This window comes from Pteronotus mesoamericanus, unplaced genomic scaffold (genome assembly GCF_021234165.1).
Source record: "Pteronotus mesoamericanus isolate MK-2021 breed Mesoamerican mustached bat unplaced genomic scaffold, CSHL_Meso_final scaffold_99, whole genome shotgun sequence".
Lineage (NCBI taxonomy): Eukaryota > Metazoa > Chordata > Mammalia > Chiroptera > Mormoopidae > Pteronotus > Pteronotus mesoamericanus.
The window spans coordinates 2,636,745-2,701,262 of NW_026555330.1; the positions used below are offsets into that span (position 1 = coordinate 2,636,745).

At 43.1% G+C, this 64,518-nt stretch overlaps 2 protein-coding genes across 2 annotated transcripts in view; one reads left to right on the forward strand and one right to left on the reverse strand.

Moving 5' to 3' along the window:
• The window catches only part of TRIM45 (tripartite motif containing 45), an 8,923-nt gene extending 2,880 nt beyond the window's left edge, over nt 1-6,043 (forward strand). Inside the window, exons 2-6 of the mRNA XM_054565052.1 lie at nt 1-82; nt 1,456-1,585; nt 2,476-2,590; nt 4,485-4,611; nt 5,716-6,043. The exon at nt 1-82 is cut by the window's left edge and continues 652 nt beyond it. Coding sequence (XP_054421027.1) covers nt 1-82; nt 1,456-1,585; nt 2,476-2,590; nt 4,485-4,611; nt 5,716-5,864 — 603 coding nt within the window. The 3' untranslated portion in view covers nt 5,865-6,043. The remainder of the gene's footprint in view (nt 83-1,455; nt 1,586-2,475; nt 2,591-4,484; nt 4,612-5,715) is intronic.
• Nucleotides 6,044-13,089: 7,046 nt separating this feature from the next.
• Nucleotides 13,090-49,264, reverse strand: TTF2 (transcription termination factor 2). Its single transcript, XM_054564733.1, has 23 exons — nt 49,206-49,264; nt 49,025-49,127; nt 47,194-47,280; nt 38,555-38,621; nt 36,719-37,714; nt 36,303-36,417; nt 35,780-35,962; nt 34,053-34,180; nt 32,548-32,629; nt 30,962-31,081; nt 29,584-29,734; nt 27,862-27,967; nt 25,886-26,067; nt 25,004-25,157; nt 24,587-24,678; nt 23,698-23,780; nt 23,160-23,293; nt 22,182-22,352; nt 19,027-19,085; nt 17,996-18,146; nt 17,196-17,278; nt 15,810-15,884; nt 13,090-13,436 (listed from the first exon to the last, which is right to left on the reverse strand). The coding sequence occupies exons 1-23, from the start codon at nt 49,231-49,233 to the stop codon at nt 13,292-13,294; spliced, it is 3,495 nt and encodes a 1,164-aa protein (XP_054420708.1). The 5' UTR covers nt 49,234-49,264; the 3' UTR covers nt 13,090-13,291.
• Nucleotides 49,265-64,518: the final 15,254 nt, after the last annotated feature.

The window sequence follows — 64,518 nt, forward strand, 5'->3', positions numbered from 1 at the left end:
GGCCGGTGCCGTGGCTATGAAGTTTATGGGGTTATCAATACCAAAGAGGTCGACCCAGCCAAATGTGTCCTTCAAGGAGAAGGTAGGAAGGCACTGCTCACTGGCATTGAGAGGGTGGTGCACAGGGACATGGTTTTTAAAGATACGTGGCTTTTTCAGCTAGGCCCGCCATCAGCTAGGCAGAGCTCCCTGCTAAAGGACAATGACCCCCTCCCTTGCCCTTTGTGATTTGTCCTGGTCAGGGTGCAGTTAATGTCCCCTGCGGGAGGCTTGATCCTTTTCCAGTTGAGAAATGTATCTACCACTACCAAGGAACTCAAAGATCACACTGTTTCTATCAGAAGACAGAACAGAGACGGTGCCGGAGATAACAGCGCAGACTTCAGTGCAGGGCAAAATCCTGAATGCTCAGAGAGGAGCATGCCAGACCCCAGACTACTTGGAATGAGTTCTGGAGAGTTTTAGAGGAGTGAGGAAGAGAAGATTATGGTTTACTTTCTCCTATGCCTTTTTTGGTTCACGTAAGCCCCATATCATTGGCATTGAAAAAAACATGGTAGGCATTCCACTCGGTAGGGGGAAACAATACCATTTGACCACAGTGTTCTGTTCTAAAGGAAGCATGTTATTCCAGCATATAGACCAGTCCTGACAGGAGGGCTGAATGCTAGAGTCCTCCCAAATCTGGTCCAGGAATTGGTAACTGTTTGGAGGTCACAGATCCCTTTGAGAATGATCTTTCCCCAAGAAACACCCATGACCTTGGACATACAATTTCAGGAGATTCTTAAGACTCTTCGTAAGCCTCTCCATGGACCTCACATTAGTTCAAGACCCCCTGGGCAGGCTCTTAACCTTAAGGAGCCTTGTTTCATCGGACTGCTGGACTAGGGACTGTGGGGACAGGAGAGTGGATGATTAAACTAACTGTACCAGTTCTGGCTCTTTTCTTGGGATGGGCCTCTCAGCTCAAGCAAAAGGGTTTTTTGTGTTTTTTTTTTAAGTATTCTATTGTGTGCTTACTATTGAATATCCCCTCAACCTTGGCACGAGCTACCACAGCATGGAGCCCAAGTCTATTCCAGCAGTATCTACAGCCAAGAGAGGGTAGCTGTGGGGTTACCAGCCTCCCTCACAGGGTCTAGAGTTTTTCTTCCCTAAATACTTAGGCCAATCCTGAGTATTTCCAAAGCTTCTTTAGGCCTGGAGTTTGGGGCCAGGATCCTGTAACCCAAAAGCTGCTGCTGACTAAGAACCAGGCTCACCAGGAGAGACTCCCAGGAGGCGTGCTCTGGGAGACTGGGTGGGAAGAGAAGGAAGGGAGCAGGGTGATCACCATGAATAAGAAGTCACAACCTTTTGCTCTAAAGAGGAAAAGCAAGATGGTGTCTGATGTGGGGAGGTGGTCCCTGCAGGTGGCCTTGAAGGTGAGGACTGTGTGTGTGTCTCCCGCAGATCTCCACAGAGCCCGGGAGAAGCAGACAACCTCTTTCACCCTGCTTTGTAAGGATGCCGCGGGAGAGAGCATGGGCAGGGGGGGAGACAACGTTCAAGTTGCGGTGGTTCCGAAGGATAAGAAAGACAGGTTTGTACTACACAATCACGTGTCATGTGTAACACGTGGTGATGAAACTGGAAACTTCAGGTCCTTAGCAATAGTGGACTTGTCACTGCAGTTGTTACCGCCTGCCTCCGTGTGGTGCTACTCAAAACTTGTCACTGCAGTTGTTACCGCCTGCCTCCGTGTGGTGCTACTCAAAATGTGATATGACCAATTGGACCAGATGTGTTTTCTTGTGTAGGTTTTAGACCTATATTCATTTATCTTCCAAAGGTCTGATCTGCTCTCAACTGTCTTCCTCCCAAGCTTTGAATAGACTGAAAAATATTCTCTATCAAACTGAATGGTGCCCTTTTCAAAATTCAGCTTGCCCAGACTGGTGTGGCTCGGTTGGGTGTCATCCTGCAAAGCAAAAGGTTGCTGGTTTGATTCCCGGTCGGGCACATGCCTAGGTTGTGGGTTCAGTCCTGACAGGGCACATAGGAAAGGCAACCCGATCGATGTTTCTCTCTCGCACTAATGTTTCTCTCCCTCTTTCCCCTCCCTTGCCCCCTCTCTCAAAATAAAGTTTTAAAAAATTCAGCTCCTATATTGTATTGGGAGCTGAGTTACATGGCTCTGGAATTAGAAGGGGGAAGGGGAGGACAAAGTGCAGGAGGGCACAGCAGAAGCCACCCAAAGAGAACATAAAGTTTTCAAGGATTTCATCCGTACCCAGCATGCTAAATTAGCATTTCTGTTGCTTCCCTTCTGTTGTGAAATTAATTTCTGAGACAAGTAGAAATGGCATCCTGCTTGGGGGATGTTTAAAATTAAGATTGAATTTAATGATGTAGTTTACATCTTAAAATAGTGGGCACCTGAAGCAGGCAGTGAGAGTGAGTGGCTTTTTGGAACTCTTATTCTCTATCCAGTCCAGTCAGAACGATGGTGCAAGATAACAAGGATGGAACATACTGTGTTTCCTACACCCCCAAGGAACCTGGCGTCTATACGGTGTTGGTCTGCATCAAAGAGCAGCACGTGCAGGTGAGTAAGACCTGTGCGTGCGCTTCCCTGAGCTCGGTTCACCCCGGCCCCTGTGGGTTCTGTCGCCTTAGCATGTGGAGATCTTTCTCATAGGATCGGCCGTATAGAAGGACTGAATAGGATTCTCTACTTCCTTTCCTTTAAAAATAGCCCCGATTTTGCAACTCATTCTTACTAGAGGATGCTGGAGACTCTAAAAACTCTAGTCCTATTTCACCTTCTGGCAGTCATGCTTATATTTGATTATTCTCCCAGTTGGCTTGTTGGAGCTCTTAATTTGGGAAAGATGCCTTCATCACAGGGAACAGTCTACCAGCAGACAAGAATACACCCTCGACAAATGTAAGCCAGCTCAGGATTTTGCTCAGGCTACGATCAGACGTGGCCTTACTGGAGCATGACTGGGAGACTTATACCCTCCCCTCTCACTGCTTAGTCATCTGTCTAACCACCTGCTGCCCGTGTGATTCTCTACTCTGTTTACATATATGCTTATCAGTTGCCATGGTTACTTTATCACCTCCACAGACAAGTATTACACTTTTTGGGAAGAGATGATGAATTTTTAAAAATCGGAGCCATACTTGATACATCCGACAGAATCCCTCTGCTGACATTTGAGTAGTCAGAGGTTCCCCCAGACAGAATCAACTCTGACAGGGACACTAAAATGCCATACAGAGTTAGGCCTGTGGTCTGCACACTAGGAGGACTTGTTATTCACTAGCCACTTACTGCCTTCCTACCTACTGTGCCAGAGCAGCGTACGTGTTTTTGTCCTCATTTCATTTTTCTTCCAAGCCATTCAGGCATAGAGGTCATCATCCAATTAGACTGAGAAACCAAACTTGCCAAAATACACAGTAGGTGCATAGCAAAACCAGAATTGGACCTCATTTTTTTTTTTTTTGAACTCCAGTTTGTTTCTAAAATAGATGGTAAACTCATTAAAGGCAGAGAGATTTAACATCTGAAAGGCTTCTGAAGTGCCAGGCTTTCACTTTGTGCCCTTGCAGACTGCAAGGCACACAGGATATGCCCATATTCAGCAACACTGACTGAATATTTACTGTTTAACATAGGTTAGAAATTGAAGAATAGAAGTTATCCTTGAAGGAGGGCGGGCAGGTAGGAGTTTCTAATTTGAGAATTATTAGCCATACTCTGAACCTTTCTCCCTTGCAAATCTCTTCACTGTCCCAGAAACAGATCTGTCCAGGATGGAGGGGGTGTGTAGAAGGGAAGGAGGCAGCTCACTATGTGAGGGAAGAAGGTGTGTAGCTAAGACACTGGAGAAAGGACCACAGGATGTCATAGTCTATGGCTGCAGCACTCCACTCATTACCTCTGAGATTCCTCAAGAATGGAGCAGATAGCCTTGGCCAAGTGGCTCAGTAGGTTGGAGCATCATCATCCCATACACCAAAGGTTGTGGATTTGATCCCCAGTCAGGGCACACACCTAGGTTGCGGGTTCAATCTCTGGTCGGGCCACGTGCGAGAAGCAACCAATTGATGTTTCTCTCTTTTCCCCTTCCTCTCTCTCTCAAATCAATACACATATCCTCGGGTGAGGGTGAAGATTCAAAAAACAAAAAAATGGAGGAGATCGAGACCAAAGTCAGAGACAAGAAAGCACAGTAGCGTCTACTAGTGTGTCAGGTGGCCTAGGTGCTGGGGGCGCAGCACAGGCTCCTTGACTCTTACGCTGCATCTGAATCTGGCCCCATCCAGCTGAGCACCCAGCTGGTTGTCGTCCCCGTGTTCCCTTCCTGTTGTCCTTGTCCAAGGGCAGGCCCTGTGACTTACACTCCATTTAGTGTATGCGATGCTCAGCACATCCCTGTTGACTCATACTAAGGTGCTGTTCTTTGCTCTTGGTCTGCACACCAAAGGGCTCGCCATTCACTGTGACCGTGAGGAAAAAGCACCGCTCACACCCAGGGGTGTTTCACTGCTGCACCTTCTGTTCCAGTGGAGGCCAGAAAACTGCTCGCTGTGCCTGTGGGGGCACCATGCCAGGTAAAGAGAGGCAGTCACTCTTGCAAGTCCTCCCCTGCTGGGACCGTCTCCCAGCAGTGGGAGTCAGCTACTGCACAGACACTGGGTTTGGGATATTCCGACTTAGGTTCATTTGTAAGAATCTAGTCTGGCCCTGGCTGAGTGGCTCAGTTGGTTAGAGCGTCCTGTACACCAGATTGTGGGTTTGATCCCTGGGTCAGGGCACATGCGTAGATCACAGGTTCAGTCCCCAACTGGGGCAGTATGGGAGGCAACTGATCGATGAGGCAACTGATCCATGTTTCTCTCTGCCTCTTCCTCTAAAAGCAATGGACATATCCTCAGGTGAGGATTTAAAAAAAAAAGTCTGCATATGAGTACCATAATTCTAAAACTGTTGTTTAAAGCTTCTTTGTTCTGAACATTTGCACAGCAAGCTTACAAGTTCTGAGCTCTTTTAGTTTTGATGCAGTTCACCAGCCCCACGGGCCCTGTGCTTCTCCCTGGATGCTCAGTTCCCTGTTTCTACCCTTCCCAGCATCCTGGCAGTGTCAAAAATGCCAGCCCATCCTGTTCCTTTAAAAAGGTTGAAAAAGTTCCAAACAAGGCAGGGATGGGGGAGTGGACAATTAAACCAGGTGAAGCAGATCTGGTTCTTCTCTTGGGGGGAAGGCGGGTGAGCTCAGGCAAGAGATTTAGGTTTTGGGGTTTTTTTGTTGGTTTTTTTTAGAGTGTTCTATCGTGTCCTTACTCTAATGGCCTTAAGCAAAGCTTTTGCACCCTTTGGTATAAACAGTTCAGAATCTACCTTCTTTTTTTATTTCCACCACTCTACTCTTCTATTTTGATTATTTCAGAGTTAAAATCCAAACCCGTTCACTCCTTGAGTCAGCAGTGTTGAAAAAGCTTTTCTCAGAACTTCTGTTAACCTTAATTGATTTGCTCTCACCAGCCCTGGGAGGCCTCCTGACCCCAGAGGCATCCGATAGCTTGTTCCTCTCACCGGGTGTTTGTTAGATGTTTTCACATCCAGGAGTCTGAATGTGGCCAGGAGCTTTAATGTCCACAATAACTGCTGGACTTCACTCTGATGGTGTTTTTCCCTTTCCTCTTTGTACCACGCAGGTGGGTACCTGGGCTGTGGCCATGGACACAAAGGCCACCCAGGCCGTCCCCACTGGTCATGCTGTGGGAAGTTTACTGAGAAGTCAGAATGCACGTGGACAGGCGGGCAGAGCACAGCGAGGAGCCTGCTCAGGACCGTGGCACTCTGACGGTTTCCCCGGCCAGCCTGCCAAAGCTGCGCACCTTTGGATTACCAGAGGACGCCAGACCTTGATCAATTCTGAAGAAACAGCAAGAATTAAAAACAAAGTGCCTTATCTGTACTCTCGAGTTCAAGTACTGTTTGCGAGTTACTCACTAACTGTGTGTGCAATGGTTGAGTCCAAGAGACCACCACTACGTTTCTCTTAACGATGGGTTGGCAGTGTTCTTTCTGCAGCAAAGGAGGCTGTCTTCTGTTTGTACAGGTATGGAGGTACCTATGCCATTACACTTAGAGATCATGGGGGTAGTTTGTTCCTTACTTTTTGATAATTAACCTTTTTTATTGCTCCCTGAGCTACATTTTATGTAGATATCTTCCTCAGGGGGAAAAAAAAAAAACACCTCCTTTTATCGTATTCACTTTTCACTAGCACAGTTTTAATGGATTACAATGTGATCTTGCTGTTTAGGTGGAATTACCCCCTCCCCCCTCTATGCCATGTTCATCCTGTATCCCCAGAACCTAGAAGATTACTACTTAGTAAGGAACATACAAGTAATAGTAAGTAAATAAAAGGAGATGATATTAAAATAGAACCTCATAAGTTTACTGTAGTTCTGCTCATGCCAGGTGGTCTAGGGACCCTCATCATCCTCGCATCTGTCAACACTCTGCTTTTTTGTAAGACAGTAGCCTTCCCTTTCATCTGTACACCTAGGAACTTAACTAGAAGCATTGACTCCCAAGAGTGTGCCTACTTAGCTGTTTGAGTCTAAAAAGAATTCTTGGCCCAGGAAGCACACAGCTGATCACTGTCCCCTACAGAAACATTTTGTTCTTTTGGTTTCTATGGCATCACTCTTCTGACTTCTACCTCACTGACTTTTTCCTTCTTGGTTTTCGTTGCTGGTTCCTCCTTATCTCTCCAGTCTCTATACATTGGAAAGCTCCAAGGGTCAATTCTTTTTATTTACTGATTTTAGAGAAGGAAAGAAGGGGGGAGAAAGAGAGAAACATAAATTTGTTCCACTTATTCATGCACTCACTGGTGGTTTCTTGTATGTGCCTTGACCAGGATTTGAACCCACAACCTTGGCCTATCGGGATGATGCTCCAACCAACTGAGTTACCCAGCCAGGGCAGGATCAGTTTTTGCATTTCCGTTTCTTCCCACTTCTAGATGATTTCATTCTCTTGTGACTTTAAATACCATTTATACACTAGTGACCTCCAAATTTATCTCCAGCTCCAAAGTCTAAAGATTTGTATCCAATACCTTACAATATCTCCACTTAGCTATATCACAGACACCTCAAATTTAAAGTGTCCAAAACAGAACTCCCAATTTCTAATTCTTACTTTCTACTTGTCTATACAACCCAGCTGTTTTCCTGCAGTCTTCTCTATCTCTTTAAAAGGGAAGTCCAAATCCATTCTTACAGGTTGCGGAATCGACAGCCTTGACTCCCCTCTCACGCACCAGAGCCAGTCCATGGGTGAGCCCTATCAGCCATCCCTTCAACACACCTGCTGAGCACTGCTCTCCACCTCCACTGCTGCCATCGCGAGGTACCAAGACTCCTCACCAGGAGTTTGCCGTCTAACTTGCCTCTTTGCTTCCACCCTTAACCTCCCACAGTCTATTCTCCACAGTAGGAAAGGTCCCTTTAAAACACCTCCGATGTCACTCTTCTGCTTAACACTTTCCTACGGCCTCCCATCATACTCAGAACACGGTCAGTCCTTACATCGGCGTGGAAGACCCTGCATGACCCGCTCTTCTCTCATTTATTACCCCCTGCCCCGACCCATCACTCTATTCCAGCCAAACCGGCCTGCCTGGCACTCCTCAAGCTCTCTGGATATTCTCTGTCTTGCAGCCTGGTCACCCCTCCATCCAGAATGGTCTTCTCACAAATACCCACGTGATTCACTCGTCCTCAGGTTTGTTAAGTACCTTCTTGAGAGGTCCCTGAGTGCCCCGTGTAAAAGAGCGGCCCTCCCCCAACCAGGACTCTACAGTACACCTACTCGGCTTCATCACCTTCTACCAGATATATTCTCTTTGTTTACTGTCTGTTCTCTTACACTACACTGTAAGCGCTATGAGGGCAGGAATGTGGCATTTATTAACTACTACAGTACATTGTCCCTGGTACATAGTTGAGGCTTAATCAACATCTTGCCGAGTGAATAAATATCTAATTGGTAGAAATTTTAGTTTGGGTCTCCTTGGTATCTTTCTACAACCAGACATCCCTTCCCCCAAGCCCCAATATTTGCCATTTAACCGAAGCCCACTTAGAAAAAATCTTGACCTTCTTTCAAATCTAACTGGATAAATTGAATGCACCTTAGAGACCAGCCTTGAATTTTCTAATGACCTCAGACATCTAGGGAATTGCTTGCCATGAAGAAGCTTATTGTATTTACATCATTTTCCCCCATTTTCTTTTAGTGAATCAGATTTCAGAAATGAGGATAAAAAGCTTATCCTTCATTTCAGCTGGAAAAAGATTTCAGTAATTGGATAACTCTACTGTAGATGAGTAATAGAATACTCTACAAGATACTTAAGTTTTGGCAAATGCCCTAGCCTTTAAGCAATATTAATGGCAACAGTTCTATTACAAATATTCAGAAAGTTTGTGCGGGTGGTGGGGGTTGGGTGGAGGGCCCTGTTCCTTGGCCTGTGGTACAGTGGAATCTAAAGTCAATTTGATTTAGCTGCTCTGTCAGCCAAAAAACCTGGCAAAGTAAGAATGATCTGCAGAACTCAAGAGAAGAACAAGAAGCCTGAGGGTTTAGGAATTGTCCCCAGTGTAACAGTTTCAGAAATCACCTTTTGAGTTGCGAGCACTGAAGCATCAACATGATGCCGTATTATGATGTAAGTTATACCTCTGGTGTTAACAGGTAAGAAAAAGCCACAATTACAGTCTCCGTCCTCTGGGATGTGGTAACGGGATAAACACCTTGGTTGTCTTGGGTAAACAAACACAAACATACCGCCAGGCCACACTCATTTCTCTCATCTCTAAATGCAGCAGTCACTCAGCTCTACTCCAGAGGATGCATACCTGTGTGTTCAGTCTGTCTCAGGGAAGAAGTGGTTGGGTGAAGTGGATGCTAATTAAAAGCAGAGTATAGGAAGAGGCCTGTCACTCTTGGCCTTGTTACTTTCTAGATAGTGATTCCAATTCCTTCATCACTCCCTCAAAGAAGTCTTCCCTAACCAGCTCGAATGCCTGCCCTCGCAGCTACACAGACCTCTCCATGTGGCATGTGTCATCATTGCCCCTTCACAGTCACACCGGAGGAGTAGAGTAGTGCCCGTCTCCCCGCTAGACAGCAAGCCTCGGGAGGACAGGGATTGTTTTTGGCTTTATAATTTCAATGCCTAGCAGTGCCTGGTGCATTTACTATATATTTTTAATGTATAAATAATTAGGCAGTAGAAGTGGTCTCCCCATCTTTCTTTCATATATAATCTCTCCCTACACTCAGATTCAGCTAAGGATTCTGGGAAAAAAGGACTCAAGCTAGTAAAGACATTGGGTAGCGAGTCTGTGTCCCTGTTCCTTCCCTAGGAGTTAGGTTCTGTCTCCTACTGAATCCTATGGTGCTTTGTACTATAACTGACCCAAACTTCATTTTTGTTTATTAAAACATTTAAATCCAGGTTATGTTCCTACTGTAACTCATTTTATGACTGCAGGTATACTTCTTAATTGTCTTTTCCTAGGGCTGGGTGCCACATAGCACGTAGTACAAGATCCCACTTTGTAAACCCAATTCTTTCAAGGCAGTATGGGGGACAGCAAGATTTCAGACAACCAGAAGGGCACAGGGAGCCCTGGTGTCTCCCTAGTCTTCCCATTAGCACAGGAGAATCTGGTTTCACCTATGAGCCTTGCCGAGGGCCACTTCACTGGGCAACAGAGACAGAGAAAATCACCCCGTACCCCGATGGAGCCATTCTAAATCCCAGCTACTAGAGAAACGGGGCATGGCCCACCGAGACATCATTCTACCTACTGGTGTTCATAATGAAGGAGTCCAGGGGCGGGGGCGGAGGTGGGTGGTAAAGGGCTCAGGATCCCATCCAGCCGTGGCAAGCACAACGAATGCCCATCTTTGATCATTTGGACCAAAGAGAAGTCCAACCATGAACCTTCCACAGAGGCAATTCTGTCACATAGGAAATACCCTGTAAGCTGGGTGCTCAGCAATGACATGCTTTGGTGACAGATGTTCACCATCTGGCTCTTTCAGCCACACCCATGCTGTTGTTTGAGTGTCATAGTCCCAGGCCCAGTCCCACATCAACAGCACTAGTGTTCATATGGCATGTCACACTTTACAAGGCACTTATTACCTCATTTCGTCTTTGCCCGTGCCTGGGGAAGCAGGCTGGCAGACGGAACAAGAGCACCTGCAGTCGTGTGTCACAGAGCGAGGCTGCCTGACACTGGCAGAACTCACAGGCAGCACCCCCTTAGACCGCTACAGCGTGGGATGGAGCCCATTTGCTAGGGGGTGCAAAGACACCCCTCATCACGCCCAGACCTTAAAAAACCGACTCACGGTAACTGAAACGAACGTGGGCCTGAGATAGTCACCAGAATGCCACTCACATTAATTCATCCATGAGAAATTTTCACCCCCGGGCGAGAATTTAGGATGCGTGCTGAGTGTATTTCACACCGTCAGGGCAGTGCTTCCCACTTTTGCTGCATCGACCTCCCATCAGCAGCATCCCACTGTTACAGGAACACTTAGCCAAGCCACAGCTCGGTGGCTTTGCTAGCTTACCATCAGAACAAGGAACACTAGAGAAACTGTTTATGATACCAGAAGGAATCTTACTGTAGGTTACATTTGTCCACAGACTCTGAAGACTGCAGGCTGTAATTCCTTCATCCATCTCCAAACGAAAAGCAAGGATGCTTGAACTTCAAGGTTAGCAACTCTCTCCTGTGCTGGGAACAGACACGGCCAGTGTTCATCTAACGCACCTTGCGACTGACGAGCCGACTGTCTGTCTAATCAAACGGGTTACAGCATGTACATTTGCTACTGAATTCCGAGTGAAGCACAATGAGGCATGTGATAATCCACACATCATACAGATAAAAGAATGGAGATGCTCAGGGAATCTGTAACTAGCCCCCTATCAGACAATCAGCAAATGGCAGAGGGTTTGTACATTCACGCTGGCCTGGGAGCCGCTTCTCAGGTGACACTTACCATTGCCCTGGTGTGTTGATCTTACAGCATAACTCCTAGAGGGTAATCATACGCCTTTCATTTCCTGATTTTATCAAGAACCTCACTGTAGCTGCTATGTTCTCAAATTCTGATTTTAAATTCTTAAAAATGTGGAAACCCATCCTGGCAGAGTGACTCAGTTGGTTGGAGCAGAGTGTCGTCCCATACACTAAAAGGTCATGGGTTCAATCCCCGGTCAGAGTACATACTTAGGTTGCAGGTTTAACTCCCCCATCGAGGTATGTATGGAGGGCAACTAATCAATGATTGATGTTTCTCTCTCACATTGGTATTTTTCTCTCTTACTAAAACGGAAGAAAAAATTCAATAAACATATCCTCAGAGGATTAAAGAAAAATGTGAAAACCAAAGTTTAGAGAAGTTAAGGGTTTTTTCCAGGTTACACCCCCCAGCTAAGGTAAACCTGCAACTGGTGTCAAGTCTAAGTTCTACACCAAACCCTTCCTACCAAGCCACACTGTCTTTGACTCCAAAGGCCGTTAGACCTTGTCCTTAGAAGGTGTCTTTGCTCAAACAGGTTCCAGTGCCCCAGTCCATTCCATGACTGAGTTAACACAGGACTTCAATTCCTCCTCTAACTCAAAGGAGGGTAACAGCTCTATCTAGGAGGAACTACAATTCTTTGTAAGTGTACTGGAAACAACTGCTAATGGGAAGAAGGAAATCTGAATAGTTCCCCAAAATGTAAAAGTCTCAAGAGTTTGTATTACAGTACTAGCTGCTATATTAACAACCCCAAAATCTCAGTGACTAAAAAAAAATATATATTTTTTGACCATGTCACAAGCCAACGTGGGTGAGCTGGCGTGACAAGGGAGGTGCATATGGGGAAGGTTATTGTTCCATTCAGGAACCAAAAGGGTCCATGGCCAAAAAACAGGGTAAGAATCCCTAATCTAGAGGCTTCAGAATTATCTAGGGCCCTGTAGTCTTCCATCAGGTCCTCTGCATCCAGTGGGCCAATGAGGGAGGGAACAGCCCGATGAATCATTTGCGAAGTTTTAGAGGGAAGATTAAAAAAGACTTACATCGCTTCTGTCCTCATTCCCTTGGTGAGAACTCAGTAACATGACCCATGTAACTGCAGTAAAGATGGGGAAATGTAATCTCTCTGGGCACCCAGCAGGAAAAGGAAATGTGGTTTAGTGAAAAAAAGCTTTATCCCTGCTACACTGTCAAACACATTAGATTATACCAATGACAATACCAATGCTAAATGATACAACAGTAAAAGGTTAAATGATACAACAATACTAAATGAAGCATTAATACTAAATGTTACAAATACTGTAAATGTAAAAACAGATATTATAAAAATAGAAATATTAAATTGATACACACACTAGCACATATGACAGCAATACAGAATGATATAACACTAAGTGACAAGACACCAGTTACTAAATGATACGGTGACACAAACACCAAACATCTCTTTACGTAGAAAGCACCTCTTTGATCTTAACCAAGAGGCAGAAGTGCCCAGAAGTGAGAACACTGCAGAAGAATGACCGAAGGGGTCCACTCTCTGCTCAACCCACAAAGAGATTTATAGGAGCAGCCTCATCGGCAGGACAGAAAAAGAGATGGGATGGAGCCTGTGTTAGAAAAGGTAATAGAACCAGGTCGTCATTCCCCGCCCCACCCCTGCCCCTGCCCGACAGATAAGAAAAAGGCAAGAGAAACATTGATATGAGAGAACCAATCAGTTGCCTCCCACACCCACCTGACCAGGGATGGAACATACTACCCAGGTACATGCCCTGACTGGGGATCGGACCTACAACTTTTTTTTGATGATGCTCCAACCAACTGAGCAACCTGGCCAGGGTGGCAACAGAGCTTTTATGGAAGTTATTGCGCAGTTCTCCCTGAGTGTTTTCCACAATTATCTAACGCTAAAACATTTTCTTTTATCCAAAGTCATTTATTGGGGTGTATGTCACTCATTAAGCTGAATAACACGACTGATTGAGCAGCTGGTTAACATAACAGATCCTCAATTCTGGAAATAAGAATAAGCCTTATTGTGAGGAGGGCGTAAGGCCTGGTGGTGAATGGGATGCCAAGGAGGGCTCAGAGGACCATGTCCTGGTACCAACCAAGAGGGGCACCGCTCTGAGCTCCATAAACGGGAGGTTAGATGCCGAAAAGGACTTTGAGGTCAGCCAGTGTGAGCTTGGTGACAGATTCTCCAGATCCTGATAGAATCTGTTTGGCCAAATTTCTCTTCCTTTTTTGGAGCTGCAAGATCTTCTCTTCTACTGTTCCCTCACAAACGAATCTAAAAAACAGAGAAGCAAACAATCATAAACCCAAAGCAGCATATCTAATAACATGTTCACACTTCTATTTATGCTGTAGTTTTTAAATGAAGTTTCTTCCTTCATCTAAGCTTTCTTAGGTTTGGTTAAGAATTCTATGTTTAGGCAATCCAAACAACGCTGACTATGTATATATCTGTTTAAAATGATATGACTCAAATCAATTGTTTTTTTCTTTCTAAAGCCAAGGTAATTGAGAAATGCCAAAATAAGCAAAAGATATTCCTATCCAAAAAAATGTGGAGATCCAGCTTTCACACAAAAAGCTCCATCTGGATAAGATCAGAAGGCCCAGAAGCTTATCAAGTTTCTGGTAGGTATGTGGGCTGGTTTAAAAATAGAGTATCTTTTTTCGGGGCTAATTCACACTGAAAACAAGTTTTATAAACTGAGGAAATGCCACTGTTGACATCCACTCACTCACCCACTGCTGATTAAAAATTCACTATATGCCATGTGTACGTATGGAGAGATTAATATAGTCTTGCTCTCAAAGAGAACATGAGAGATAAAAATAAACAACAATAATGGAAATACGCCCAGTGCACAAGAGGAGCAAGAGGAAATCTGCCCAGGCTACTGAGGGAAGGCGCCATGGGAGAGTTAACGCTTCATGTGTAAGTTGGAGGATGTGCAAGCGTTTGCCAGATGGAAGAGTGGGGAGGGCACCCTATGGCCTGGAACATATGTAAAAACCACAGCTGAGTTGTAAAACATGCTATGTGGGAGGAAGATCAAGTCATCCAGCCTGGCAAGGGCAAAAGTCAAAAGGAGTCCACCATGCCCTACTATAATGGCAGAAGCTCAAGAGGCCGGTGGGGCCAGATCCCAAGTCGCTTTGCATGTATGTGAAGAAATGTAGATGTGAAGGAAGGACAGGGCAGTTAGGCTGAGAATGAAGGGAATAAAATCAGTGGACTCAGTAGGTGAAAAGTGAGAAAGAGGGAGGACTCTAGCTTCTGGCTCCATGATTCAACCGTGGCAGTCTTCCCAAAGACCCAGAATTCAGAGAATAAATAGCTATGAGGTGGTAGGAAGAAACAATTTCAGTCTGTGACACTGAATCCCTGGTGTAACAGTAGTTACTACACAGCAAGTTATCAATGGGTATTAGCTTTATGAGTCAAATGAGATGAATGCATGAATGAATGAACGATGGGTGAGTATGTGAATGGTCAGATCAGGTATTGAGGAGGGACTGGATATCTAGGTCTGTAGTTTAGGCGGGGTCTTGGAACTGCAGATACAGACTTTGTAGTTACTAGAGTACTTAAGACAAGATCCTTAAGGAAGGTGCGCCAAAGTAAGAAGAGCACTAAAGACAGGAAAAGTAACAATGGCTATCTTTGGCAAATTTTCTAATTTGTTGGTGCCCCTTAACAAGAGCAATTTCACTGGACCAACAGGGGCAAAAGTCAGCTGGTCAAGGTTGAGGAATGAATGGGAGGTAAGTAAGTAAAGACAGTGATTTCTAATTCAGGAAACGTGGCCCCAGAAAGGAAGGAGAAAAAGAGGTCCATACCTAGAGAGAGGGCTGTAGCATTAAGGCAGACTTTGTTGCTTTTAAAGAGATCCTCAACAGAGGAATAATTTATAAAACTACTGGCTTGTGCTCTTCAAAAACGTCAGTGTCATAAAACATTAAAAAAAAAAAAAAGACTAGATGTTGTTCCAGATAAAAGGAGACAAAAGAGTTGTGAGTGATGACAACAGAAAGCTAAGCAGGATCTAGGATTTTCTTTTGCTGAAAAGATCATTGAGATAAGTGGAAAAATAGCTCAGGTTGTAGCATTGTATCATTGTTAACATCCTGATTTTGATAATTTTATTGTGGTTATGTAAGAAAATGTTCTTATTTTTAGGAAATGCACACTAAAGTATTAACAGGTAAATAAGCATTATGCCTGTAACTTACCCTCAAATGGTCCAGAAAAAATGTTTATACACACCTACAGAAATTTTTCGTATTATTCTTATAAGAATTCTTACATTCTTTTTTTTTATATGTCTGGAATTATGTCAAAATAAAAGTTGTAAGCGAGAGAGAGAACAACAGAGAAAGGGAGAGGGCCTTGCATGGGCTGCCTGGACTGAGACAGGGCTCACCATTATAGACAAGCTTGCTCTTCCTTTGCGGAGGCCAACTCCAAGGTCATCCCCAAATCGCCTGTGTTCCCTTCCTGACTGTGAGCACTAAAGACGATGTGCCTCCAGAACATCATTAGTCAAGTGATCACCAAATACTTTGCATTCTAGCAAAACACTAGCCAAGAAAGACTTGCGCAAAAGCATAACTTGGGAAGGGTCCTAGGGCCTGAGTGACCTTTACTTACTTGTGTATGATAACATCTTTCTGCTGTCCTACTCGGTAAATTCGGTCACAAGCTTGATCTTCCAGTGAGGGATTCCTGGTAGAAGAGAGGTAAAGTTCAAAGGTGCTGACATCCGAGGCCAGGCATGGCCAACTCCACAGGCAAATCCCACCCACAGTCTGTCTTTAGTATGACTCTACCTAACAATGGTTATGTTTTTAAAGGGTTATAAAAACAAAGAAACACAATCCTACAATAAAGAATATGAAACCTGTGAAATAAAGAGAGACACATGTAGCCTGCAAAGCCTCAAATATTTAGAGAAAAAGTTTCTAGATCCCTGTCCTAGGCTACACTGGCCGCAGAAGTTTAGTGTCAGATATCCTCCTGCCCCTAAGGAGAAGCTGGGGTCACTGCTGACAGGAACTCAGCGCCACCATTGGTTCCCGCCTGTAGGTAACAGCGGTGACACCAAGTTCAAACTCAGTCACTAACTAGCTGGGTGATCTTGGGCAAATGATCATCCCCAACCCTCTCCATTTCAGGTTGCTTCTTGGAAATACGAGAGCTAGCTAGTGATCTCGAATACCTTTCTCAACTTCCATATCCTGTGCTTCAACTAAGGAGACAATTTGTTTCCTTCTCCATAGATTCTCATTCTCAGCTCCAAACTAGTCTCTCTCCTTACTGCTTGAAAATCTTAGATAACATTTCTCCACTCAGAAAATAGCATAATTCCCAGTCTGCCTTCCTCATTCCCATGTATAGGGGAGTCCCAAGTAAGACCTATCATGCTCCAGGATGATAACAGGCTGGCTCGCTTGTGCCCACCTGGGCTGCCCGGAGAATCGGGCCGATGTGCAGCAATCCCTGACTAGCATAACTGGAGAAGCTAATTCGGACACTTTTTCCTAAACACATGCTAACTCATTTATCTGACTTCCAGGAAAGGCGCTACTACATAGGAGGCCAAGGGCAGCATGTTGGGTGTATTCCTAACAAAGTTAGAAAATTCCTCCCCCTTTTCCTTTTAGAGTAGCTGCTCCCTCTTTTCCAGGGTTGAGAGTTCCCTGGACGTCAACAAATATGTCTGAAATACGGTATTTTGAAGACATAGAACTGAGGGGTATAGCTCTTAACCATAAGGGAAAGCCCTACATCCCTGGAAATAGGTGTTAGAATAACAATTAAATGAATGGACAACTTTCAGTAACACTGGAAACCTTGCTGGCTCAGGAACTGAGGGCTGTCAACTAGTCCAGCATCCCGTTAAGGTCTGCATTGGTACACATGTGTGCAGAGGCATCCTCCTCACACAGAAAGAGCACAGTCGACGTAGGGAGGCCCTACTACCACTCGAGCCTGCTGCTTCCCACTGATGACTCAAGGAAAGTCCCAGGTCCTTACCAGTGCATGTCCAGAAGAAAAAGATGGTTTCCTCCTGTTAGACTTAAACCAACACCTCCAGCCAAAAGAGAGATTAGCATAACCTTCAAAAGAAAGCACACCATTAACTTCACAGCATTTGGTCTGATAATACGCCTCTCCTTCTGACTTAGGTTCAAGCCCCAGATCAATATAGATGAGCACTGTGTTCCTACCATATTTCCTTCTGCTGTTGTAAAGGCACTACTTTGAAACTGTGACGTGCCTCGCCTTTGAAAAAATTCTTACTTCACATGTTTTGGGTGAATGAATTTCAAAAGATTGCGTGCCTGCCAAAATATACAAATGCTCCATCTAGAAGGCTGCGAGTGGTTAGCTCAGTAAACTTTCCTTTAACCAGATGCTGTCTATTCCATCAGTGGCTGCAGCCCTGCCCCCACCTCTGCTATGATGCTCCTGCCTATCACTCCCCAATGCTCTCCACCTTCTCACTATCCGTCATTAGATGCCTTCGTTCTCCCACTTCCCCCCCTATTTCCTCATTTCCGAATCCCACCTGTTCTGCAAGGCTTGCCTCCCCCACAAAGATGCTCTTGATCCAAGCCAGGTCTGCTCTCACTCTCCTTTTAGCTCTCATATTTTATTCTCTTTAGAGTATTTGCATACTTTGATATGCACTCCATAAATGTCTAATAAATTAGAAAGACCTGGAGGGATCAAAGCTATGAATATATTTAAACTGAGCTGCTACATTAGAATTCTCTGTATAACGGAGAAAAATTTGCTCTTAGTCATATAACTCCGATGTGACCGGCTCATACCTGCGGGCCTCTGGAGCTGTTAAATGCCTCCACCAAGTCTATCCTCTGTCTGGGGCTGACAGAGCCGTCGATGGTGGTGAAAGTCAGCCTGTGCCTCCTCAGGTGCAACGCGACAACCTTTAGCATGCTGGTCCACTGAGAGACGATGACACTGGAAGGAAGGAATAAACAAATTACCAACCCCCCAAACAGATTCAACTCGTCTGCAGGGCTATGATGCCCCTATAATTCTTAGCATTCAGTTGTCAAATGTGGATGAGGAAAGGCCTTCTGCTACCCAAGGGGGAAAGGCACACACTTAGGTCATGTTTTAAGATTATAATGTAGATAAATAAATCAATTGTAACATTTTTAAAAAGATTATAGTGCTCCCAGTTGTTTCCATATCCAGCCTATGATGTGTCTGGTGCTAACTGAAGTCAGGATAAAGCGGGGACTAGACTACACGCAGCACTGCGGCCTCCGGCTGCCCGTGCGTCTGGTGTTCACGCGGAAGAGCCGTGGCCCTGCAGGAAAGGGGCACAGGTCCCTTTCATAGGAACAAGCTACCAGGACTTCTCTACTCCCTTCATTCAACCACTCCATGCTGTTTAACTGGACTTTTAAGATTTTAGATCAAAATATTTCCCATATACAAACGCAGACGTGTAACACACGTGTCAGTGGTAACAAACAACAAACGGACCCCCTGGTACCATGCCCCCGGCTCTGCAGCGGCTCCCTGTCTGCGCACACAGCTCTCCCGTCTTTTGCTTCTGTTACTCCCTGGATTTTCTCGGGCACTTCTCTACTTTTAAACACTCCTTCCGAGGCTTAGCTCACTCTGAGCCTCTAGGGCTTTCCTTTTAAATCAGTGCCACAAATATTTTAATTAGAAATCACAGAAATCATGTCTTTTACCTCAGTGTTTTCTGCGGAGCATGATTCAAGGTCCTTGATATAAAAAGCTAAGATTTATAACTATCAGCAATACCAGATTTTCTTTAATTATTTTACAAGCAATACTGGGATAACGAAATTAACACATTTACCTCTTTTGGGACCCTGAATTTCGGTGGATTGCCTCCAATTCTGCCAACAGAGATGAAATCTGGAAAAGGTGGTATTCACAGCCGTAGGGTTAAGCACTTGCCTCCATTGTCCCTCGTCTGATGGCTGAAGCGGTGCCCTGGATGGTCTCTCCGCTTCTGGCCTCAACCCCCTCTGCTCCACTCTCCCCTCTGCAGCTGGAGAGCTACTTCCAAAGTATCAGTTTGTCACTTTCTCCACTGGCGAAAGCCCCTTGAGTGGCCTCCCCCTGAGCATAAAAGCCATGCTCCTCACAACGGCCCTTGCAGCTCTGGCCTCTGCTTGCGTCTCCAGATTCATCTCTCGCTAAGCCCTCCTCAAACGACACTCCTGTCATACCAAAATTCTTCTTCCCCCAGCCATGCTTTGTCTCATCTCTGTCCATTCTGTTCCCCCTGCCTAGAACACCCTTACATGTCAACTTAATGTCGCTTCTTCCTGGAGGTCCTGTAACGGGGCACAGCCAGAGCTCCCCCAAAGGGTATCTGTAACAGGGTCCAGAGATTGGGGTGTCCAAGAAAAATGTACTCTCCCCACCCCAGGGCGGGCCGCCATGGGGGATGGGAGCCTTGGGGGGGGCACTAAGAGACAGTTTGTATGTCAATAGCAGGATAGCTTCATTCCTCATATGCAAAGAGGGTTATTTTGCATATCACCAAAGCTAATCAGAAAGGTTTCAAAGACTTAATATAGAATGTAACTGGGGGAGAAAGAGGAGAGACGGGGGCCTGCAGGAGAGATGGAGGGACACAGACTCTGGGGAACAGCGTGAAGACCACGCAGGAAAAGAGGGGAGAAAGGACTCTTGCTAGTGGGCCAGGAGAAGGTGCCACATGGTTATAGATTAAGAGCTGGAGATCGCGGCGACGCAGTGGATGGTGCTGAGACCCGCGAGAGGCCTGCCTAGCGGAGCCCCGGACTTCTGTTCTTTTTCTTCTGAAGGACGGTACCCTTGACTGGCCTGACTGGCCTAACTGGGCAAAGGGGGGAAGGCAGGACGGTGTGTGTGCTGGTGGTTGTTTTGAAGGGATTTCGAGGTTTAAGGGTGACATTTAGCCATTCATCAAACCTGTAAAACTTTTGAATAAATAGTTCCTCTCCTTTTCACCAAACTCTGCCATTCAGAGCCATAATTCCAAGGGCGGCTGGCAAAGGACCCACAACCGAGAGGTCCTGGGGAAGGAGGGTGTCGTTTCGGTAATAGCATCTGGGCACCCCCTCACGGGTCCTTTTGTTTGGTAACAGTCCTTCCTAGCCCCCCAAGTATGGGTTAGGTGCCCACTGCCTACGTGCTACTGCGGCACATTTTGTTTCTATTACCATGGTCTTTTTCATACTGTGTATTAGCTGCTTATTTAATCATCTCTTGTTTTCATGACTCGAGAAGCTCCAAGGTGGCAGAATCCGGTTCATTTCTGTGTACCTTGCACCTAGCACATTATTAGATCACAGAAGGAACTATCCTAACATTTGTGGAAGGAGAAAGTGAAAAAGCTTTATCTAGTTGAATTTCCGCTCTAAATGTTGTTGAAGAAGAGGATGTGTCCAGACCGAGGAACAGTTGCTAAAGCTTCCAAACGAGCTTTCTGGAGATTTATAAAACCCCTCAGGGTACATTCGAGTCCACAGGGGATCAGTCAGTGAGAACACATGGGCATGCCTTTGGACAGCAGCTCAGTTCATTCTTCCTGACTGCTAACGTGAACGGCCTTTCAAAAGCCTCTCAAGGGCCCTAGAGTTCATTCTCAGAATGGTGGAGGAGGAGGAAAATTAGACTAAGAATCCGAGGATGAACAAAGTTCTTCCTCTACCATCACATGACTGTATCACTTCGGAACTCCCACTTCAGAGTTCAGGTTCCTCATCAGGAAAAGGGGGCTGAGCCAGATGACCCGCCCTCTGCCCCGACACTCTGCTGTCACGGCGGCGGCTACCTGCAGACTCCCCCCACAGGCCACCGCTTCTCAGTCTCAACAAACATGCTGATGCCCGGGCGGCAAGCGAGTCACAGTATTGTCCCAATTTGAATTAGTAGGAAGAAAGCAACCAGGTACGTGAAGTGTGTAATATCTTGGCAACTCAAGGTTCTGGAAAGTGCTCTGATTGCCACATGAAAAAGATGGTGATGGGTATTCAGAGAAAACTGTCATGAGAGCAGGATTCATGGTCCATGTGCTGGGATCAAATTCCAGTAACATTCTGCTTGAATGTTACTTAAGCAGAATGAGCTTAGGTTTACATTACCAAAGAAAACTCCCTTCTCTTCATAAAACAACCTAAAGTGGCATAAACTATTAATGGGCTTATGCTAAAAATCCTTGTGAATAAATATTACCTGAGTATTAGACAAGGCACGTGAATTATTAGGAGTATAAGTTTTAACCCAATAGCTAACTTTGAAGGCACCAGGACAGAAAGTCTGGCCACATATGGTGCTCTTCTTATGCTTCTCTGTTATTACTGGTAAAGACCTAGGTAAATATTTTTAAAATTTAATTAAACATATTCTGAGTAACACCATTCCCTTGGCAGTGACCTCCTTTCTCGTTACATCTGTAAACAAAGCCTTTGAAGAAAGAGGTGGAGGCTGGGAATGGGTTTAAGATGAAAGGCAGGACTCAAGTTACAGCATTATCTCGGTCCTCTGCTAACAGGCTCTTCAGCTCTAAGGACCTTTAATGGAAGTGGAACAGAGTGACTAATGAAGACAGAGGGCTGGTAGGAAACATCATTTGCAGATGGAAGGCTTTCAGCAAGTCAAAGCAATTGGCACCCAGATGTATTAAACCACCCCCAGGGTCCAGCCTTTGTTGTTCTCCTTTAAAGCTTGCCCGAAACAGATCTCTCGCTCACTTTGGCCGTTGCTGCCATAAGCCTGATAGGCTCCTTTCCCAGTGACCCACAGCAGAAATTCTGCCTTCATGCCTGAGCCGAATCACTCCCCAAAAGGCCACTATGTAACTTGAGTTTTATTTGTGAAATAAGATCAGAATTTAGGAGTAAAGGGAGAACTGGACCAGCTACCATCGAACAATCCTAGTTCTGCCATCAAATGGCTGTACCCTCCTGGCCAAACATGTGAGTCCAAGCCCTTCCTCCAGAACAGAGGTGACAGTACCTTGGTGCTCTCTCTCGTGTCTTCAAAAAGCTCCGTGTTGAAGCACTCGCCATTAAGGGAGACGGTGGAAGCCGGCTCTGAGGGCTGGGGCTCGGACAAGGTCAGAGTACCGAGCTGCTCCTCCAGGGAAAGGAGCAGGCCCTCGCTCTTCAGTTCTGTCGGGTCCAGGGCCTAAGCAGGGGACAGACGGGGAGGGGGGGCCGGCAGGAACAGGTGGGTCCCTGAGGCAGCGAGCCATCTGACTTTTCAATGCCGTGCTGACCGTTAACACTCCACCCAGTGAAACGTCTTCTAATTTATCATCAGTATCTCCTCAGAGAAACTCTGATTAACATGCAATTGTGCAAGTTTTTTCACCAGATTAAAGATAAATCAAGTGATGGAACTTCTTAGTGACATGCCAGACAGATTACATGATCATTCTTTTCCCCCGACTAGGACAGTACAGTTAATTAAGCCACTGATAATCAAGACACATTACCACAACTCCTCACAAGAATAAAATACTCCCTCCTAATTATGGATGTCTCTCTCCAATGTAAAGGCAACTTTTACAATTGTATAAATAATTGAGTTTTCATACATTAAACTTAAAAGCCCTAATACTGCCTGATGGCAGGGGAAAAAAAGTAACTAAATTAGCTTTATGAGCATCCTAAAATACCAAAGTATTCATAGTTTCCTTTTTAACACAATGCCACTTTCCATTCTTTAAAAAAAAAAAAAAAAAAAAAACTTATTTAAAACCAAACAAACAATAGAAACTGTTCTCAACACCATGGGAATTACCAAGATCAATAAAGATTAATATAAAACAAAGTAAAATAAGGAGTATCCTCTTTTCTGCCCCACCAAGACCCAAACCCCACACACCCCTACACCCCATTTTCCTTGATCCAGCAGACTGGGTCCTAGAGGGAAGGACTGAAATGGGTCCCCAGCAGTGGCTCTGGGTACAAAGCGAAAGGCGTTTCTTACCGACTTCAGCAAGGAAAGATGACAGCAACACTGGCGGAGCCTCAGCAACAGCGACAATATGTGGACAGTGCTGGAGGGCTGTGAGTCTGCGGCCACGGGGCATCCAGGCCCGCTGGACCCAAACTCCTGAGGTACTGCAGGAAGAGAAACAAACCTCAGTAAACAGTAAGGGTCTAAAATAGAGGAATATGGGGGCGAACCGAGAACTAAATGGTGCCATTTTGAACTGCTTTGATCTGAGGTTCAGTGACATTGTTTTATAACTTATTCTGTAACAAATAAGCCAGCTGAAATGCTGGTTTTCTTTCTAAACCTAGGTGTATTTAACTGAGCAGATTTTGAAAGAGATTTAAAAAGAAGCTTAGGTTACCAGGAGTGGCGTTTACGGATCAGTATGTTGTTACACTTCAGTTTGAGGTTCCTAGCTGAGGTCAAGTCTCTGATACCAAGAATTCACAGCCTCCCACTGTGGTGCTTTTATGACTCTGAATGCACATTTTCATTAGTTATGTGTGTCTATGAGTGTCCCACTTCTTACCTCCACTGAATGGATTATCAGGGCTTCGTCCAGATCGGTTACCCCCGCTTTCTTGTCTTTTTAGATAGGAATGTAGAGCTGACCTGCCTCAGATCAAAAAGAAAATGCACATACATATAACGTTCGCTACAACCAAATAGGTTTGCAATGGTTACTGCTTAATTGTGCTTGTGGTAGGACCTTAAAAAATTGTAAAAATGAACTTAAGTGACCCGGGCTTATAACGAGCATTGGTCAAAAGGTATCAAAAGATAACTATGAAAAACCAAACCATTTAAAAATGAATAACAAATAGTTGATATATTAATACAAAATGCTGTAATATTTAACGTTAATATGCAGAATACTGATGTATTGATATTAATTTGTATATTAATTATATTTATGAATATTAATAAATATAAGGTATACAAAGAAAAAACATATTCATGCTGGAAGCAAGAAGTATTTGGAGAATAAATCTGGATTTCAGGGGAACAAGAGTTTTAGAGAAAGTACAAGACCAGGTGACAAGGATTATACAGCAGGTTTTGTTGTGTTTTTTTTTAAAGTTCCAAGGAGATGCTGAGTAATTCACCAAAGATCAAAGAAATGTCATTTCCCCATAGGGCCAGTGAGGACCCGATGACCTGGCACACAGTGACCACACCCTTGCATGTCTATGCGAGGAAGCCAGTGAAGGACAGGCGCAAAAGCCTTCAATGTGTGACTGAGACAAAGTGAGCTGTGCAGGCACAAGGGGCAAGAAAGGGAGAGCATGAAAACAGGAACACGGGTGTCCACCCGACCAATACTGTCATAAACACAGTGTGGAAACAACGGGACTCATTGCCAAGCAGGACTGAAAAACAACAGTCCATGTGAGAAGGTGCTTCTGCACGGCACACACCTTGATCTTGCAAAAAGGACACTGTAAACAGTCTCTTCATCTTCAGAAAGCTTTAAATGGTGCAACTGAAATTTCCGCTGGGGCAGCATCACCTTGGAAAAGTAAAGGAGAAAAAGCATCTGGGATGAAGTTACGCAAATTAACTGAATAGCACAGAGTTAAGTCCCAGAACTGACACTGGAAATCTAGTCAAGCCTAGAAAGCCGCTTCCATCCTTCCCTAAAGAGGAGGCTGCCGTACACTCAGCACAACAGGACTGCAGTGACGCAAGGCACGGCACAGCAACCCCGGGGCCTCCACAGAGAAGTGGGAGACTCAGGGGCTCCTCAAGCATAGCAGATGGCTACTGAACCCAAGACAAGGACATGGTCACCATCCCTCCCCGCCTCCCCCATTGACACACATAAATGTGATTACCAAGGGCTTGCCGGTGGAGTCCAGCTGGTCTTTTGTTCTCCGTAGCAAAAGGCTCTTGATTAAAATACTTAACCTTTCACCTCCTTTCTTTGAACCATTGTCAACCTGGCTCTTCCACAGATTGAAATCATCAAATGGAGAACAACGGAGAAATCTTTTTTGTTGGGGAGGAAGGACAGAGAGTAGGAAAGGAGAAGTGTGGGAGGATGGAGTAAAGGTTCAAAGGAAGACGTCAGATGAAAAACAAATCAGATTTTCTGTCACATCTGTCATCCCATCATTTTAAAAAGTGAATTTCATAACAAAGCTCTGCTAACCAGATCAAAAGGATCCAGGTCAGTAACAAAAACTACATTATAAAAATGTGAATTTTCCCATTAACAATGTCTGTGTCATCACGACAGAACATATAACCAATAGCTAGGATTTATTCCTAAAGCTTCAAAGGCTAGCGAAGAAATTCCATATCCTCTTACAGGCTGACTTTAATAAAAGCAAGTATTTTTAAATCAGAATTCTTTTCTGTTTGCTTCAAATAAATTATGGTCCTGACCCCTGGTCATATGCTTTAAAGAAACAGCCAAAAAACATCCACTGTACTGAAGAAAGATGACTTTAATTTAATTGTTTCCTTTAATTTAATCTGTCCTATATTTTTTCCATATATAGTGGCTGAGTGTAATCAAAGTCCTCTATCAGCCAGTCAATCAACAGATTATTTTTCTCATAAATATTCATTCTTTTGCCCTTTAAAGGTCGACAGGCTTGCCGTCTGCTTCGGGAGATAAGCTGGCACACGCCGCAGCTTTATCATGACACATGAAATGATTATGAAGCATTAATGACAAGGTGCACATTTACACAATCCCAAAGTTTACCCACTTCAGCAGTGAATACATGTCCAACAGGTTGTTCTGGATGGGGGTCCCAGTGACAGCCCAACGGGCACGGGCCTGCAGCTTACACACGGCGATGGAAGTCTGCACTCGGGGGTTCTTCACGTTGTGAGCTTCATCCAGGATGACTCGCGCCCAGACTATGCGAAGCAGCGGTGTTGAGATACCCTGGAAGGAACACCAGTGAAACCCAACAGCACTATGGGAAAATGTGTATGTCTCAAGAGGATAAGGGGAAATAACAAACAAGCACTGAGGACCCACTCTTATCCCCAGGTTTGAGGGTATACTGAAATAAGCACTGAGCCTAAGAAACCAAGAGTGGAAACTCTCAATGGGTGCAAATAAACAAGTCACTTGAGAGCCCCAATCCTTGAGCTTAAGATGCTTAATAATAAAATGTTTTCTGATTTGAGTTCTCATCTATGCTTTCAACCTACGTTTGAACAGTGGCTATGGGTTGGGACTACACTAGGCACTGAGCCTGCAAATTCACTCATTCAATAAAATATTTACAAAGTTTACAAAAAATTCACCACAAATTTATTGGAAGTCTACTTATATATGTAAGATACTAGGCCAGACAAAAGGGCAGCTCCTACCCTCAAAAAGCTCACAGTCCAACAGCAGGAGAGAAAAGCAAGCATCAAGACAACTACAACAGAGCATATATGCTGTAATTGGATAATTCAGTACAGACCGCAGGAATCCAGTCTTGTTCACTGCCGTACCCGACATCTGAAACAGCAGCTCAATATCTGCTGAATAAATGGAGTGCTGTGCCATAAGCAAGCATGGGAGATGCATTTACCCAAACGAGGAGGCAAAGCATTCCATTTAGAGGGAGAACAGAGGCACAAATCACAACAGCAGATGGCAGAGCAGCGCACATCCCTCGGTACAGCGGAGCAAGAGGTGCCACAGGGTAGGCTGCGTGAAGATGAAGAGGGACATGCAAGCAGGACAAGGTCATAAAGAGCCTAATATATTATGTAAAAATGTTATCCTGAAAGCAATGAGGAACCACTGAGGGACCTACAGTTAATCATCTGCAAAAAGTTGGAGTTTGTCATAAGACGTCTCCATTCTAGAGATCTCCCCAAATAAAGTAATCTGCGAATATTCTATTATGAAAACATATGTTAAAGGTGAATTCCTAGAACAACACTCTATTTTCATGAGAACAAAAAAAGCCCATCATCAACGTATGTGATCCAGCCTCTGCCCCAGACAGCTGAGCCTCTCAGGGTGCACAGGCAGACATCTGGGGTCTTCCCTTGGTTTTCATTTGTAGCCTTATAATTTCAGCCCCTTCTCCTGAGAGGTGGAGAGAGGACTGATACCAAAATACCAGTATTAAAATACTAGTCTTCACACTAAATATAAAACATATCCTGAGTATACCCCATAGGCTCCAAAATAAAAATTGCAACAAAGTGAGGTTTTCTTATAATCATGTGGTGACCACAATTGCAATGTAGTTATTAGTTCTTAAAAGAAAAAAAAAAAAAAAAAGGCAAAGCCCTGGTTGGTGTGGCTCAGTGGATTGAGCACCCGCCTGCAAACTGAAAAGGTTGCTGGTTCACTTCTCAGTCAGGGCACATGCCTGGATTGTAGGCCAGGTCTGCAGCTGGGGGCCTGCAAGAGGCAACCAATGTATCTCACACATTGATGGTTCTCTCCCTCACTTCCCCTCTCTCTAAAAAGTAAATAAATAAAATCTAAAAAAAAATAATTTTTTTTTAAAAAACAGCTAAATACTGTGCCAAACCTCCCTCTTTATCAGCGAGAAGGGGTCTAGAATAAAGGAGGGACAGAGAGTGCTTCATGTCCACAGGAGGACTGACTAGGACATTCCTGTCCTCAGAGGAGGGTGCTGCTGCCACCTCTGATGCTGTGACAAGACTCGAGGTAAAGCAGCAGAGGCTCCATCTCCACTTCCCTGGCAGCCGCCAGCCTCACCTCCGTACTGAGGTTTGTGCCTGGGACCTCTCCCTCTTGCTTCTTTGTGGGGATCTCCTTGGCCAGAAGGCTATAGGTGGTGATGACGATGTCATATGTAGAGAGGCTGCACAGACATAACACAAAGCAAATGGTAAATGATCTCTCTGTGAATGACAAGAGGCAGAATTGATCTCTTTATGAAAATGCGTACAGCTGAAGGACAGATGGCAGAATTCATTCATTTATTCCTTCATCCACACATGCTATTCTGGTGAGTAAACTTGACTCACTTGGCTTCCTTTCCCCTTACCACTGATCATTTTTACAGTCTACTCACTACAACTAGGACAGCCTCCCTTCCAGTGAGTCATAAAGGAAAATCAGCTGGGCTTGACTTAACCTTGATAATATCTGGCCGGTACAGAATGCAGGGAAGAGTTGGGAACTAACATTTAGTAATGATTTGACATAGATGATGCTTAAGTCCCAAGTAAGTAAGAGACTCTCAGAGCAGTTTGCCTTTCACCATTGATGCTTTCTCCTCTTTGTTCTAATGCATTGGTAAAAACCCATGATCTAACTTTGACATTTGGGTAGAATCATGCTGTAAACTTTCAGTTTACCTTGCTTACACTCTTTATATGCAGAGATTCTTCATAAAAGGAATAAATCTTTTTCCAAAGAAGCTTGATACTGTGCACCTGAGAGAACTTCCACCAACACTTTTCATAAAAATGATATGCCTAATTCAGACAGGCAGCAATGACTACATGTGGCCTTAGGATCATATAAAGTGTGAGAATGATTCCAATCAGTCAACTAGTATACTCTGAATACCAGCTATAATCAAAGTGAAAATCCAGTGAGATGCAATTTACTTCTAAACAGAAATTTAGAACAGAGGCAGGCCACTTCTGCCAGAGAAGCGTGCAGGCTGCCCCATACCCTCAGTCTGCTGAAGGGACTCCCAGTCACGAGAGCTGGCGTGGTGAGGGCCACCAATCTGGCCATTCCCCCCTGAAAGACTTACCTCCCTCTTCTTTAGGAGGTAAAATACCCAACCGTCAGAGGATGGCGAGAGGAGCAGGAACAACTTTGCTCCTAACTATTAGCTCAGCAAGTATTCCGCCCAGACCCTCATGCCACAATGAGGAACAAAAAGACAATTTCTTCAAAACCGAAAAGCAAAGACTAGGACTCAAATTAACAGCCGAGGAAACAATTTCTTTCCTCCTTCCTGATCATTCCTTCTCAAGAATTCAGTGACGTCTAATCCTGAACTCCTGAATCTTAAACTTCTTAGATCATTCATATATGAAAAATACAGCCGTAAAAATAAAATCAGCCTCTATCAACTAATCACCGGTGTCATATCAAGGGGCTCTGTAAGACTGGGCAACGGCCAGTCACACTGACAGAAGAAGAACGTGAATCTGGAGTCAGAAATTCAAAGTCAGGAAATAACTGTGACACAGCCTCTTCTGCCAGGGAACGCTGCCCGGCGGACAACTCGGCCGTCTCATGTCTGCTCATGCGGTGGCTTTTTGTTGTGGACAGCATCAAGCACGTAGCAAAAGAACTCCATTTTCTCTCAAGAGGTCTCTCTTAATACGGGTGAAGGCTGTTTGGTGAGGAGAGTGCTGATTAAACGAAACCTCAGGGAAAGCAGGTACGGTCAATACGATCTCTTATGCCAAGACACTGAGCCCTTCCTAGTGACTGGAACATTTCTGCACTTACACTGTTGCATGTTGGTCCCGGTTTGGCCCATGATAGAGACAGACTCTTAGTTTGTTGTTGCTCACACGTTTCTCCACCTCCTTTTTCCAGTGATGGATCAGGGAAGCAGGACAGATGATAAGTGTTCCATGGGAAATAATCTCAGTGGAGCCTCGAGAGGGGGAGAAAATCAACAGCTCATTACACCCGTGAAATAGCCTTTAACTTCTTAGAGGCATTACCTTTCTCTCAACTGACTTTATTCCTTCAATTAATATTTTTGACAGCTGCTGCTCTTATTTCTACGCATAGCTTATAGTAGAATAGGAAATGGAAGAGGTGGCCTCTTAACTCAAAATGCTTAATTATTTCATATTTTCCCCTATAAAGGTGTCAGAGAGAGAGAGAGAGAGAGAGAGAGAGAGTCTTAAAAGGGAGACGAAAGGAGGCAGTACATGACCTCAGTCTAAAATAAAGAGCAGTGCGCTTTCAGTGGCCGGAAGGCAGAAGCTGGATCAGATCCTAACTCATCCCAGACTTTATGGGGGAGTATTATTATTTTTTCCTGAAGAGCGTCACTTCCTTACATTTACATTAAAACAGAAGAACAAAACCCTCTCAGATGAGCAAGCATCACTTTGGAGCCAGTTAGCGATGGGGTATCTGTACCACTGCCCCTCATCCCTGTGTGTGTATGTATATGTACACACACGTGTGCACAAGTGCTATTTGCGCACACACACATGCCGCCACTGCCCACAGGACACTGGACCCAGCTACAGCAGTGGCCCCCGGTGGCCCCGAGAGCTGCCAGTCACGGGTTTTTTAACCATCTAACCAACTGAGAAATGCACTTGTGTACACGGCAACCTCCTTGTGGAGATATCTATAAATAATATACAGGACTTTTAAAGTACTTATATAGTCATGATATGCTAAAAACAGAGGTTGAAAAATAAATAGAAATTGTCTAGCATCTGGAAACTTCTGGAATTTCAGAAACATAGAAAATAGCTTCTGCCCCTGTGGCTCAAGTCTGAATTTGTGACAGATGCTCCTTAAAAAAAATAATACACTAACTACTTTGGATCTATCCTATAGGTACATCCTCAATGTTAACAAAAATAATCATGTTTAGACTAAGTTTTCTAGAGCCTTAGCTTTCTCCATAAAATTTTTCTACCCATAGGTCAAGGTAAGTGGATACTAAAAAAGAAAAATGATCACTTAAATAGGATATTTGGCATCAGAAATGATACCACAGGAAAGTAGTCTAACACTGTATTTCCAATAAATTAATTAAATATGACTAAAGACGTGCTTCTTTAGCTTAAAAGTTTCTGTTCTCCACTGGCTCAAATGATGTAGAAAATGGCAGTTTATGAAGGCACTTGAATACCATCTTTGGAAAGCCAAGTCAAGGCTACGTTTTTGTCCTTTTCTTTGCTTTCCTCTTGATTCTTCTGGGTCAGGATGAGTGCAATCATTGTGAGGGTTTTTCCTAATCCCATATCATCCGCTGGAAAAGAAGAGTAAAAATAGGAGAGGTAATTACTTAGGGCAAAGAATCAACTCAGCTTCAAGAAAAGAAATATATCCTACTACCTATGTTACCGGGGCTTCCACATTCCTGGAGTTATGGTTAACTCAAAGCAGTCCTCCATCCCTTTAACTTACTCATCAGAGAGGCCTAAATTAACAGTCCTTTAGGACTGCCATCGTGCCAGTCGCTGAACTTATCTAATTTACTACGTATACCCTGTAAAATATTGTCCCCGTTTCAACAGTTTAAATAATCATTCTGACATAAGCAGAAGTGTAATGTCTCAGCATGAATTTTGGTTCAAATTCTGGCCCTGCTGCTGGGCAGAAGAAGAGGGAACACAGCTATCCACTGAAATCCCTGCTTCCGAGGTTGGCCCTTGGCTGGCGTCTGGGAATTGGAAGTGACAAGAGTGGCTCACTTACAAACACGGTTTATGCTGAGCGCCTGCTTTCCTTGGGAGTATGGAATTTACAGACATCCCAGGCTGAAGCTGCCTAAGCCACAAGCTCTCTGTAAAAACCTTGTGCCCTGAATCTCTAACACGCCTCCCTGGCTAGCAACATTTCACGTGTGTTGTCACTTCTCACTGCAGGGAGAATTAACTTTGCCCTGTGTGTCTCCCCCAGGAAAGGCCTTGGGAAGCCTGTCCCTGCGCTTCCCCTGGGCTTTACCCCATGTGCCTTCTCCCTTTGTTGAATTTGATTTTTATCAAATGAAAACTATTGTATTATTACTCTTATTTTGGAATACATTATAGCCATGAGCATGACTATTTGCTATGCATCCGTCGTGGGCATTTGCCATGTTTTCCAGAAATTGAGCACCTGGGAGAATTTTAGTGTGACGAGCCCCCAGTGCAGAGCCTGAAACCCATGCCCCCCAGGCTCCCCTGCGGCCAAGGCACTGGCCACATGACCCGGGCTCCACACACCACACACACACACACACACACACACACACACACACACACACACACAAACTTTGATTCAGGTGTAAGCAACTTGAGAAGAGAGTCTCCCTAGGAAATCCTTTCTGCAGGAAGGGGTGGACACGGAAGGGCGTGATTCTGGGGCAGCAGGACCTGATGGAGCAAAGCAGCGGTGATGGTTTCCACGAGACCCTGGCTGTTACTTAGCTCTGGCCACTGCTCCTAGAAGTCTGGTCTCCAGCCTGGCTGGCTCTCCGCATCCCCCGGAGATTCTGTGGGCCATGCAGAATGAACTCTGCCTCCGCTTAATCGGCCAGAGTCGGCTTCCACTGCCCGTGACCAAGACCTGGCTGGTCCTGCGGCTGAGGGCTCTGAGCATGTTGCTTAAGCATTCTTACCCTCAGTCTCCTCATCTGTCAAAGAGGGCAGCAACCCCACAGAGCTGCGGAGGGGGCCAAATGAAACAATACAACAGTGTACTTGTCGGCTCTTTCCATGATACCAGACTTACCCAGAATTCCTCCTTGTGGCTTCTGACTTTCTCGCCATAGTAACCAGGCTAATGCCTGCTTCTGGTGCAGTAGCAAAGGGACCTGACAAAAGTAATGGCCAAAAGTCAAGTATAAACTCCTCATGAGAGGCTCTCCTGGATCGTGCCTGCGTGGATGCCACATTCTACTCTTTTCTTTTCTGTAAGTAATCCTCCTACTATTCTAGATGTCACATAAGCAGCTTTTTTCATCTTGAAGTCCTTGACTCCATCCTGTCACCTGGGGTAATCATATGCCCTGGTCCACCCAAAAGTGTGATTGACATCTGTTGTCCAGCATGTCTACCAAGACCCCCTCTCTAACCTTCAGTGAGAGTCCTGGTTTGTCTGCTTCATCAGCCAAAGTCACGTTCTACTGCTTGCAGCCAACGCCTCTGACTGGTCAGCCTGCTTTCACCAGCCAGTCGGTTGGTTTTCTCTTATTATCTCTTAAATGTCACTCTCCTCTCTGTAGCCAACATCCCAGACTGCATTGTTAGCGGTAATTTTCGGCAGTCCTTTAACTGGTACCCGCCCCTGGTCCTTCCTTACTCCGACTTATCTTGTACTCCATGACAAAAGTAATCTTCATAAAACACCCTTGCTCCAAATTCTACAGGGAATCCCTGTCTCTGAGCTAGTGTGATCTAAGTTCCCTCACCGGCGCCAGGCTCCGCAGCCAGCGAGCCTCCCTGTTCAGTAGCTCGCCTGCTGCTCCCAGCTCAGGTACTGATGTCGCCCTGTCACCGCTTATTCCTACCAATCTCTGTCCCTTCCCTCCAGCCACCATGCCCTCCAACTGCAGAGTCCTCCCAGCTATGTCTAGGCCTGCAGCTTCAAGGCACAAAGTGGGCAGGCAACAAGTAATTATTGACTTAGAGTGACTTTGCCTTTATTTCGAATCCCTTTTGCACTCTGTATACAGTCTACAGTGACTTACAATGCACTGTCTTCAAGTCATTTTCTAATTGTTTTATGTATGTTGTACATGTACTTTCACCCAAACCCGTTAAGAGGAGCAATTCCTTTGTATCCTTTTGGCTCCTACTGAAGGTCATTAACAGATCCATTACTGGTACAGACATGGAGAGCTGACCCTTGAACAATGTCGGGTTTGGGAGCACCAATGCCCATGCAATCAAAACCCACATATAACTTATAATCAGCCCTCCACATATGAATTCCCAACCACATAGCAAAAATACAGTGGACTCTTAAACAATGCAGATCTGAACTGTCTGGGTCCCTTTAAATGCAGATTTTAAGTATAAGTGGATCCACATAGTTCAAGGTCAATTGTATAACTATAAGAAAGAAGTGCTTTTTATTTCTCACTGCTAAACTGAAAAGGAAAAAATAGTGCAAGAGAAGCCACTAAACCATTATCTGTAGGTAACACATCAGAATGACACTGTGCTGAGCTGTCTCGCAGTGGCCACCCTCTTCATGGGCACTGGGACATGGTCAGAGGACATGTCCTAGCTCACCTTCAATCCAGCTGGATCCTCTGCCACAGCTGTCTCGCCAGGACATGACTCAAGTGATCGATGCAGCTCGTCAATGGCTTCACTTGTGACTTTCCACACAGAGAGAAGGCGATCCTGTTTCATAGGGCCTGTATACAGAGAGAGGTGTTACCTAAAGGTGTCACGAATACCATGTCCTGGCTATAGCTGCAAAAAGGCACGTTGTCACTTGTCAAATGATGGAGCTGAATGGACTAAAAATTTTTTAAAGTTTATTTTTAATTATAGCTGACACACAATATTGGGCTAAAAACTCTTGCCTCCAGATTCTCCCAGCCCCACAGGCTCCTCTATCCCCATTCTGGTGTATGTTTTCTTTGTTTTGTTTTTGTTTTTTTTTTAATCACATAATAAAGGATAAAATAATAGAAAGTAAAATAAAAACATAAGATAACCTGTCATACTGTTAGATTTTTCTCCAGCTTTGAAGTGGCAGAGAAAAAGAACACTATCAGTATTTTAAAAAGAAAAGGTCCCTTGGGCTGGGCACAGAGAGGCATCAGCAACAGAAAAGGCCACGCAAGCTGAGGTCAGGCAGACAGAGGCCGCCCTGGGGGCGCGGCACGAGCTGACTGCCTTCGGGGGGACACACGTCATGCCAGCGGCCCGCTCCTTCTCGGGAGCTTCTGGTGAAGTTTGTTAACAAATGCAGGCACTTCAGCTGGTTGCAATTTTAGGAATGAAGTATTCAAATAAAAGGTTTCTAGACCAATAAACATTAAACCCTTTAAATGTTAAAATGTTGTCAAAAGGAAAACTACTTTAATGGAATTTTTTCCAAAACATAGTACGTACTTTCTGTCCTTAACAATCTAACATGATTTAATCTTCCTCGAGGTGCCTGGGCACCATGGCGAGCACGGGACGCTGCTGTGACACAGGAACTCTCCCAGAGCAGCCCTGCGCGGCCACGACTCCTGCGCGGCCACGACTCCTACGCTACTGTAACAAGTACGTTCTCTCTGTCCCTTTTTTGACTGACCTTAGCTTCATCTGGCACGGAGTCGATACCCACTTAAGAACTGCGGCTCTTCGACTTTCTCCCCATCTTCCTTTCCACCCCATTTGCTTTCTTCTCTCCAGGTCCCTTCCTTCGTCTCTAGCAGTTCTCCTCTGAGAGAAAGCCGGCTCTCGCTTTGCTGGCCACTGCCAGCCTCCCTGAGCTCCTGTCTCGGGGTCAGCACTCCAGGTGATCCTATTTTATATCTGAGGCTCCACTTGGGATTTTCATTCTGCAGTTACTTCTGAATTCATCGTTTTCCGGAAAGTTCAGGATGGAAACATTAGCTACGCAGGGGGTTACTGCTCTTGGTGGGTCTATTGGCTATCAGTCTTTAGTCACGTCATTCCTCTGCTCTGCCTTAATGCACACGCAGAGGGGATACAAGCGTATCTGCTGGTCTACCTGCTTCATCATGACGTGAGTTCAAGTTTTCATCCACACTTACTAGGCGACTCCTATGTGCTGGCCACTGGGCTGACTGATGAAGGTCAGTGAACAAGGCGGACATAGGGTCTGCCCTCACAGAGATCTAAATAGCACCGTGCAAAGCTTGGCTGGGGATTGCAATCTTTCTTGCAACTCAGGAATGGCGTTTGCCATCGCACGGGCACAAAGACATCTACTCGTCAGAAGCTGCCCCCATAGGCGCAGCTCTTCCCCACGGGGCCAGGCCCCTGCACCTTACCCCCACAGCACTGATTGTGCGGCCCAGCAGCTCCCTGGCAGGCAGCCTTCAGTCCCAGAGACCCCGGAGGCTGCAGGTCCTGACCCTGCAGGGGCTTGGCTGGCACCAAATGGGGAGGGTCATGGGCAGTTTTGGTGAAGTTACTCTGTTGAGGTGCTTGAGTGTTACTCTTTGCATCCGTGCCTGTTCAGAAACATGGGAAGAACAGGTTCAAGTTCAGAAAAGGAAAGGAATTCTATGTGGAACGCGAGGGCAAGGGAGAGTGGGATGACCACTATTGCAACAAGTTAGGGAAAGTTTCCTAGAGAGTGTAGCATTTAAACAGGTACAAAAAACAACAGGAAAGACCATTGAGTCCACAGGAAATAGAACTCTTTTATAAATTACAGATGTAAAAGGAAGGTCAGAAGCAGATAACAAAATGGGAAGATGAATGAATCAACGTTCTTTATGAAGATGGCTTCTTGACTGTCTCTTGTGAAGCTCATGCCAACCTCAGGTTCTGGGGCATAACCCATGTTACCTTGCTCTGGGGAGAGGGCGAGAGCACCGAGTGCTTCCTCCAACTCCTGGATCTGCTTGAGCAACTTCTGACCTTTGTCTGGAAGCACCTGAACATTCACCGATGCCAGTGTGCTCTGAAAAACAGGTCCAATAAAATGAATCACTCCCTCTCAAGTTGTTAGAAATATAATGTTTCAGATTAAAATACCTAAAGTGCTCAAACTCTAAAATTATAGTCCTTTAACTACGTGTGAAAACCAAAACTTAAAAAAAAACAAAAGAAAAAAACCCTAGCTGACTAAAGAAAAGGCAGAAATAAACGCCCACCAATAAAACTTTGCTCACATTAACATCTTTAACTTGTTTGTGCAGTCCCCAGGTGCCCGTAGTAAGCAGAGCTCTGACCTTTAAACCAAAGCACAAGTCAGCAGTTACCTTCTTTTGTTTCAGTTGCGTCATAAGGTGCACACGTTGGGCTGCTGAGTCTGTAGGTTCTATCTTTCTGGAAACACCTGAGGCAGGAGACTTTCTTTTTTGCACAGTTTGACCAGGGAATTGAAGGTTCTCCTTCTTCTGTGAGTCCAGGGTCATGTCTAAAAGTAAGGGGCTCCCTGGCTCAGAAGAAACAAAAACAACATCATCTTCCTCACTGTCACTGCTGCCTGTGTCTGCTTCTCGCCGCCCTCCCAGGGGAGGCCCTGCAGCCAGTGGCACGGTCTGGGTCGCTGGTCCTTTTGGAGCAGGTGCTTGACAGGCCTGTGGCTGAGCCTGGAGATGGCCCTGGAGCAGCGTCTTCTGAGTGGTCTGCATGCTCCGGTCATCCTTTGCCTTTGTCTCTCTGGCCTCCTGGCTCTTGGGCCATTCTTTGTTGAGGTGTTCCCCTTCCAGGGGCTTGTTCATTGGGTTTTGGCTGTGAGGAATTTGAGGTAAAGGCTTGGTTTCCTTTTCTCTCAGAGGTTCTGATTCTCTTTGAACATAATTCTCACCCTTTGGTTTCTCCTGAGCAGATGCAGGTTTTCTCACCTCATTACCATGGCACTGTTTGGATTTAATTTCAGAAGGGTTTCTTTTGTGCGTCCCTTCAATCTCCTTTGCTTCATACCGAAGGTCTGTTTTCTCCCCTCGTGGCTGCTCTTGACCTGCAGATTTTTCCTCTACCACCAGGCCAGGTGAGAGATCTTTCTCCATCCGGCAGTTAGGTTCAGGCCTCTGTTCCTTCTTTTGATCCAAGAGCAGGTCTCCCTTTTCCCTTTGCTTCTTGTCAGCCATCTTGTCCTTCTCTTCACCTTTGATGAACTGTTTCCAGAGCTGTGGTTCTTGATTCTTGTCAAGTACCTTGAACGGGTTTCTCTGCTGGATGGAAGGATAATGAAATGGCTCAGATGCACGCTGAGACTTGCTGGTTACAGAACGCTCTTTGGAATCAGGTTCCTACAGGACAAAGAACACAATTTTAGTACATTAATGGAAACTTGACATCTAGAATGCCTTTTTTCAGGGGAAATGCAAACAGTCCAACATTTCTGAACATGCCTGGGACCATCTCTGCTTCTAGAAAAGAGTACAAGCCAAACTCATGAAGCATTTGTTTCTTAACAGTGATTTCAACACTCGGTTCCTTCTCTGTCCATGAGCACTGCCTTTCCAGGCCTCAATGAAATGTAATGAGGAAATCAGAGTGCCTTTCCAACGGCAACACCACAATGTATACTTTTCATGAAAAACTGTTCTCTCAAGAGGGACTTTTCCCCAAACTGAAATAAGGCCCTATGCTTACTTGATTTGGCTTTAGGAAGCTTTCACTGCAGGAATCTAGAATCTTAAGTTCAAGCTAACCCTCCACTTAAACAAGTCTCGTCACCCCCTAGGTCTAGTTTCTCATGTAATGGATATTTGTAGGATCTCTCCCAGTTTTCATACTCTAGGAGCTTATAAATTATCCTCAGCTTGTACCAATATTAAGGAGATAACACTCTATAAAAAGATGCTGAAGTTAGTCTCCTAATTAGGAGAATACTGACTACATTTAAGGCCTCAGGAAATACTTAGGTAAACGAAATAGGAGACAGATAAATAAATCTTGAATATAACCAAGTAGTCCTTTGAATTAAAGGTCCCCAAAGGGTCTACCCTCCTTAAAGAAAAGAACGGCCTTTCAGAGACAGTATGATGGCCAACTAGTTTATATTGTACTTCACGGTCTATTCAGGTGACGCCACAGATGAAACAGTCTTAACACAGCACGTTTGAAAACAGGTGAGTAACTCCTACCTGCCAGGGGATATACCCACACCATTGCTTCCTCTCGTTCTTACTTCTAATGCATCGGAAGAACAATCTAATGAAATGTAAAACACAAATAATCAAGGCTGTGAAAAATACATTAAAACAAGAGATAAACTTGGTTTTCATCCAACAAAACATTTTATACCTACTTGATACTGGTTTGGAAAGGTCACTTGAAACCAGTTATTCTTATATGTACCTTTAAAAATTCTCTATTGCCCAGGATATTCATAAGGGATGGAAGGTGAAATGGAGATGTCATGGTACCCAGAGGGTATGCACCAAATTATTCTTTTTACTCAGTAAAGAGTGACTGAGATGAAGACATTGACCAGTAGTAGCTGCTAAATCAGAAAAAGAGCAATACCCAGACATTATGTGTCTCTGATGGGAAGTCACAATGCTACCTATAAAGTTAAAAACAAAACAAACAAAAGCTAACCTAATCTGGTTGAACCCCTAGATCTGATGACCAATTTACAAGACATGCAAACGGCAGAGAAACATATAAAACCAGGCCATGCAGATGTAATCTGCAAATTCTTAAAAGTTGGAAATGCTCTATGACAATCAACTTGATTCCTTCAACAGATAAATTACAAGAGAAAAAATGATGGAGGGGAAACTTAAGAGACTTAAAAGAAATATCAATCAATTGCAATGTGTAGACCTTATTTGGACCTTGATATAAACAAATCCAAAACTACTAAAAAATAAACTATTTATGATATTCATGAATCTGATACAAATTTATAATCAAAGTGGTTTAAAAAACAAAAAACAGCCCATTTCTTTTAGAGCTACATACTGAAATATTTATAGAAGAAATGATATCTGGGATCTCTTTCAAAATATGGCAGGAAAAGGGTATATATGAAACAAGATTAGCTGGTAATTGCTGAAGCTCATGTGCTGCATTAGTCTATCCTGTCTACTTTTGTATATATTTGCAATCTTCCGCTAAAAAGACTAAATAGTCTTACATCAGTACAAGTTGGTCCTTGCACATGCAAACATAGCTTACACTCCAGCTATGCAGAAATGGCTACCCTACCCCATTCTCAAATTAAGCCATGCACTTTCCAGCCTACCAGACTTCATGTGTGCATCTCCCTCCGCCCAAAGGATTCCTCTTCTTCCGGTTTGCCCACCACTTTCCCTATCACTGGCTACTAAAGTCCTTCGGGTCCCTCAATGTCCCATTCAAGTCATTCCTCCTTAGCAGGGTTTTCTCACATTCTCTTCCTTCTACATCCATTGCACTGCTTTTGCATTTTTGTTGTATTTGGTTGTATTACATTTGTACCTTCTCCCTGACTATATTTTTCACAACTGGAAGGCAATAACCATATGTGATCTCTTTATTTCTAACGATGCCTTGCCGTATAGTTAAGTATTGCTGGAAAAAAAAAGAATCAATGGGTTTTTTTCGTTAACCAAAATAACTCCTCAAAGATTTTTTATCAGTTAAATAAAAGCTTTAAACATACATATTTTATTTAATTGTTTAAATAGGTAAAGTATTCTATCAAAAACTATACAGTGGCAGTGAAAAACACCCCCTCACCATACCCTATATATATTTTATATATGAAAGGGGACCCAAAAAACCCAGAATTTATTTATAAAAAATTCTGTATCTATTCTTACATGTTTAAATTTCAGTCACCTTCCAAGTGCTCTCCACTATGATGCAATACACCCATCAAGACTTTTTTCCACTGCTCAAAACAGTTTCTGAATGTATCAATTTTGATGCCTTTTAGTGTTTCTGCCGTTTTTGTTTTTTTTTCTTTGTTTCAACTCTTCCACATCAGCAAAAGGTTTCCCTTTGAGGACTTTTTTCACCCAGGGAAACAGAAAAAAGTTGTTCCAGAGCGAGACTGGGTGAATGGAGGTGGGGGGCAGGAGGCGGGGGAATAGGGTTCATGCAGTTTTTTGTCAAAAACACATTGAAAGAGTCTTTAAAAACCTTCACCAAAGCCCAACACAGCCTCACACACCACCACCAGCTGGGACACTGATACAGATGGGTTTCCAGAACACTCACCTAGCAGGGGAAGCCTGTATTGCAAGGGGTCTACCCTCCAGAAGATAATTCAGGTTTTTTAGGGTCCCCCTCATATATATTTTTTATAGTTGCACAGCTTTATACACAGCTACTACGTGGATGTTCCATTATTTATTTAATCAGACCCCTCTTGATGGACACTTTGGTTGTTCCCAATCCTTTACTATTAAAAGCAATGTCACAACAAATTACCTTATGTACAAATCATCTCACGTGTTTTAATACACCAGTAGAGGGACTTATTTTTCATATTGTGTGTTAGTGCCTTCTCTGTTTTTCTTGATCATTTAGCTTCTAGGGTTTAATTCTCTTTCTGCTGTTTTGTAACTCATTAAATTCAATTTTTACCTACATAAATTCCTTCTTTCTTTTTAATTTCTGTGTTCTTTTTCTAACTTATCAAATGAGTCCTGTGATACTCAACATGAATCCTAACAGTCTGAATTCTAATTGAAAACGAATGCTGAGCAGATTCTTGATCCCTTGAGGCCATTACTTTCCCTGGACACATAAAGTAAAGATGGGAAGCCCAAAACAGAAAAATGTTCCATAAAAGTCAAGCTAGAAAGAAAATAGGTCCAGCCCCTCTCGTACAAACTCACAGTTTTTCCATTCTAGTCCACAACTTAAAAAAAAAATGCAGGTATTTCTTTCTCACTACAACAGGATATTACATTGAACATGTATAATAAAATTTCCGAAATGCTTTGAATGCATAAAGATTCAAAGTACTGGCTACTATTAGGGAGTACTATTACTTATCAAAATAAATTAAGAACAAATTGCTGCTGTTGTTGAAAGTGTGTTTAGTACATGAAATCTTTACTAAAAACTTATTTTAAAGCCCAAGCCATGTAGATTTTCAAGAGAAAGGAAAGATTTGGAGAAAGAAGGAAGAAAACACTGCATACTGAGCATCTACTATGTGCTAGGCACAGTGCTAAAAATACTTTATCATACATTGTTATTAAAGTCAATCTGGAGTGGTTTGTTTTTATTTAGGTTAAAAAGTTTGCTATGTTTATTAAATTGTAAATTAACAAAGAAAGCAGTAGAACTACATTCTCACAAAGAAAGCAAATACTGATTCCACTATGAAGAAAAATGTAATTTCTGCAGTATATTCATTATTTTCCAGGACACAGGTTATAAACAATGATGAAGAAACCAGCCAGAGGAAGCCAGACCTCTTCAGTTCTGTCTTCTTCATCAGAAGGCAAATCCTTCCATCTTCCTTCTTACTAGGGGCTGGCTGTCCAACCCAGCATCACAATCTAGGCTGGGATTCTTCCAGGTTTCACAACCACATTCTGTTGGTTCAAATACGAGCCTTATCATAAAATTAGCTCCCAGAACAAAGACACCTTATCTAAACCCCTGTGGCAGTTTACTTTTCTGTAAAATGGTAAAAAAAACACACAAAACGACATTTGGTCACTGTGAAGATCAAATGCATCCACACACGTGTATTAAGAACGTAATAAATAACAGCGATCATTAGTCCACTCCTGTAGCCACACGGGCTTATTCCTATAACCACACCTCTGTTTATGGCCTGGAACACTTCCTTGTCCTTTTCTCTATCCAAATTTTAAAGATGATGCAAGGCCAAGCTCAAGCCTGAATTCCTCCACTTTCTCAGTAACTTTCATTAGCCAGAACCCCTTACTGCAGGCCTTATAGTCACAGAAGCATCCGGCATTTGAACACACCCAATTCAGCCCTCTGCTACGTGCAGAGGACTGGCCTGCTCAACGCCCCCCACGCCTCACCCTCATGCAGCTCTGTCACAGGGCGCTCAGGAATTTGGGTTTGCTGCTTTCACACTAAAATCCAAGATGGAAAAACATTGGAAATGTAAAAAACATAACTGTAAATATTCTAGGAAAAAAACAGATGACTATCTCTATAATTCTAAAGTGAAGCCTTCTCTCAGCAACAGACATAAAACCCTGCAGCTGAGATAAATAATTCAGCACTTTGGGCTACGTAAGTTTCACACTTTCATCTGATAAAAATACTATAAGCAAATTCTAAGACAAAAAGCAAACTGCGGAAAGTAACTGCGACACATACTACAAAGGGCTAATATCTTTTTCATAGAAGAATGACTTCTATTGTACAGCACAGCAAATGATTCTCTATAGCACCTACTCAGTACCAGCTTTATTGATGGGGGCTGTTCAAGGGCTGGCGGAGCCCGAGGTCCCTCCGGCTCAAGCCCTACTGCTTCTTTCATGGGCCTAGATCATCATAATTGGGCTGGATAACGTGCACACCCCAACACCAACTATACAAGGAATCCTGTATGAGACATACAAAGATTCAAGTGTCATCAGAAATATTTTGAGCATCCCATGACAACCAGTGACTGAAAGAACTAAAACTCATTTTACTATTATTAGGTAAAACAGTACTTGCACCCATTTTGACCCCATATCCTTGAGAATAAAAAGTAGGCTGGGGCTGGGGAGAGAAAAAGAAAGAAAAGAACAGGAACTTAGGAGCTCAATGACAATGTCCCACATTTGTTTTTGTTTTTTTTTTGTTTTTGTTTTTTTTTATTTTAAAGTCTTTTAATTACATTTAAACACACATATATGCATATGCTTATATAGTACAGATATTTTTTAAAGGGCTTTTATAATTACCATTTTTGTGGTCTTCATCTTTTGCCACAGATCTAGTTGTCTATTTAGCATAATCTCCATTAAACATTTTAGCATTTTTTTTCATTTATTTTTTTTCAAATACATTTGTCTCTGCCTACCCCCCACCTTTTCTTCCCTCTGCTTCTACTGAGTGACTATCATAGCTTCCTTCGTGGCCCACACAGAGGGCTGTGGCGAAAGGGCCAGTCAAATGCTGGTGAGTGGTGCCACCTGGTGTTTAAGATGGAGAACTGCACAGAAATGCAACTATACTCCAACGCAGGGAGAACGGGCGTCTTAGCCTCACCTCGGTTCCCACCTGCATTACTCTGCTGCACCAGCCTCCTGGTCAGGTTAAGCTTTAATCATAAGGGAATTAACTAATTCAAGGATATGTAAGTACTTGAAAACAAAAGCCAGTCTGGGGGAAGGAAAGGTTATATTCCCTGAGGTCATTCTCCAGAGTAAGGGAGTTCTAGCTAAATGTCTTACAGCCTGCAGAGGAAGTCATCATCCACAGGCTCATCTATTTCTGCTTAAATTTCCAGTTTATACCGCCTATCTGGATACATGAATTTGTTGTTGTTTTTGGTTTTTAATTTGTTGTGCGTTATAGAACTGTATTTTATTTGTCCTAAAACAACCTTTTTAAAGTTCTAGTAAGTACCTCCTAGTAATAGTGTTCTAGAGTTAGGTTAAAAGGATTATATTTAGCATACTTTGTTTCTATTTTAAAATAATGATCACCTCTCAGCTCCACCTACCTCGTACAGAAAATAGTGATGCTAAGTTCTCAAAATCCTAAGTGTAGCCTGGACCTTTCTTCAGAGCTGCGCACTCCCTCTTCTGGCTGGTGTCACATGTACAGAAGAAATGATCAGCGCAAAGGTCTGTGTGTGAGCAACGTCTCAGTCCTCTACTGATGTTGCCCTTCCCTCCTATCTTGCTTAAGGGCATACTCATCACCCACAAACCCCAACTCAGCAACCACTTACTGCGCACTGACAATATGCCAAGCGCACTGCCACCGCCTCGATCCAAGCCCATCTTGCACTGAGTTTGAATCCCAGGAATGCCACTTCCTAACTGTGGGAGCTCAAGTTCCTGTCCTAACCTCTCCAAATGCTTCCTTTTCAGTCTGTAAAACCGAAACGATGAAACCTGTCACAGCAGAATCTAAGACAATGAGAGAGAGTGAGCATGCTATGCAATAGGTAGGCATTCACAGTGGCTCTTCAGGAGTCCCCTTGCCTCCACTGTCTTTACTTTCTAATTTATGCTCCCTTGTTCTTTTAATGCAAACTGAATAAAAAATTCTCCAGTGGTTTCCTACCACCTAGGACAGTGTTTCTGCAGGATAGAGGGCCCCCAGTCATATGCCAGTGGCTTCAGGTGTAAGGCGGACACCCAGAGTCCATGTACTAGAAGTTTACTAGCCCTACTCGATCAGCAGAAAACAACAGAAAAGTGAAATTTTTTAAAATTCCATTTACAACAGCATCAAAATACATAAACACTGAGGACTGAAATGAACAAAAAAGGGTACGGAACTCCATAATGAAAACTATTCAACAATGCTAAAAGAAAATTTTAAAGTGCTAAATAAATATACCCTGTTCATGAACTAGAATATCAATATTAATGTCAGTTCTTCCAAAAATGATCTTTGTAGATTCAGTGTAATCTCCTCAGGGCTTTCTGAGGCGATTTAAGAAGTTGATTCTATATTGTATATGGAAATGCAAAGGACCTAGAAGAGTCAATCTTGAAAAATAAAGTTAGAAGACACACACTATGTTACCTGATTGTGTAATGACAGGCATAGAAATCAATGGAACAGATTAGCAAGCCCAGAAACAGACCCACACACGGTGATCAACTAATTTTTTTTTACAAGCCTTTCCATAGAGAGAAATGTCTTCAAAAAACAGCACAGAAACAACTGAGTAACATTTAATATTATGTGAAAAAAATAAACTTCTACTCTTATCCCATAAGATATCCAAAATTAATTTGAGGTCAGCCATAGATAGACTAAACAAACAAACAAACAAACAAAAAACTATAAAACTTCTATAAGAGACCACTGGAGAAATCTGTGATCTTGGATAGGCAAAGACTTCTCAGAGAGAAGAAAAAAAGCAGAAACCATTAAAATATAATAAACTTGACTTTATAAAAATTTTAAAACTTAATTCTTTTCAAAAGATAGTTAAGAAAATGGAAACCACAAACAGGAGAAAATAATACGTATATCTGCCAAAGGACTTACATAGAGAACACATAAGAAACTCCTTCACTCAATAGCAACAACGACAAAAAATCCACAGTTTTTAAAATAGGCAAAAATCCCCAAAAGTCATACTGTGTGATTCTACTTATGTAACATTTTTGAAATGGAGAGCAGATTCTCGGTTGCCAGGAGTAGGAGGGAGCAGGAGGGAGGTGGGTATAGCTATACAAGGGGAACAGGAAGGTTCCTGTGGTAATCGAACTGTTCAATATTTTGACAGTGGTGGTGAATACATGAAACGTGATACAATTGTATATAACTAAATGTACATACATTTTGGTGTAAGTAAAACTAGCTTTACAAGTAAGATCAGTGAATTGTATCAATGTCAGTATTCTAGTTGTGATATTCTGCTAATTTTGCAAAATGTTACCATTAGGTAAAGTCTACAGGGGATCTCTCTGTATTATTTCTTATAACTGCATGTGAATCTACAATTATCTCAATAAAAAGTTCAATTAAAAAAAAGAGGCAAAAGATTTAAACAGCTACTTTACCAAAGAAGATACACAGATGGCAAATGAGCACATGAAACAAACTATGGAATTCAAAAATAGAATTCAACTCAGCAACAACGAATGGATTACTGATATACACAGCCAGATGGAGAATTTCACAGATACTGTTACATAAAAGAAGTCAGACAAAAAAAGAATACATACAGTATGAATCAAAACAGTGGCTGTCAATGGTGGGTAACGGTATTAACCAGAAAGGAGTCCAACGGCACTTAATGGGGTAATAGAAATACTGTACATTTTGACTGGGGTCTTGGTCATATGTAAGGGTATATACACATCTCTCAAAACTCAACCAGCCGAACACTTAAGATCTCTGCATCTTATTATGTGCATGGCTTAATTTAGAAAAATATAGTATTCAGGTATGTAAAAATTGTGAACATGGTGCTTGAATGCCTCGATTTTGGGGGTGTGAGGGAGCGGTCAATCTAGAATATATACATTCCAAACTGTACAGAATTTCATATAAAGACCATCATACCTGGCCCCTGCCTTCCTGGCCAGCCTTCTGAAGTCTCTAGTCCAACATAAGCTAAACTATTACTGAACTGAATGCTTGTAATTCCCTGTTCCTTCATGCCTCAGAACACTAACACAGGGTATTAATCAGTTAAATATGATCCCTTCCTAGTGAATTCCTACTTATCTTTCAATACTCATGAGAAATATCATGTCACCAATATAGACTTCCTTGCCCTTTCTCTGAATTCCCACACAAAAAAAGCAACTAATACTTATTGAGCTCTTAACATATGCTAGACATTTTTACACATTACCTCATTCGACTATCAGAATGAGGAAGCTGACAAGTTACTGCAAGTTAATGACCCTTCGTGGGCTGGTGTTACTGGCGACTTGAAAGCTGAAGAGGAACAAAGGTGGAGCAGTTTAATCCTCAAATTTTGCTCAGTAGTGCGAAAGTGCGACTCAGAAGATATTCAATAAATATAAAAATACTGTTTGTTTGTTTTTAAGTAAATGATTAATAAAGAATTGTCCTTCCTAGGAATACATATCTGGCTCTAACTTTTCCAGGCAAAAAAAAAAAAAAAAAGCCAATACACTTGGATGATCCTTTGGACACTTACCTATAGTCTTTTGTATCCTTCGGTGGAAGCAAGCCCTGAAGCTCTACCACAAAGCCCTCATGCAATAAACAATGAGAAACAGGAATGCTAGAGGAAAAAAACCATGACATTTTGTTTCAGGAGGCAAAAAAAGTCAACACCTTAAAATGAAATCCAAACTATGGATTTTAAACTTAAGAGTCCATGTATGACCTTCACTGAGTTTGCAAACCCCATACATTCTTAGGTGTCTGTGCACTCCCCTGGGGAAAAGCTTTCATGTTTTCCCATTCCCCCAAATGAGTGACAGTAAATCCCTTTTTCCTGATGACTCACAAGTTTAAAACTGTACTGTGGTATGGGCCATTGTGAGTCCTGGAATGCCTGGAGTATGTAAGGCTGGCTGCTAATTTCTATCAGCGTCTTTCTTCCACTTCCCTCCTCCCTTTAGTAGCCTGTTTGCTGTCAGTGTTGTTCATGTGCCTCCTCTAGCAATATACACTAATTTGTTCATACCTGGCATAAATTTAACTTCTCTCTTCCAGCTTATTATGAGAGGATTTATTTGAGAGTGCATAGGTTTAAGTGATGTATTGTCACACTTTATTCTCCTATGACCTGTGGTACTTTATTTATTTTGCTTACATTCTAGTTATTAGACATATCCCAAAGAGAGCAAGTGTATTAAATTAGTGTTGAAGTCAAGTATTATTGTATTAGTTTGTGCTCTAGAACATTTGTATAAACGGCACTCCATATAAGGGTATGTTCCTTTTAATGTAAAACGGTCTTTTGCTACAATTAATGTTTAATTCCAACTAATATGAACATGCTTTCATGTTTCATGAAAGCTGAGCTAGCTACAGAACCTAAGAAGCTCAGTACAGAAATTAGAAATAAATAATAAACTCTAACACACTATGTTGTTAATAGCTTATTTTTGGTTGGTCCCTTCTATTTTAAGATTTGATAGTTTTACTCAAAATCATTTTGTATTTCAAGTGGATCCCAGTAATTTTTCAAATAAAAGAAACTTGTTGAGGGCTAAGAAAATATTTTTTCGGAAGAGTTAATATATATGTTTAAAAAAGTTATTTTCTAGTTAAGATCCATTACTGTGTACTTTACATGATCTGGAGAAAAGTTATTTTTCTCTACCAAGTTCAGTAGAGAGCAGGAAACAATGTTTAGTGATGTGATAGTTTTCAAGTTCATTAAAGACTGTGCTCACACTGAGAAAACATCAACCCTTTGATAACAGTATTAACTTTTCTCACTTTAAAGAAGATGTTCAATATTTCTAGGTCTCAGCTTTCAATTTTGTAAAATTAGATACCTGATTTCCTTTGAGTTAATCCCTAATTTGTTTCTTTGGATTTTCATTCTCACCACTTAAATCCTATTTTTAGATGGGGACATCGGAGTGTTTTAACAAACATTAAAAAAACAGTTGGGCCTAAAACTGGTGCAAGGCAAGTACCAACTATTTTCTACTACGCCCGCACGTAGGTCCTCCCTTAAATGGGGTGGGAGGGACGGAAGCGGGGAAATGTCCGAGCAGAAGTTGCCTAGGCCTGACAGTAAATAGAAACCCAGAGCTGGAAAGGACCAGAGGAATCCAGATGTAGCCTATCTTCCATTACACGGCTCTGGGCGGCCACAGAGAGCAGAAACAGAGCGTCTCCCGAAGGCGCGACGCAGTCCTAGGATTACCAAGTACTTGAAGGGCCCTGGCTCCCCAGACCAAAGGCCGCACGGCTCCTCGTCCCAGCGATGCCGGGCGCGGAGAGCCGGCGGCTTCTCCCAGGAAGCCCCGCGAAGTCGCAGGAATAGTGCCCAGCTCGAGACCTACTCAGTGGCCTGCACGAAGTTGCATGCGTCCGCCCGGCACACGTAGAAGCTCTTTCCTTTATTCGGGCCATCGTGGACGCCGGTCTTCAGAAAGCAGATGGTCCCTGAGAAGAAAAGGTCGATCACAATTAGACCGCGACAGGTGGACAGACCCCAACAGACCCTAGGACCCTGCCCCTCACCGTGCTCTGGACACGTAACTAATTCCATCACGTTCTTTCTCGCCTCTTTCTCGACTTCCTGTGCCAACACCTGTTTCCGCCTTGCAGGACCAATCAACATTCTTAACCCCACCCTCTAGCTATTATCAGCCAATCAAACGGGAGACTGGCTCACCTCCAACCAATCATAGCCATACTCAGGCTTGGCGCGCGCCGAAATTAAATAAGAAGCTAAGAGGCGTGGGATATCCGGGACTTGGGTTGGAGGGCGTGGCTGAAGTTGGAGGGCGACTTAGAGGCTGGCGGGGCTTCGGGGGCGGGAGGCTTCGCTTTACAAATCTTTGAAGGGGGACGGAGTGGGCGTAAGATCTGAACAACTCGGATTTCCGTTAGAGACCCGGCGGCAGCTCTAGAGGAAACACGACTTACGGACTGCGGCGAGAAGCGCAGCAAAGAAGGCTAGCTCCTCCCGGCGGCCGAGAACGCCTCGAGCCTCCCAGTCAACCCCAGGCCGGGGCCTGGCGCTTGTGGGCGCTGTGCTCGGTCACGGTCTCTGGGGAGGAGAAGCCTAGAGAAGCGGCCGTCGCAGGATGAGATGCAGAATTTGCCGTACTGCAGCGGCGGGAACGAAATGGGGTGCGGGAGAGAGGTGGGGAGGGCGTCTTTTAAAGTTGCGAGGTAAACTGACAGGTGTCACAGAGCAGGCATAAAGGACCCTACAACAATACTTAAACTTGCGTAGCGCTTAAGACTTCACAGAGTGCCTACACATACACGTCTCTCTAGACTCGACCACCTGGTGAGATGGACATCATTTTATGGAGGAACTCCGAGACTCGTAGAGGTGTCAGTGACTCACCCAAGATCCTAGAATCAGTGAATGGGCGGTCTTCCGACAGGTGCCCAGGGGACCGCACAGCCGCCTCCTGTGTGTTCGGAATGTTCTCTAGACACTCGTAGTGTAGGAGCCCTGAGATTATCTTCGGTAGAGAGACATTTTACTTTGTACTTTTTGTCAATTTTTTTCTATAGTATGCTCTGGTAATATTAAAAATTGAGAATGAAATTAAATAAAAGGGGACTGTATTTGAAGTCGTAATCAAATCTCGTAGTTAACAAAAATGGAGGAATAGAAAATTAGACTTACTGCAATAACGATGGCTTCGTATTATAGTTATTGAGGACTATATGGACACACGTGGTGTGGCACATGCTACTGTACTTAGTGGGGACAGTAGCACAAAATCTGTAATGTCTAGGAAATCTGGGCTATATGATAAATGTAAATGCCATGGGGGTCTGGAAGAGGGAAGGCAAATCTGAGGTATTTATTAATTAAACATATACATATTAAGTAGCTTTTTTGTGTGTCCAGTGTGTACTGGGTGCTTGAGAAATGTAGAATGTATTTACACACACACACACACACACACACACACAATATTTATAACAACTATTCTAAAAACAAGGAGCTTATTCAACATTTGGTAGAGACTGAACACAAGTATCAATATAAATAGTGGAATGAACAGGAAACTGGGGGTAAAGTTGTGCCTGGAACCAAAGTGGAGCTAGTTTATACATAACTGCCCGTCTGAAATACCTATAGATAAACTTAGAGATAAGATGGGAGCAAAAAACCAAATAGATAAATAGAGGCATTTTCATTATTCCCAGATTATAATTCTTACGCTGAGAGGTTTTTAGGTACATACTTAACAGATGTTCTATTGGAAGAAGCAGACCATGAATATTGGATTTGCAGGAAGAGAGGCATCATAATTTAATTATTTCTTGAATAATATCTTTTTGAAACAAGACAAAATCAGGGCCTCTTTAAATACCCCATCCAGGAAGATGCTCTTCCTCTCCAAATATCCCAGCCAATATCTCAGTCACCCCATGAAAATGGGCACAGCCATATCATAGCAAGGGGAATATTTCTTCCATAAATCTGTGATATGCTGGAGCAAAATGTTTAGGCTCTGGACATCTTATTGCACCTAATCATAGCCATAAGAGTGAAAAAACAAGTTTGTTACTGGGTGAGGGTGGCCCTAATATCAGCATACACTCTAATGAATTATATAATATATACTTTTCAAAATATACACATAAATTAGGGCATTAACTTTTATTCTTTTTTCGTATTTTTAATGTATGTCCTTAAATAGCTTGTAGACCTGTCAAGAGACTATTGGAGAATGTGCTTTATGGACCTCCACTTTGAGTCAAGTTCAGAGTTTGAACTTGTTTTTCTTTAGAGTTTGTTTTATTCAAAATGAATGCCTAGGTTAGGTCCTATAGCTAGATAGTTTAAATATTCAGGTTAATGGTACAATAAATTCTTTCCATATGGGGCTGCTCAAATGCAGACTATGTGATGAGTTTGTTTGAAAACTGGATTGTGGTAATGGCTGCACAACTATGTAAATTTACTAAGACTCAGAACTGTACACTTTAGATAGGTGAATTCTATGGTATCTAAATTATCCCTCAATAAAAGGTGTACAAAACAAAACAAAGGAACAAAAGATATCATGCATAAGCAATGTCAAAACGTCTTCATGGAAAATAAGAGTTAAGATTGATTATCTAAACTATTTTGACACTCCAAGGAAAGAAAGTGCTGAAGAAGTAAAATAGTAGAAACTCTTTCATTTCAGACGATATAGCTCCTTAAGTAGCCTGGTTCTCCAGCCTGTGAAATGAAATCCAGAGTGGTTCAAATACATTCATTTTAATTCTTGGGAAAGTGAAAGAAACATATTTCCTCTGGTCAGGATTGTGCTGGCTGGCATATGCAAGGTCTTTCCAGAAAAAGCCGAGCCGTTGTTAATATACAAGAACGGTTTGCGTGACATCGATGTAAACTGGCAGCCAAGGGGAGTGGACTGGAATGCACATGCATGAACAATGACAAAGTCCCTGTACTAGTCAATGGGGTCGGTAGATGCCATTGAGTGAGCATGTGTACTGTGTGGCTGTTGCATTCAAAATGACTAAGCAAGTAGAGCAACGAATCTACATCAGGTTTTGAGTTAAGCCTGAACATTCCTCCATGGAAACGATTCAGATGATTCAGAAGGCCACAGCTATAGGCAACTGGTGATTGACAGCTTCATCAGGTCAGTGCATCCGCTCATTCATCATGCCTGGTGCAGAGGCTTTTGGTGAAATATCAAATCATCCAGGTGACTCAGTTTCCCTACAGCCCAGATTTGGCACTTTGCAACACCTAGCTTTTCCCAAAACTAAAATCACCTTTGAAAGGGAAGAGATTTCAGGCTGTAAATGAGATTCAGGAAAACACGATGGGGCAGCTGATGGCGACTGGGAGAACTGTGAGAAATCCCAAGGTGCCTGCTTTGAAGGGGACTGAGGCGTCAATGTCCCATGTACAATGTTACTTGTATCTTCTTCAATAAATGTCTCTATTTTTCATAGTACATGGCTGGATACCTTCTGGACAGACCTTGCATAAACATGTCACACATCTATCTAGAAGATACCAATGGTAAGAGGCTCAGCTAGAACAGCCACCCCTTAATATCCCTGTCACTGTCTGTATTGTTTTAAAATAATAAGCGATGCCAAGTTTCAAGTTTTTGTACATTCCAACTTCTATGCAAACTTTACCTTTACTTATTATTTTAAAAATTAAATTATTCAAGTGTGTTTTTCCAATTAATTGGTAACCTAAGTATTTTCCAAATTTATATCCCTCTGGTGTTTGCTCATTGCTTTGGTATGAGGTAGAGAAGGGTAACTAATTTTATTTTTTTAATTATATTTTATTGCTTATGCTACTACAGTTGTTCCAATTTTTCCCCCTTTGGTCCCCTCCACCCCTGACTCCTGCAGGCCATCCCCACACCATTGTTCATGTCCATAGGTCATGTGTGTAAATTCTTTGGCTACTCCACTTCCTATGCTGTAATTTACATACCCGTGGTTATTCTGTAACTACCTATTTGTACTTCTTAATCCCCTCACCTCTTCACCCGTTCCCCCACACTCCCTCCCACCTGGCAACCATCAAAGTGATCTCCATATCCGTGATTCTTTCTCTGTTCTTCTTGTTTGCTTACTTTGTTTTTTTAGATTCAATTGTTGATAGATAAGTATTTATTGCCATTTTATTGTTTATAGTTTTGATCTTCTTTTTCTCATATAAGCCCTTTTAACATTTTGTACAATGATGTTTGGTGATGATGAACTCCTAACTTTTTTCTTGTCTGGGAAGCTCTTTACCCTCCCTTCAATTTTAAATGATATCTTTTCTGGGTAGAGCAGTCTTGGCTATAGGTCCCTGCTTTTCATGCCTTTGAATATTTCTTGCCAATCCCTTCTAGCCTGCAAGGTTTCTTTTGGGAAATCAGCTGACAGTCTTACGGGTACTCACCTGTAGAGAAACTAACTGCTTTTCTCCTGCTGCTTTTAGGATTCTCTCTTTATCTTTAACCTTTGGCATTTTAATTATGATGTGTTTTACAGTGCGCCTCTTTGCATCCATCTTGTTTGGGACTTTCTGTGCTTCCTGGATTTGCATGTCTATTTCCATCATCAAATTAGGGAAATTTTCTTTCATTATTTTTTCAAATAGATGTCCAATTTCTTGCTCTTTCGCTTCTCCTTCTGGCACCCCTATGACTCCGATGTTGGAACCCTTGAAGTTGTCCCACAGGTTGCTTACACTACCTTTGGTTTTTTTGGATGCTTTTTGTTCTGATTGGTTGTTTTTTTGCTTCCTTCTGTTCCACATAATTGATTTGATTCTCAGCTTCATCCACTCTACTGTTGTTTTCCCATAAATCGTTCTTTATTTCAATTGGTGTACCATTCATTTCTGACTAGATCTTTTTTATGCTGTTGAGGTCCTCACTAAGTTCCTTGAGCATCCTTATAAACAATGTTTTGACTCTGCATCTGATAGATTGATTATCTCCATTTCATTTAACTTTTTTCTGGAGTTTTGATCTGTTCTTTCATTTGGACCATGTTTCTTTGTCTCCCTGTTTTGGCAGCCTCCCAATGTTTGTTTCTATGTATTAGGTAGAGCTGCTATGGCTCACTGTTTGGTAGCATGGCCGAATGTAGTAGTTGTCCTGTAGGGTCCAGTGGCACAGCCTCCCCTAATAACCCAGCTGGGTACTTGATGTGCATCCTTCATGTGGGTTGAGTACACTCTCGTCTTGTAGTGGAGCCTTGGTTGTTGTTGGCAGGTCAATGGGAGGGACTTACCCAGGCCAGTCAGCTGCAAGGATTGGCTGTGACTACTGACCACCAACCTCTGCCCTCAGTGGAGGATTAGCTGTGCAGGGGCAGGGTGGTGGCATTCCAACGTGGCCTGTAGCTGTCCACTAGGTGTGCTGGATGTGGGGTTTCCCAGGTGGTACAGGCCAAGGTCCGCCCCCACCTGTGTTTTGCTCAGGGCCAGCCTCCCTGAGCTATAAGGCAATCTGAGGTGGCTGCTACTTGTGCTGGGCTTGGAGATTCTCAGGCAAAGCCAAGCTGTGAACCTAGGCTGAATGCCTCTAGTGCTGGGCCTGGGGTCACTTAACAAGAGGTATGAGGGCTGAGGGCTCACTGAGGCCAGCTGTTGCTTGTTTGAGAGGATTTAGGAACTTGTGAAGTATGAGCTAAGACCAGCCATTCATATGCAAAAGTCTCTGTTAACAGCTTGGGTGGGCCTGTAAGTTGGGTGGTACAGAGTCTCAGGGCATCTCTAGGATGGGTCAAACAGTGTTAGCCAGGTTGATGGGGTCTCAGATATGGCACCTGTCTGTTGGCTCTGTGGCTCTGTGTGGGGGAGGTTTCAGAAAAGGGAAAATAGCCTTTGTCCACTTTTCTGTCTGGGAGACAGCTGTCCCCCAGCTCTCACCTTGATGCCAATCACTCCAATTTCTCCCAATATGCCACTGGTGCCCTTCAAGCTGCTACCCTGATGCTGGTGCTCAGACAGTGAGTCTGAGTAAGACCATGTTTGGGTTCTTTAAGAGGAACTACTTGGGACTCCAAAAGTTCAATCCCTTCTGGTTATTGCAGGCAGAAGTTGTGGGGACTTATCTTCTTGGCACTGGAACCCTGGGCTCGAGGGCCTGGTGTGGGACTGGGACTCCTCAGTTTCGATATATCCCTCCCGAAATTTTATCCACCACACGTGCATGCGGGACCAGCCTGTTCCACGTCTCCACTCCTCTTATCAATCTGGATGGATGTGATTTCTTTAATTCTGTACTTGTCAGGCTTCCATTCAACTTAATTACTGATGGTTCCGAGTGATGGTTGTTTGACGGTTCAGTTGTAATCTTGACGTGGTTGTGCAAGGAGGTGAGCCATGTTTACCTTGCCGCCACCTTGACCAAAAGTCCAAGGTAACTGATTTTAAATAATAAAGAGTTTTTTTTTCCCATGAGGCACGTTATTACTATAGGGAAACATCATTAAAGCCTAGTTTTTCTGAGGTGTATTCTAAGTGCTTTTACATGCATTCTTAGATCTCACCCCTACCCTGGATGTGGGTATCCTTTTATCCCCACTTTAAAGCATAAGTTTCCCAAGTTGAGAGTCTTTAGGCCCTGCTCCTGACCACTGCCTTACAGAGCCTCTCCTTGGACTTTGGAATCAGATAGATTAATTTTTCCTGGCTCAAAGTCACAAAGCTAACAGGAGATGGGGACTGGAAGCCATTTTTCAACATTCCCAATCAAATTCTTGCCACTGTAGTATTTTTATGAAGCATAAGTGATTCCATGATTCCATAATTTCAATTACCCACAGTCAAGCATTCAGATGATTGCGGTACACAGACATGGCTTAACAAACCCAAGAAAAACCCCCAAATCCTGCCATTTTATAAATGACCACTAGGCGGCAGCATATTAACATAAAAACCAAACTGGAGGCCCTCCTCTGGTGGGTTTGTTCTTTTTTGTTTTTTGTTTTTTGGCCTAAAGGTGTGTAATGGTAATTCAATTTCATTTCATTGTGTACCTTTCCAAAAACCCCCAACCATTTAAAAATTTTCCTCTAATACAGGCACAGTCGGGATACTATTATAGTGAGAATAAATCTGGTTATAATTTGAAAATACAAGAGATTTTACTTCTTTTGTTGTACCTATATTTTGTAGTAGAATTAGGTTCCAAATTTCAGTAGTGTTAAAATTGTGTCCCTAATAACAGTCTCAGCACAAGGCAACCACTAATATGTTTTCTGTCTTTAGAAATTTGCCTTTTCTGAACATTTCATATAAATGGAGTCATATAATTTGTAGTCTATCACCCTGATTTTCTTTCACTTAGCATAATGCTTTTGAGTTCATTCATGTTTTATAGGATGTGTCAGTATTTCACTCCTTTTTCTTGCTAAATAACATTCCATTGTATTCATTCATCAGTTGACAAATATTTGGGTTATTTTCCCTTTGGGGTTATTAGAAATAATGTTGTTATGAACATTAATGTATACATCTTTATATGGGCATTTGTTTTCATTCCTCTTTGGTAGATACCTATGAATGGAATTGCTACCCATATGGCGAGTTTATGTTCAACTTTTTTTAGAAATTGCTAAACTGTTTTTCAAAGTGGCTGTAACATTTTATATTCCTACCATCAATGTATGAAGATTCCTGGATATCCGCCTCTTCAGCAATGCTTGTTATTGTCTTCTTCTTCTTCTTTTTTTTTTTTTTTACTATAGTCATTCTAGTGGGTTTGAAGCAGTAACTCCTGTGGTTTTAATTTGTATTTCCTAATGACTACTGATGTTGAGCTCCTTTTCATGTGCTTATTAGCCTTCGTCTTCCTCTTCTTAAATGGCCTTGAAAGGCTTTTTCCTTTAAAGGTTTGTATGGAACTGAAACTAACACCTAAGTTAAAATGACATTAATTGTTGCCCTGGCTGGGTGGTTCAGTAGATCCGGAAAGTCATCCCATACATCAAAAGTTTATGAGTTCAGTCCCCGGTCAGGGCACATGTCTAGGTTGCTGGTTCAATCTCCATTCGGGGGATGTACAGGAGTCAACTGACTGATGTTTCTCTCTCCCATTGATTTTTTTTTTCTCTCTCTCTCTCTCTCAAATCAAGAAAACTATCCTTGGGTGAGGATTAAAAAAGTGACATTAATTGGTATTAATCCAAGGAGATCAAAAAAATAGTAATGGTACTATTTTACCATTATACATTACATTACCAAAATTGTATACTTACTATGATTATAGTCATGTGAAAAATATTTTAACCACAACAAACTATATATATATATATATATATATATATATATATACACACACATACATATATTTAAAAATATATATATATTTATATACTTCTGAGAGGCTGGGTTGGGAGACGGATGTAGCTTTAATTTTTAAAACTCGTACATATTGCTCTTACAATTTTTTAAAAAGTCCACAAAGACATTAAAAGCAGACACTTAGGAAAAATAACAGACCGAATGAACCAAAATAATAATAAGGCTTATTTAAGATGATAGGATTATTGGTGTCTTTTTATCTTCCCTTCATTTTTCTGCACAGCATGCAGTGTCACTAGCTGTCAGCGACAGAGCAATTACAGGACCCGCATCTGCACACCTGCACTGCAGCACCTGTTAAACTCCTTTAGTTATCAGTCACGCTAATCTTGACCATCCTATAATTAATCTTTCTTTTATTTTCTTTATTCCTCCCACCCATTTTGCATATCAGATTTCAAATTTTATAACAACACATCTTTCCCTTTTCCCTTAACTCTATACTAGTTATTTTGCTTAATTTTAATCTTATCCTCACCCCTAATTCCAAACATTGCTAGAAAGTAATGTCACTTCTCACTTGTTCCCTAAAACCTTTGCCTTTTTAGAAATTACAGATAACCTGGAGTCTAAGACCTCTTACGGCCGCGTACTTGTTTCCTGGCAGTCCCGCTGAGCTGCATTTCTTCCGAGAGGCAACAAATGGCTCTGGAGTAGATTCCAGGTTCTCCAGGCCATGATGAGCTCGTGCCCAGTGCTCCAGGACCTGTTGGCCTGGCGTGCACGTCTCCAGATGCTGGGGTTCTAGGGGCCGAGGAAGAGTCTGGCGGAGCTCTAGCTAGCTCTCCCTGCATTTCCTGTCTGACTTCTCCTAGGAGCTGAACAGAACAGCCTCTGTTGTCTGCTAATTTTCAGTACTAAAATGGTCTTAGTGCTCAGCTTTTTAATAACATGAATTAGAATCTGTTGCTCTTTGCTTAAAACTCTTCAATGGCTTTCTGTTCATCTTTGAAACAAGTTCAAGTCCTCCTTTTGATTCCCGTGGGGCCTCATGTGATCTGGCCCTGCTTCCTTCTCCCTCTTCTGCTTCTCGTCCATTACGACCGGCCTGCCCCGCTTTCCGTTCTTCACTGTGTCCAGGTTTTTCTGGCCTTAAGGCCTTTGTGCATGTCGTGCTTTCTGCCTGGAATGGTTTTCCTAGTTACTTAAAAGCTGAGCCCCTCATCCTTTAGTTCTCAGCAAAGTATCACCACAGTGAGACTTTCTCTGGTTGTTTCATCTACGAAGGCCCTTCCTCGTCGCTCGCTCTCTCAGCACCCCATTTGCTCTCTGTGTAACATTTAGTTTGTAGTTAAGTCTGTTTACTTGTTGTCTGTTTCTTCCATAGATCATACCTGTAGGTGCCAAAAGAGCAGGGACTTATTTCTGTTTTGCTCACCTCTCACTATATACGCAGCACATAGAAATTCAGTACATATCTTTTAGGTAAAATAAAGTAAATGACAGAGTGGAAGGGACCATAAGATCACCTGGTATGCCCTCCTCATCTTTGCCACATCATGCCTAATGGGTTCAGCATAGAAACTTCTGGTCATAGCACATTTTCTATCTGGGGATCGTGCAATGTCAGTTAATGCTAACCTATATTGAATGGAAATCTGGCTTTCTGTCTGAAACGTCTACCTACTCGTCCTCTGGAGTTACACACGATACACTTAATTCTTTTCAATGTCACTTTCAAATAAGTGAACGGGGCTGCCTCGTCCCCCCCGTGCTCCTCTGCCACCGCTTCAATTCCGTCTCTCCCCGCCAGGGCCCTCACCGGCGCTTTCAGTGAATGTGCCGTGTACCTAATTGGCGGTGTCTCAAATAGAATTCAATATGAAGGATACTGTGGGATAAATTATCGCCTTTATTTTAGATATTGCCACTCTATGTAAGCAATAGAAAGCTGCAAACATTTTCTCTTTTCTAACACGTCATGCTAGTATTTTTTTTATCAGGTGTGCAATCAACCAAAACCACTGCTTCCATTTTTCACATGTGAACTCACGTCTCCACTGCCTGGTGCATCTAATTGCTTAAACTTAACTGTGGATTCTATCTCCTTCATCTCATTAGTTTTGCTCCATCATTCTAACCCATCTAGATCTCTTTGAATCTTGCTCCTGTCAGCTGACTTATTAGTGCTATCTCCTGACTTTGTGTCAGCTGAACACTTGACAAGCCTGTTCCCTTTGACTTCAGGTTGCCAGTGAAAATGCTGAATGACACACTAGAGCACAAGCTGGAAAGATCTCCTCCAGCTAAACATGCCGCTTCAGTCATCGTGCTTTGGGTACGGTCATTTAGTCAGGCACAGAGTCACGTAATTAACATGTTATTCCTTACTGTTCAAGTGGCTCCCCATAGCTCCTGCATGCTCTACATAGCTGTCCCTTGATTTACCAGGCTGCAAAGCATAGCAGAAAAGGAAGTGAGGTTAATCTAGGTGGTTTTTATTTTCTTGGTGAACAGCACAGGAAGCAGCCGAGAAGCCACAACGGAATGTGGCCGTTCAGGACAAAGGCTGTCTGTCATCTTGTACTAGGCTCATTCAGTCACACCATCTCTCTCTTCACTTTGCCTCATGATGCCTGTCACGTCTCACTTCTCTAATCTGCTACCTCCTTCCTCTCCCTCTCGGTCCTCTCTCAAGATTTAGAGGCATTTGGATGAAGGCTAAGTGAGGGATTTGCTACAGTCCAACAATGAGAAGAGGAAGAGTTAACAACTCTTTTGATGAAGATCTGAGGCAGCCTTCCTGGGTAGCCCAGAGCGTCCCCTTCAAAAGGTCTAGCTCTTCCTAGCTCTTCAGTTCCTCTTTAGGACTTTCTCACCCTCCCTTTCCTGGACTGAACTTCCACCTTAATCTAAGCAGAAGCTGACAGACCCTTTTCCACACACAGCGGACAGCACATATTTTCTCCTTCTGTATCAGAGAGACAGCGAAGCCTTGCCTCGGTGGTGTGGAGCTCGCTGCCCCTGCTGGTTCTGAAGGGGTTCTCCAGCAGGCCGGCGGTCTTCCTCCTTCTCAGTCAGCAGCTTCCTTCAGAAGCTGTCTGGTCCGGGGAATCAGAGACCCACCTATGCCCAAGAGCAGAGCTTGGCTAGGGCAGGGGATGTGAGGTTCTTTCTGTGGTTTGTTGGTTTTTATTTCTGCTTTCTCAGTCTAGTGTGCTAATTGTCCATTTCTTCTCCCTCATTCTTCTTTTTCTCCTGCTTTCCCCATAATCCCTCCCTCCAACCCTCAACACTTCCTTGGTCCCGGGGAGACAAGAGCAGCATTAATGATGGCTTCCACAGAGGCATTGCCCAGTTCCTTGTGCTCCTACCCAGAGCTCTGCCTGAACGTTTAAGCAATCCTTTTTCATCCTGAAACTTGGTTCATGATGACACCATTCCTGCCACTGTAGTAATCACCCGTCTCCGATGGGAGAGCTGGCATGTGGCTAAGTGGTGGGGGGGAAATTCTGCTCCCTTGGATGGTTTTGCTTTTAAGTTGTGTACCCAGTGCAATGAGCTCAATTTTGTTCCCCCCCAAATCTATATATTGAAGCTCCAGTTCCCAACGGGATGGTATTTGGAGATGGGGCCTTCGGTTGATAATTAGGTTTGGATAAGATCATGAGGGTGGGTCTCTCAGGGTGGGATTGGTATCCTTATAAGAAGAGACACACCTCTCTCTCTGTCCTGTGAGGACGCATGGAAAAATTGGCAATCTATAAGCCAGCAGGAGGACTCTTGTCAGTCAGCTGACACCTTGATCTGGGTGAAAATAAATTTCTGTTGTTTAAGCCACCCAGTCTATGGTCCTTTGTTATGGCAGTCTGAGCTGACTAATACAAATTTTCAAGCTAATTATTTGCACTCAAATCTACATGTAAACTGAATTAGCTAATTAATACAGGTATAAAGTACCTCAGGATAGAAGTCTATAATGATTTCGTTTCCCACTAATCCCCATATTTTATATATCTTCACTTGGAACTACTGGATTAAACTCTCCTGGCTTCTCATTTAACTGTAAAGCACTCAGACAATTTTATCCAAATATTCTTCTGTCCACATTATCCTGATGTCCTGACTCTTTCTGAAACTTTACACTTTTTTTTCTCTAGATTAGCCTTTTGGGCTGAGGACCCAAGCAATGACCCCATTTTGTGGCAAAGTCCATGCTTACATTTCATTCTCTTGCCCTGTTCTCTCCACTATTGTGTTGAGTTAGGTAGTAAGCCCTGGCCAGTGTGGCTCAGTTGGTTGGAGTGTCACCTGTAACCAAAAGGTTGAGGCTTTGATTCCCAGTCAGGGCACATGCCTAGGTTAGGGGTTTGATTCCTTGTCTGGGCCTGGAAGCATTTGATTTCAGTCTGGGTGCCAGTTCCCTATCCGGGTGCATATGGGAGGCAACCGATCAATGTTTCTCTTTCCCTTCCTCTCTCTAAAAGCAATGAAAAAAAAAAGTCCTCATGTGAGGATTTAAAAAAAAGAATTAGGTAGTAAAATTCAGATATTACTAAAGGAATTTTCTATTTCCTTTTCAGGAATAGAAAGTATTGAAATGGTCAGCTTGTCATTGATGTCAATAATGATGATGATGATGTCTAACATATATGACTTCTAACTCCTTCACATGAATATCTCATGTAATCCTTACAACAAACCCTATGGAATAATGAGCATTAGTCTCATTTTATGGATGAGGGAATGGAGGCAAAGAGAGATTAACCCCCGAAGACTACACAGCCAGTGGGTGATGTTGTGGGGGTTGAACCTAGATAGTCCAAATCCAGAGCTCACATTCCTGACCCTGCGGTCACTGAAGTATTCATTGGGCCTGTCACCTAGGAGGAGCAGAGAGTCTAAGTGGAAGACTTTGATGGAGTAGTTCAAAGCCTCAATTTATCAACTCTGTTCTCTGTTCCTCTTTGAGGGAATGGCCAATGTCAGTTATTTCCGCATGCCTAGCTCCTAGCGGATGCCTTGGCACATGCTAAATATTAGGAGATTCTTGTGGAATAAACTAATCTTATCCTTTCTTTTATACCTTAAAATTCCTCACTCCATGTTGGTCATTTACTTCATTTTCAAATGCTTTTTGAAAGAAAGATTTTTTTTTTAAAAACCTCAGGTTTAAGTTACTTACATATAAGTTATTTATTATGTTATTATAACATAGTTATACATTATTTATTATACATGATATATAATATTTATTATATATTATTTAGTTAAACATAGTAAAGTACTCATATCTTGAAAAGACAGCTCAGTGAGCTTATATATACACACCCATGAAATCATCACTTAAATTTGTTTTAATGTTTCTTGGACTTCAAATAAATGGACTCATATAGTGCATACTCTGTTTCTGGCTTCTCTTGCTGAACATATGCTGTGAGATGCATACAGACTGTCATGTGTGTTGGTGTGTTGGTAGGGTTGGCTGCCCTGTTTTGCCTTGGTACTACCAAAGCCCTCATCCCAACCCCCATCCATCATCTGTGCTGATGCTGTTTTAATTCTAAAGCATGGCTGCTCCTTCCCTACTAAATAACATTCAATGGCTCACTATTGTCCACCAAATAAAGTCCAAGTTCTTATGCATGTTTAAGACATATTCTCCTGCCCCTCCCCACCCTCAGAATTTTCCTCTAACTACCTTTCCACATTTATTTCCTATTACTTTCCTCCATAAACTTGACAATTAGATCAAACCAAAGCTATTCTCTGTACTAGCTTTTCATGGGGCTACCTCTGCACCAGACTATTCCAACTTCTCCTGTTGGTTATTCCTGACTTTTAAAGCCCATTTCCAATGACGTCTCATTTGTGGAGTTCTCTCTGATTTCTTAGTGACCACGCACTTTATTGCATTAGGGGTAAAAATAAATAAGAGCATAAAAGAAGTTCCAGCTGAACCTCCAGGCCCTTCAACCTTCTCTGGGCCTGTCCGATGAGTGGGGAGCTTCCCCATTTGCATGACCCACCTATAGGAGGGAGAGGAGGCCTATGATGAAGAGGTTTATACAGAGGTTCCTGGGATCTGAGAATGGGATACAGACAGCACTGCATGCTGTCTGTCTCCCAGGATGATCCCAGTCTGGCTGGTGTCTGGATCCCACAGAAAAAGGGAGATAGTGGGCTGTTTTCACAAGAGAATCTTTAGAGACCTGGGACACAAGCAAACTTGGATTCGTCTACAATCCAAACAGAGGGCAATGCAGACACAATGAGAGGTAGGCGCTGTTCCTCGCTTGCCACTGGGCACCAGCAGCCCACCTGCAGTGGGAGCCCATGGAGCTGAACAGAGCCACAGTGACCACATGCAAGTGGACTTGTTTGTGAGCATGTTTGAATTCCCAGAATCCTATGGAATCCCATGAAATCCTTGAACACTTTTTACTTGGCCAGGACTCTTTGTAAGCAGCCCGGGGACAAAAGTCTACAGAAGTTGGATTATTATTGTTGATGTAATTTTATTTATGTGCACAGACAGGTAAGGCCTGGAAAAGTGTGGGTTATGTCAACAATTCATTTGTGACTTGAAGTGGGTTAAAACTTATCTCCATGTAAGTATCTGATCTGATTCTCATAAAAACCATGTGAGGTGGACATGATTATCACCAGATTTCCCCTGTCACAATGGATTTCAGCAGAGCACTTATTGTGGAAAGAGTCCAGGACCTGTTGTCAGCTGACCTCAATTGGAGCTCTTACTCTTCTGCACATGCTGGGTGATCCTAGATAAATCCCAGCCTCTCTGAACTTCACTTTCTTACCTGCAGGATGGGAATAACAATCCCATGTGCATGGGAGGCTGTGAAACTCTGAGATGATAAGCACTTCCTATACAATTATAAGAAATTATCATGGCATGTGACTTTCTACCATGGCACTTATCTGCTGCCATAAATCAGTTGTTCCTATAGATGTCTCAGTAGATTAAAGATAATGAAAGGAGCCTCTTCATGCCTTGGCATCTGTGTGTTATCTTGTCCTTACAGAGTAAGTACTCAATAGGATGGTGTG

Bases quoted from the DNA above. Each gene is read 5' to 3' on its own strand.
- TTF2 (XM_054564733.1), bottom strand. From the start codon at position 49,233: ATGGAATTAGTTACGTGTCCAGAGCACG. The intron at 36,418-36,718 runs GTAACTGCTGAC...CCTGTTTTTCAG, and splicing joins CGCAACTGAAACAAAAGAAG to AGCACACTGGCATCGGTGAA. The intron at 15,885-17,195 runs GTAAGGACCTGG...CTCTTCTACCAG, and splicing joins TTTCTTCTGGACATGCACTG to GAATCCCTCACTGGAAGATC.